Source organism: Podarcis erhardii, assembly GCF_964252035.2.
Source record: "Podarcis erhardii genome assembly, chromosome: 4".
NCBI classification, from domain to species: domain Eukaryota; kingdom Metazoa; phylum Chordata; class Lepidosauria; order Squamata; family Lacertidae; genus Podarcis; species Podarcis erhardii.
Window position 1 is genome coordinate 9,305,403 of NC_138508.1, and position 72,089 is coordinate 9,377,491.

General features: G+C 45.6%; 1 protein-coding gene across 1 annotated transcript; it reads right to left on the bottom strand.

Annotated features, from left to right (window-relative positions):
- Nucleotides 1-483: 483 nt before the first annotated feature.
- Nucleotides 484-59,947, bottom strand: MAP6 (microtubule associated protein 6). The gene is made up of 4 exons (XM_081860554.1): nt 58,290-59,947; nt 21,729-21,942; nt 16,677-16,873; nt 484-691 (listed from the first exon to the last, which is right to left on the bottom strand). The coding sequence occupies exons 1-4, from the start codon at nt 59,102-59,104 to the stop codon at nt 592-594; spliced, it is 1,326 nt and encodes a 441-aa protein (XP_081716680.1). The 5' UTR covers nt 59,105-59,947; the 3' UTR covers nt 484-591.
- Nucleotides 59,948-72,089: the final 12,142 nt, after the last annotated feature.

Here is a 72,089-nt window from a genome sequence, read left to right on the forward strand (position 1 = left end):
AGGGAAGTTTTTGATGTGTGAGATTTTAATGTATTTTTAATCTTGGTTGGAAACCGCCCAGAGTGGCTGGGGAAACCCAGCAAGGTGGGCGGGGTACAAATAATAAATTACTATTACTAATACTACAGTGGTACCTCAGGTTAAGCACTTAATTCGTTCCGGAGGTCCGTTCTTAACCTGAAACTGTTCTTAACCTGAAGCACCACTTTAGCTAATGGTGCCTCCTGTTGCTGCCACGCCGCCAGAGCACGATTTCTGTTCTTATCCTGAAGCAACGTTCTTAACCTGAATCACTATTTCTGGGTTAGCGGAGTGTGTAACCTGAAGCGTATGTAACCTGAAGCGTATGTAACCCAAGGTACCACTGTATTACTTTTTGCTCTCCAGATGTTGTCAAAATCCAACCCTCGCCATTCTCATCTGGGGAAGCAACTTGATGGAATGAATCCGGACACAATTCTGCAAATGATTCCAGAGACAACAGAGGATCTAGCACCACTTTATTGATTTTTGAATTATTATTATTATTTGTACTATTCTTCAAATAAGTCTTTTATATGTTTCATGCAGGCTACATGCTTGTCCGTCTGCTTACTCAGGAATAGAAGGCAGGGGCTTAACCTCGACCAGTTGGTCCCATCCTAAGGAAATGGGTTCCTTGTCTGTAGCACCGCTTGTTTTAATGGAGGCACTGAAAGCAAAAAAAGAGAAAGAAATCATGATGCCACAAGACTGACCGAAAGCCTATTCTGTCACACATAAAAGCAGCAGAACTTGCAATCATTTGTGTAGCGTGGAACTGTAGAATGCGGTCCATAGGCAGCCAATTAAGGTGTCATCGGGTTGCAGCCGGCTAAAAAGCTACCGAAATCTGTCGCCATTCTCCTACTGTTGGTAATTGCTGCTGTTTCCAAACCCATAGCTGTCAAGCGTCCCTTATTTGGCGGGACAGTCCCTTATCCCAGCGCCATGTCCCACTGCTGTCCCTTTATTGATGATGTCCCTTTAATAAGCTACTGAAGGTAATGGGGCCCTTTCTATGTCCAGCTGTCCTTTGTCAACAACAAATTGTTGCTGTTTTTTGTGTTGAATATATGCTATATGGTAATTTATGGACCTAATAGGTATCTAAAGCCATTTGCACGCAACAAAATATGTATTTTATCAAAGTAATTGTTGATCCCTTATTTTGGCTGCTGATCCCTTATTTTCGAGGCTGCTGGTCCCTTATTTTCAAATCTGTAAGTTGACAGCTATGTCCAACCCTGGGCTAGCAGTAGGTAATGGAATATGCAGAAATAGCCAAACTAACGGGGGAAAGTCGACAACAGGTCGAGAAAACATTTCAAAAAGAATGGGAAAAATTTATGTTGTATATAGGAAAGATAAGATGAAATAGTAAAACCAGTAGAATTGGAAACAAACCTCATAATGGGAAAGATGTAAGAAAAGCGATGGATAATGAAAATAATAGGAAGCAAAATGTATAAGGAAACTAATATAACTAACAGTAGTGGTAAATGAATACAGATAGACGAAAAGAATTGTATAAACATGAGGACTTATTTGTTTATAGATACACTATGGACAAATATGGAAAATGAATAACAATAGATAAAATGGAAGAAAATAATGTGATAAAATTATATGTGATATAAAAAACCAGAAGAAGGAAGGAAGTCATCTCTGAAGAGCAAGTATGAATGTAAAATGTAATACAATATGTGTATGTGGAGTATCTAATTGAAAAACTAATAAAGATTATTTTTTTTAAAAAAAGAAGCAGCTACCGAAATCAATAAACATCACAGTCTGTAGTCCATTACTCTAATGGGTCTACTCTGAGCATGGCTTCGTTGGATAAAAACAATGCATTGGGTAGGGTTACCATACGTCCAGATTTTCCTGGGATTCTAATAATGAATTTTGGGAAATTGGGAAATGTCTGGATTTTTGAAACTTTTCCCCAAAACTCAACAACCTTTTAAAAAATTATTTTTACTTCTTGAAATGTAGCAACCCTATGATGGGGTGTTTCTGCTCTCAAAGGTTGGCCTAAACTGGAGCTACTAAGCTAGGCTGGTTTTATGGCATGTTGAGCCCTCTGTGAGTTCAATACCTCCCCCAACCAATATTGGCAGTTTAATGGATTTGCCAATTATTATTACTTGCATAGAAAGCAAAACAACTCCCCAAACTGTCTACTTAATGAGAAAATTAGAACTATGCTCCTGTTAACAGCTTTGTGTGATGGAGTCATGTTGAAACTGGCTTTTGATATCGCACACTGAAGGCTTACAATATGGAAGAAGATTCACATTTTATATATGAATAATGCTTTGTGATAGTGTTTATTTCGTTACGGGGCTGTAGCCGAAAGGTGAACAATAATTGAAGAGCCAGAGAGAGAGAGAGAGAGAGAGTGTTGTTTTTCTTTGGGACATTTTCTTTTTAAACTCAGATAATACGGCTCCTAAACAGCCCAATATCCAAAGGATGATGACGTATATTCTAGTCTGAGGCCTGGCCCCTGTTGTAGATGAGAGATAATCAGTCGGGGAAAATTTCTAATCTGCTTTTGCAAGCTGCACCTCGACATTATCATGTTGAAATTTCAACCACATATTTTGGAGTTTATCCAAAATGACACTCAGGCCGTTTGCTTCACTTTAAAGCAAAAGGTAAAGGTAAAGGAACCCCTGACCATTAGGTCCAGTCATGGCCGACTCTGGGGTTGTGGCGCTCATCTCGCTTTATTGGCTGAGGGAGCCGGTGTACGGCTTCCGGGTCATGTGGCCAGCATGACTAAGCCGCTTCTGGCGAACCAGAGCAGCGCACGGAAACGCTGTTTAACTTCCCGCCAGAGGTAGATAACCTATTGATCTACTTGCACTTTGACGTGCTTTTGAACTGCTAGGTTGGCAGGAGCAGGGACCGAGCAACGGGAGCTCACCCCGTCATGGGGATTCAAACTGCCGATCTTCTGATCAGCAAGTCCTAGGCTCTGTGGTTTAACCCACAGCGCCACCCGCGTCCCCCAAAAGGTAGAGGCTAGCAAATAAGAACCCCTTTGCTATCTATGAAGAATGAATTCGCCAGGATGTGCTATAGTGTACGGAAAATTCTGACAGGTCACAGTGAAGCCTTGACTGCAGAGAGAGAAAAGCCCAGACATGGCCAGATACTTTGACTCTCCCTCGCTTGGAAAGCTTTCCCCAAAATGATCCACTTGGTTCACATCTGCATGTCACAAATAATGTGTGTGTGTGTGTTAGTTGTTATCATGCTTTTGCATGTCTTTATGGCATCTTAATCTCCCGTGACCTGTTTTAGAGATGTTTACCGTGTGAATTGGGTGGGAAATCTGTGTGGGAAATATGGGCCTATGGCCATAATAAACTATCTATCTATCTCTGTGGGAGGGAAGGGTTAGTCCCCCCCCCCCACAATGTGCCATGGTCTCCATCTTAAAAGATGAAGGAAAATAACTAGCAGGAGCTGCAGCCACCCGTCTTCTTGCAAAAAACCCATACTATGGTATTTTTGAACATCCCCAATGCTGGTGGGGTTTAGTGGATTTGCTAAGCAGATTTGCAGCATCCATTAAGCGGAACGATCCAGTGGTCACAATCCAAGCAAATTGCACGAGCCTTGCGATCGGTCGTCTTAACTCTTATTTTCGATTGGAGCATTTTCTTTTGTTTCTTAAGTATCTGTACAGCACTCTAAGTGGCAATTTCCAAAGCCAAGTTGGACATTTTGTGGAATCGAATTCTTGGTGAGACTGGGTTAAGTTCTTGAGAGCATCTTGAACGTGAAAACATTTATTATGGTGTGTGCTTGCGTAGGCGTGAGAGACAAAGAGAATATCTGGGTGTGTGAGGCATTTATTTTATGGGAATTTAATGAAGAGAATGCCACTTATTCTTAGGGACCAGGTAAGAAAGAGAGCGGATGATCAACACTAGGTCCTATCTCTGAGCTTCCTACAACAGCTGGCTGACTGCTAGAGGTGGGTGAATTTGTTAATTATGGTTTCTTCACTTCTCATTTTCTCAGTCCACAATAATTCTGCTTAAGTTCGCAATTAAAGGAACAACTCCTTGTGAATATTCAGCAGCATGTTAATTCCTCTTTATCCCAATATATGCAATTTTGTCTCATATATGCATTTCCCCACTTAATTCCCCCTAACATTTTTTGTGCACACTTTTTGGTTGCTGAACTGCATTGCAAAATTCAGAGAAGTGTGGATGTCAACGGCGACCTGTGTTAAAGTTTGCTAACTGTTTCAGGAAGTACGGATTAGATAAGTACAGTATGCATCGAAATGCAACCCAAACCAAGTCTCTTCCCCATCCTTGCTGACTGCTGTGGTGACAAAAATCTCCTTTTGCAGTTTTTCCAAATACAGTGCAAGTGGAGATTTCCCCCCAATAGCTCAGGTTACTTCTTTCCCCTGCTTTTAGTTCAGCGCTCAGAACCAAAATTGTTTCCGGCCTTCCTCTAAATAAAAGCGAGCCCTCATGAAGCATGGATTTATTCCATTTGCTCGTTTCATTTGAGTTTTTCCTTCAAACATTTTATGGTGTTTGTCGAAATCAGGCTTTGTCCAGGACAGTTGAGATGCTTTCGTCTCCAGTGACAGGCTAGAAGATGTTTTGCGGCCTGAGGCAAAAAACAAAATGGCTAAACCAGCCCATTTCATGTGCAGGAGCTGGGCTGGTTGACAGCTGAATCTTATTTCAACACTGTCTGTGGGCAGCAGGTGGAAACTACAACTAATCCAGAATGTGGCAGCTTGACTGGTGACTGGGAGCGGCTGCCAAGACCACATAACACCGGTCTTGAAAGACCTACATTGGCTCCCAGTACATTTCCGAGCACAATTCAAAGTGTTGGTGCTGACCTTGAAAGCCCTAAACGGTCTTGGTCCAGTATACCTGAAGGAGCATCTCTACCCCCATTGTTCAGCCCGGACACTGAGGTCCAGCTCCGAGGGCCTTCTGGCGGTTTCCTCCATGCAAGAAGTGAGGTTACAGGGAACCAGGCAGAGGGCCTTCTCGGTGGTGGCGCCCGCCCTGTGGAACGCCTTCCTGTCAGATGTCAAGGAAATAAACAACTATCTGACTTTTAGAAGACATCTGAAGGCAGCCCTGTTTAGGGAAGTTTTTAATGTGTGATGCTTTATCATGTTTTTAATATTCTGTTGGGAGTCACCCAGAGTGGCTGGGGAAACCCAGCCAGATGGGCGGGGTATAAATTTATTATTATTATTATTATTATTATTATTATTATTATTATTATTATTATTCACACTGTACATTTAAACGAGTCTTAGAGTCTTAGAGTCGTAAGGGAACAAGAGGGTCATATCTGTGGGGTGTGAAACACATAGCACTCAAGTACAGTGGTACCTCGGGTTAAGAACTTAATTCGTTCTGGAGGTCCGTTCTTAACCTGAAACTGTTCTTAACCTGAGGTACCACTTTAGCTAATGGGGCCTCCTGCTGCCGCCGCCCCCCGATTTCTGTTCTCATCCTGAAGCAAAGTTCTTCACCCGAGGTACTATTTCTGGGTTAGTGGAGTCTGTAACCTGAAGCGTCTGTAACCTGAAGCGTCTGTAACTTGAGGTACTACTGTACAACATTCCTAGAATGGACATGCTAGGGGATGCCTTGTACCAGCCAGGAGAAAACTTCCAGTTTCCTCCTGAGCTGGGCCAAACTTCCTCTGCATGTGACTAGATGTGGGCATGGCCTAATCTGGGTAGGGTAAGGTTACCAGATGTCCCCATTTCCTGGGGACAGTCCCTGGATTTACAAATCAGTCCCCTGACAAAATTCATCAATTTAGTAGGAAGTTGAAAAGTGTCTCTGGATTCATTGGAAAAAAATCTGTTAACCTTAGGGTAGGGGAGCACACGTTCGTCTTTTGCTCTTCTTCTCCATTTTGTTTTTCTACATGGTAGCAGAAGTGACTGTCACTTGGAACTAACTCCCTTATGGAATAGTTCCACATGTACATATACTTTTGTAACCTAAGTCTGCCTTCAGGGATCCATCCACCTGTGAACTGAATGAATGTGAGTAAATTACTTTTATATAGACTTTAGTAAGATTGTCGGGCCTATTCTTATTAAGAGGGCCAAGAAGGGATCTTCCCAGGAATCTTAGATAGTGAGGCCCAGACGAGCCTGCAACAAACAAACCGCTGTGCGTTTAAAGTCTGCTAAGATAAAGAACTTGCTAACGCAAGTTAAGAAGGGTAACATTAAACAATATATCTTCTCCTGCCTTCCTGAACATTCCCACAATATCATCCAACCCCCTGCAATGCAGGAATATTTTGCCCATTGTGGGGCTCAAACCCACAACTTTGAGATTAAGACTACCACTTTCAATCATCAGGGTCCCCCCCCCCCAGTGAATTCTGGGAGCAGTAGTTCATTAAGTTGTTAGGCGACCCTATTCCCTTCCCAGAGTGTTTCAATGATCAGTCCCTTTTCACAGGGAATTCTGGGAACTGTAGTTCTGCAAGTGGAATGGGGAGGTGTCCTAACCACTCTCAGCACCCTTAACAAACTACAGTTCCCAGAATTCTTTGGAGGAAGCTAGGACTGTTTAATCTGGTGCTTTAAATGTATGGTGTCAATGTGGCCTAGGGCCCTTCTCTGCTCACCAATAAGTTGCAATTCCTCTCTGCTCTCCAGTATCTGTTGTCTGAGGTGCCCAATTCCACTAATGGCAGCATCCATCCTTTATTTTTATTGATTGATTGATTGACTGATTGAATGAATTTATATACTGCCCTATACCCGGGCAACTCAGGGTGGTTCACAGAATAAAATCAAGATATAAAACCTCAAAATACCTAATAAAAATAAAAATAGCAACCCAATACCCCTTTCTTGTCCCCATGTGTCTCACCCTTCATTCAAGCACCTCACACCAGACTCTTTTATACTGTATTTTATGCTGCTTTCATAATTATTTTAAAGTGTTTTAAATTTATTGTTAGCCGCCCTGAACCCATTTTTTGAACCGGGAAGGGCAGGGTATAAATAAATTATTATTATTATTATTATTATTATTATTATTATTATTATTATTATCATCATCATCATTATTTTAGCCTTGTTCCAGGACAAAGTTGAGAGGCTAGAGTTGTTATATATCAAAAGGTAAAATTCCTGACACCCGCAAAGAAGTCGTTGAGTTTTTTTTCTAAGGAAACCCTCCAAAAATTTTGAAGTACAAACTGTTGAGCTTTCTGCTTTCTTCAGGAAACCTACCCCCAAAATAGTGATTTGAGCCATTGTGTTGCCACGCACCCAAGTTTCCCCTGATATTTTGCCGCTTCGCCAAAATTCTCCCCGATGCCATTTTTTACACCTGGAAATGTATGGCAAGCTTCTGAGAAGTACCTAAGGTTAAAGCTGAGATGGGATGTGAACCTGAAATCTCACACATCGCAGTGCCACACTGATACCCCTTTTCGCACACTACACAGTGCAAGTATGCTCGATGCAGACTCAATGTACATGGTCTTTACACAATGTGTGAACTGGGCCCTACCTAGCTGCATTTTTAGGTTGACACAACAGCATTTATCCTCCTCCTGGTACGCAGGCTGAGACCCTACCTGCCCGCGGACTGTCTCGCCAGAGTGGTGCATGCTTTAGTTATCTCCTGCTTGGACTACTGCAATGCGCTCTACGTGGGGCTACCTTTGAAGGTGACCTGGAAACTGCAACTAATCCAGAATGTGGCAGCCAGACTGGCCACAGAGACAACATAACACCGGTCTTGAAAGACCTACATTGGCTCCCAGTACGTTTCCGAGCACAATTCAAAGTGTTGGTGTTGACCTTTAAAGCCCTAAATGGCCTTGGACCAGTAGACTTGAAGGAGCATCTCCACCCCCATCGTTCTGCTCAGACACTGAGGTCCAGCACCAAGGGCCTTCTGGTGGTTTCCTCATTGCGAGAAGCAAAGCTACAGGGAACCAGGCAGAGGGCCTTCTCGGTGGTGGCACCCGCCCTGTGGAACGCCCTCCCACCAGATGTCAAAGCGATAAACAACTGCCTGACATTCAGAAGACATCTGAAGGCAGCCCTGTTCAGGGAAGTTTTTAATGTGAGACATTTTAGTGTATTTTTGGTCTCTGTGGAAGCTGCCCAGAGTGGCTGGGGAAACCCAGCCAGATGGGCGGGGTACAAATAATAATAATAATAATAATAATAATAATAATAATAATAATATATTATTATTATTATTATTATTATTATTTTGTTTCATTTCATTTACAACCCAGTTTTCCTCCAAGGTACTCCAAGCAGCCCACACAGTTCTTGCCATTTCCCATCTCAACAACACAACAACCCTGTGAGGTAGGGCAGTATACATCTCGCCTAAGAAACTCTCCCTAGTTGTGAGGGGATTTGAACCCGCACCTCCTCGGTCCAAGAAGGACACTCTGTCCCATGTTTCTAGAAAGGGGAATGGCCCGTGAGAGGAGATCTACCCGGCAACAGTGCTGGAAAAATATACTGTCTTATAGGCTGAGTAGAATTGGGTCCAATAAAAATGGTTTTGGGAGGAGAGGAGTGGGGAAACGTCTCAAAATACTTCAGTTGTACAAAGCCACATATTTGAAGTCCAAACATTAGTTTGGAATGTAAAAAGATAGATTGTCCAATTTGAAATTATTAGAGGATTTTCAATGTTGAGTTGAGGCAATGCTTTTTTTCCCTCTTAAAAAAATGTTTAGGGGTACTCTCATTTTGACTCAAGAAAATGACCATTTTATACTTCAAATTGGGGAAAATAAATACACTAAATGGACAAAAGTACAAAGATTCACAAAATATTTAGGAGTATGCGTCCCCCTGTGTTCCACTGAGTGGAGGTATTAGAGTTTGGCATCTTTTCATGTGTTTGCGGATGGAATTTGAAAGAAGACTCCAGGGTTCAGCCCAAGACTTTGAAACCCAACACATTACGTTGCTATGCCCTTGACAGCCACACCGTTGAGCAAAACGTTTAATAAAACCATCCTCCGATGGTCACAAAATGCACCCACATTTGAAAAAGGATTGTTTGAGCCTCCACACAAAACGGGAGCTTCTTGTCACATGTGTAACATCAAAAAAACAGTTGTCGGGTGTTTTTAAGAGCAGCTTTTGTGGTGGGGCAATGTCGCAACACAAAGAAATTTCTTCCCACGCGATCGCGTCGGGTGGAATCCCAATCAAACATCCGCCATTTTCTCCCTTTGTCTCTGGTGAAAGCGTGTGGCAGGGACTTCGGCAGGTAACGTTCCCATAAGCAAAGAGTTCTCAGAAAATGCATTCAAGAGTTTATCCTGCTGTTCACATTAACTGCTTCCTAAGGTTTGGGTTAGGGATGCGGGTGGTGCTGTCGGTTAAACCACAGAGCCTAGGACTTGCCGATCAGAAGGTCGGTGGTTCAAATCCCCGCGACGAGGTGAGCTCCCATTGCTCAGTTCCTGCTCCTGCCAAACTAGCAGTTCGAAAGCACGTCAAAGTGCAAGTAGATAAATAGGTACCACTCTGGAGGGAAGGTAAATGGCGTTTCCATGCGCTGCTCTGGTTCGCCAGAAGTGGCTTAGTCATGCTGGCCACATGACCCGGAAGCTGTACGCCGGCTCCCTCGGCCAATGAAGCGAGATGAGCACGCAATCCCAGAGTCGGCCACGACTAGACCTAATGGTCAGGGGTCCCTTTACCTTTAATGGGTGGGTTTAGTTGGACAAGCTGTTCCTGTGACGACTGCTTTCATTACAAGATGGCCTATGAGGGAGGCTGCCTTACCCTACGTAATATTATGTGCCATCTCAGTTTCCTTCCATTCAAGGAAATGAAGAAGAGGTTTTGTGGAGAGCAACATCTATAAGCACCAAGGCAAACTCAAAAGGCCATGATCCCAGGCACCTTTGCTTTTTCCTACACAAAAAGTTTCCGAGTTCCAGTCTCGCTGCTGTCAGTAAAGAGATACCTACTGTAGTAGCTGAATGATGAACCCTTTCAAGAAAGCACTAAAGCCTGTTTGCTGACACTGAGGGCTTGTGTTTTTCATTTATATGTGTGGATTTGATTGTTTTATGCCTTTGAAAACCTATATCGAACATTAAAAGCCACCAGCCAGTTCATCAATGCAATTAAAATAGTTTCTCATGATTTGCGGCATAGCTGCTGGGATTTGCACCAATAACCTGCTATACTTCTCCGGCCAATAAAATGTGTGTTTAAGATGCAACTGTCAATTTTGTGGCTGAATCAATAAGTGCATGTGCCACTAGACCTCAGCATGGGTGCCTTTTTGAGATCCGTAGGAGGCATAATATTGTAATAAAGCAAACCTGCCATGCAGGGTTAGGCCTAAGGACAATTTTGCTCATTCCTCACTGCAAAAGAACACACCAGAACAAAAGGCTGCCAAAACAATGGAGAAGAAATGCGTTTAACTTGCAGCTAGGGGGGAGTGGATATGTCCATCTTGGTACCTCATTTCCCCAGTCTGAAAATTCAGTTCTCCACATTTCCACGTTATATAGGCCTTCATGAAAATTCACCAGCATTTTAGTGCATCAAACACATTTTTATATGCAATTTTGCCTAATATTCACATTTTTGCAAAACAGTTTCTCCTAACAGAGTGCTTTTTTGGTGTGCTATTGTCACTAATACATATGTTTTAATTCACACCACACCTAGCTTTACCCTAGTAATATTTGCCTGTTTGTGCACATTACTTGGCTAGAGAAATGTACTGCAACATTCAGTGAAGCACATGATTGAAAAGGTGGCTGTGCAGTTTTGCAAAGTGTGAATTGCGTAGGCTCATTTTTAAATGCAAACTGAGGCAAACTTTTGCCTCCATCCTCACTTTCCCCCTCCTCCTCCTATTATTATTATTATTATTATTATTATTATTATTATTATTATTATTATTCCTAATTGATCAATCAGCTCAAGCTTGAAAGAGAACCAAACTTTGCAGACCATTGTTCTCACGATTTCTCCCGGATGAAACTAAGGTCTCTTGTGGGACTTACCGTCAAAAAAAGGAAACCTCTTTGGCTTACTCAATTCGGAGGGTAAAAACAAAAAAATCAAGGAAGTGGGTGTTTGTGTTCAGCATTTATTTATCGTTGTCCAGGAAGAAGAAGAAGAAAGTGACCCTCTATTTGAACAAACACACCACAATCTATTGGCTATACATTAATATCGGTCTGGCTGTGATTATACTAACAGCAAAACTGAAGGCAGTACTGAGACAGTGAACTCTTAGCACAGTTTAGGGAGACAATTTCCTTCCCCCTCTTGGTGATAATGCAGCAGAATCGAGACCACAAAATATCTCTTAAGACAACTTGCAGAATCATGAGCATGGATGCGCTTGTGAAAAGACCACACAATACCCCCCAACAGAAACACCGCAGATGAGCAAAGCGTGTGGTTGTGGAATTTATTTCAGGTTGGTTTTTTTTGCAAAGCCAAGGTGAGTGGGGGTGTCAACAAGCCGTGAAGAGGACTTTAAGCACCATCTCAAGCAAAAAAGAGGATATAACAGTACAAGGAAGGAGGTGATCAAACAAGCAGACGAGAAATCGCAGGAATATTCAAAAGGAAGGGGGAAAAACAGGAAGGGAAGCCAGCAAGCAAATATTTGTCAAAGGAATGCAAAGAATGAGGGAGTTACAGAAGTTTGCTGAGACACAGTTCGGAAGGAAAACCTGAATGGCGGAATGAAACTAAATTGTGTTTTGCATCCAAGACCACAGGAGATTTCAGGAGCTGCTGCTGCAATATGTCGGTCTTAAAAGAGACACTTGGGTGTTAACCAGAGAAACGATAAGTCACTAAAGGCCTCTTGCACCCTCCATGACCCACGAGGATTTTTTAAATGCAAAAACAAAACAAAACACACCTCCTTGTTTCATTAGACTGCAGTCTCCCCATGGACCAGTAGGGGCATCTTAGCATCCTCTAAGAGGACAGGTGAGCATTTAAGCTGCCCAGTTATGCTTAATGGGGCTTTGGGTCAAAGAAAAATGCATTAGTTCAGTTCTGGCCAACCTTTGGCCCTCCAGATGTTGTTGAACTACAACTCCCACCACCCCTGGTCATTGGCTATGCTTGCTAAAGCTGATGGGAGTTGTAGTTTGGAGACATCTGGCAGGTCCAAGGTTCCCTGCACTTGCATCAGATCAGTCTTTCCCAAACTTGGGTCTCCAGCTGTTTTCCAGACTACAACTCCCATCACCCCCTAGCTAGCAAGGGATGATGGGAATTGTAGTCCGAAACCGGCAGGAAACGCTGAATTAGATCAACTTTGCTAACCTGACAGTTCTCAAATCAGCTCTGGTTGGCAAAGACTGTGCTAGATGCATATTTGAGGTGTGTGATTTCTCCTTATTTAAGTGTGTGTGGTTTTTGTTCTTTAAACAGCCATCTCAGTGAGGAGGGGAGGTCAGGATTCGGATTGTGCAGGGAGAGGTGGGGCCATGCTTTTCCTCCTGCACCACTGTCCTGGTGAAAAGTGCACACGCACGCACACCTAAGATGCTATTCAGCCTGCGAAGGAAGCTCCTGGTCTCCTGCCTCGTTCGGCTGCCTGAGCCAAGCTGAATCATATCCCAGTTCTGCACAGGACTGGAGGTCGCATACCGGTAGTATAACATTTTTTCTATGGCTACCCTTTGCTCTGTGTATCAACTGACAGTGCTTCAAAGATCAAATGCAGCACCTTCTCCCTCCACTATCCAAATCCATTCCCTGTTCCCGTCCACCCAAATAAATATCTGTCACCCCAAATTTCCAAATACAGTGGTGCCTTGGTTCTCAAACGCCTTGGTCCTCAAACAACTTGGAACCCAAACACTGCAAAGACGGAAGTAGATGTTCCGGTTTGCGAACTTTTTTCAGAAGCCGAATGTGCTCCGATTTGAGTGCCACCCTTCCATTTTGAGTGCTACGCTGAGGTCTGTTTCTGCTATTTATTTTGCATTTTTGTTTTTGCGGCTTCTTTGTTTTGTTTTTGTGACTCTGTGGAACCCAGTTCAGCTACTGATTGATTGTGTGACTGCAGTACATTGTTGATTACTTTCATTTTATGGGTCAATGGTCTCATTAGATAGTAAAATCTATGTCAAATTGCTGCTTTAGGGATTGTTTTTAAAAGTCCGGCACACAAATTAATCCATTTTGCATTATTTTCGATGGGAAAGTGAGCCTTGGTTTTGGAACGCTTTGGTTTTGGAACGGACTTCCGGAACAGATTAAGTTTGAGAACCAAGGCACCACTGTATGACAGAAGAGAAAGGGAAAGGATTTATTCCCTGTTTGAGCTGGGTATTTGAAAACCCCCTGTTTAGCTGGGGAAAGGCTGATGCAATGCTCCCACTAGGGTGAATTAGACTGCTGTCCCCAGCTGGCAGAAATTCAAGAAGAAAAATGGACCCAGGCCAGTTTTAAAGGTTGCGGATTCCTTAGGGTGATGGTGGTTAAGCGAAGGAGTTAAAAAAAAAAAAACTCTTTAGAAAAACAGAGATCTACCCCCTGGATCATGGCCCAACTTTGTGCTGCAGGGCTTTCATGGAGCATGTAGATGAGATGCTATCGCAGAATGAAGTAGCATCTTTTCAGAGCTGCAAATTTGTATAATCAAGCAATGTCCATGCAGATGGTTTCCCCCCCCTTTCCCTTTTTAAAAAGCATTCTGAATAGCAAATGAGCATTATGGATCAATCAATGAAGCTCTCCACGATGCATGTATCTTTGTTGAGATTTTTTTTTTCCTTTTTAATGCATCACACATTTGCAATTATATTTCTACGCTTCCTGATGGATATTCCTGCATTTCTCCAAAGCACTGGAGGTATAAGAACTTGCCCCCGACCGACCCGAACCCCCCACCCAACAACACTTCCACAAACACACAAACCTGGCTATACTTCATACAAGTTCTAATATAGCTACACTTGGAGATACACCACAGAATTTTGTTACACATACTCTATAGCCGAAAGCATTCGGGAGCAAGCCTTAATAGAACACGTCACACACAAATACAATACGGTTTTTGCATTCATTTCAGTAGTCAAAGCCAAGCCCACAAACATTGGCTACCCAGTTATCATACAGCTCATCCCACCCTCTCCCCCACCCCACCCCAGCCTCTGAGGCTGCAATCCTAAAACCTCCACTTACACGGGAGTAAGCCCAGCTGAATTCAATAGGCCTTACTTCTGGGCAGACAGGATTAGGTCTGCAGCCTGAGATCCGTTTTCCCTCTAACCTGGTTCTGCGGCAAAGACAGTATTTCTGCTTCTTTCTCAACTACCTCAAAAATTTACATTCTGCAAATCTTGCGCTCTATAAATAATAATACTAAGAAAGATTCACGGGGTAGGGTGGTGGCGGTGGAAGCTTTTCTTGAACATCTCCATAGCAACTGTGGACCTGGAAATTTGCCCTTTTGATCCATCCCAATCGCCCTTCCTGTTTTGTTCACGTTCTTTTAAAAACTAATTGGCAATTTAGGGCTAAAGAGCAATTAAACCCAACGGCTGCTTCTCTGGGCAGTGAATTATTATTTTTCCAGTCGCTTGCGGTGATGTTCTTACTTGTACATTGGAGGAACCAGAAAAACAAACTAAAAACTGGTTACAGATAGGTAGCCGTGTTGGTCTGCCATAGTCAAAACAAAATAAAAAAATTCCTTCCAGTAGCACCTTAAAGACCAACTAAGTTAGTTCTTGGTATGTGCTTTCGTGTGCATGCACACGAAAGCTCATACCAAGAACTAACTTAGTTGGTCTTTAAGGTGCTACTGGAAGGAATTTTTTTATTTTGTTTAAACTAAAAACTTTTTTGTCTTTGACATGAGAAAGCACCCGGGGCCTTTGATGAACCTACCCTGTATTTCCAGAACTCACCTGGAGAGATGCTAACTAGTATTCTTCAAATTTGTGATGGTGGTTCAGCAGCGATCAGCTGACACTTGGATGACGCCATCGTCAGTTGCGTGACATCATCATGAGGTCATCTGCTGGCGCCGGCTGTCCTCAGCAGACTCCAGGTTTATACAGCCTCTCACATCACACCTGCGTGGATATCTGACATAGCACACATGTGACACACACAACGTTCGATCTGCCCTTTTTCGCAGGCGAAAATGTTGGGCAAATCAGGACGTCAGTACACATGGCTGCCAAGTGGAGATCTTGAAATTTCATGTTATTTTCAGCATGGGGTGGAAATGAGGAGAGTTCTCTGCTGTTGGCAATGCATGAAACCAACCTCTGCTGAGGACAACCGGTCCCGACATGCGAGCTCAGGTAGGGCTAGGAGAGACCTCTGAAACCTGTGCCATAATCTGAAATCAGCAGGGTTCTGGCAATACCGTTCAGACTGATCACAGAAATCCCTGGTTCTTTTTTTATATTCTAGAAACTAAACAGTTCCCTTTTTATTTTCTGGTTTTTGGTCTATTTCTGCAAGGTTTTCTACCTCTGAACCTCAGAGCTACATGGACTTGAAAGCTGAAAAAGAGCATTTCCTCTGGGAGACGTTTAACGTCGCCATTACAATTTTCGAAACCTCGCACGGTGCAGGCTGCAGATGTCCAAAGAAACTAGGTTAATGGGAATTGCACGGTTCCTCCCCCCCTCTTTCCTTCTGTCATGCTTAGTAGAACTTTCTCCTAGTGACATCACAACAGAAGACACTCTCCACCCTGGTTGGCCGAGGCGGGGCTGGGAAATACGGGACGCTGTGACATCACAGCATGCGCCACGTTCTCCTAAGGCATGGTGGGTGGGAAAGTGTGGGCCCTCAAATTCCAGGTCACGGGTTTTGCATCTGTCCTCAAAAATGAAGGGGCTGATCCTGCCCCCTTTCCAAATTGCTTAGGAGTGACAAGGCGGTCCCGTTCACCCCCACAGAAATGTAAATTACTTTGACTTTAAAAAAACACCGCAAGGAGGTTCGGGAGGGCTACCAGATAGATTATTTTTTACACATGAACCAATATTTATTTTACACCCTCTCTTAGTGGTATGAATTGAGGTTATTTTCTTCCTCTGAGCTTTATAGGCTAAGGCATAAGAAAGGGGCACTCGGGCAGAGACTAGTATTTGCTTTTAAGGGAGCTGGAAGTGGTCAAATGGATTTCTGCTTTCAGTGTGTGAATCCACACACATTCCCTTTGCCTCATTCTTGCCCCTGGGTGCAACAGGTTTGGCAGGATTTTTGATGCCCCCAAAAACCAAGCCAACCTGTTTCTCCGGGGCGAAAGCTGGACGAGAAGACCTGTCTTCCAGCCACTCTCTTATTCTGTCTCCCCCCTAAATCTCCGATGTACACAGATTGAAAACTAATCTGCTGTGCCTTTCCCTGCCTCCTATTACGCTAGGCAGCCAAACAACCCCCCCCCTTGCAATAAGGAGGCTTTCTAATCCGCCTTTGAAATCAAAGATAAAAAGCTTCTAATACAATTGGAACACAGGCAGATTAGAAGCCTCTAATTAATTTTGTGGCCTTTATTTTAAAAAAAGAAAAAATAAAGAAAATAAAAGGAGGGGGGATAGAAAACGAGAGAAAGAGAGAGAGAGAGAAAGAGAAAGCAAGTAAGAGCAGTGAAATTTACTCTTTCGCCTCGGCCAATTTATTGTTCATCTCTTTACTCTTCTCCTTTTCCTCGGCGTTTGTTGCGCTGGGCCCCTCGGCGCTCTTTTTCTTAGACGACCGGCTCGAAACCATCTGCTTATCTTTGGCCTTTTTCAGGGGTTTATGGCTTGTGGTCGTCTTTTTTGGCTTAGAAGGCTGAGGGCTCGGCTTCTCCACCTGGGCGGGTGCAACCGGCAAGCCGCCGCCGGCACAAAAGAGAAACAACACACACAACACACAAGGAGAGGTGAGGGGGAGGGAGGAGAAAAGCGAATTTAGAGAGGCGTTGCCGAACGGTGGCAAAGGTTTCATCGAAAGGGCAGCATCAAGGCCTTTAAGCCAGGCACAGGCCAACTCGGCCCTCCAGATGTTTAGGGACTACAACTCCCATCATCCCTGACCACCGGTCCTGTTAGCCACAGATGATGGGAGTTGTAGTCCCAAAACATCTGGAGGGCCGAGTTGGCCTATGCCTGCTTTAAGCTGACTGGTGAACTAACCTGCCCTAAGAAGCATTAAACCCTCTTTGTGTATGCACCACCATCGAGATTGTGGGCCGCAAGATTTGCCTCGCATCTCTATCTGATATACAGCAGTACCTTGGTTTAAGAACAGCTTAGTTGATGAACAACTTGGATGAAGAACGCAGTAAACCCGCAAGCAGGTGTTTTGGTTTGTGAACTTTGCCTTGGAAGCAGAACATGTTCCGCTTCCTGTTGAGTGTAAATTGAGTCCCCCAGTGCTATGGGAAAGCACGCCTTGGTTTAAGAATGCTTTGGTTTAAGAACGGACTTCCGGAATGGATTAAGTTCATAAACCAAGGTACCACTGTATGGAGCATTAGGGGACAGTTAGTACCTCTGGTAGGGACATGTTGTGCTCCTTCTGGGGTAGTTTGTCCAGCTTTGGTGGCCACTCAGCATTCATCTCTCACCTGTGGCTCCGCGGAGGACCTTAAGGTCCACAAATGACAACATTTTGGAGGTCCCAGGTCGCAAGGTGGTTAGGTTGGTCTCAACTAGGGCCAGGGCCTTTTCAGTACTGGCCCCGACTTGGTGGAACGCTCTGTCTCATGAGACCAGGGCCCTGCGGGACTTGACATCTTTTTGCAGGGCCTGCAAGACAGAGCTGTTCTGCCTGGCCTTTGGTTTGGACTCAGTCTGACCCTTATGTTTCCCTCCCCTTATGGTCTTGATTTATCGGCTACTTTAAAATGAGGCTGAGTTTTAAATTGGTTTTCCCACCCCCTCTCTTTCCCCCTTGAAATATATTTGGAGTCGAGAGTGGATTTCATGCTCTTTATTCAGCTCATAGTGGTGAGGAGGAATGGAAGTTCCCCCAGGATGTCTGCTTTATATACATTATTTACACAATGGGTCCCACGTGATTGGCTAATTCCGGGATTCACCTGTAGGCCAATCAGGTTGCAGATTCACTTCCACCTGGAGCTGGATTGGGTGGCTCCTGTGGACCAACCAGACTGCTGCATTCTGGATCCTATTTTTCTAGGACCAATCAGACTGCTGCCTTTTGGATCCTATTCAACTCAGTACATAACCCCCCTATTATGTTTTTACTGTGATTTTATTGGTGTTAGCCACCCTGAGCCGAGCTCTGGCTGGCGAGGGTGGGGTATAAATAAAGTTGTTATTATTATTATTATTATTATTATTATTATTATTATTATTATTATTATTAGCTGTCAGGAGGCAACAGCGGCCACACCCTAGGAATGGCTTCGACAGGCCAGCTAAACCAGGTGAGGGAATCTGATGGGGTCTCAAACCCTTAGGGAGTTAGGGGTTCCCCCTGCATGTGAAGACAGGCTCTGGCAGATTGAGTGGATGAGACCAAGACTGGGTCCAATGGTCAAGAAAGCGGTTTCTGCACATGCCGTAGAGCAGAGACGTCCAGCTCCCATGAAATTGTGATTTACTCACAGAATAAAAAACTGGCAATCAGGTCAAAGTTGTTGAGCTTTCTTTAGGGAGGAAAGTCAAAGTTGTTGACCTTTTTCAGAGGGGCAGGTAGAAATGTTGAGGCTTCTTTAGGGGGAAACAGAAAAAGTCAGTGTTTTTGTTTTTGCAACTTCAGCTACCGATTGATTGTGTGGCTGAGGTACATTGTTTATTGCTTTCATTTTATGGGTCAGTGGTCTCGTTAGAGAGTAAAATCCACGTCAAATTGCTGTTTCAGGGGTTGTTTTTAAAAATCCGGCACAAATTAATCCATTTTGCATTATTTCCGATGGGAAAGCGAGCCTTGGTTTTGGAACGCTTTGGTTTTGGAACGGACTTCCGGAACGAATTACCGTATTTTTCGCACCATAGGGCGCACCTGACCATAGGGCATACCTAGTTTTCAGAGGGGGAAATCAAGGGAAAAAATATGATTCCCCCCCCCCCAGCTATGAACCTGCAGCCTGTGCGATTCTCCCAGACCTTCTTCTTGCTTTTGAGGAAGGTGGGGGAATTCCCCCACCTCCCGCAGAAGCCCTGCGCTCTTTAAAGGGGCTGTGCGGCTTCTCCTGGCTTTCCCGGGAGGTGGGGGGATTCCCTCACCTCTCGCAAAAGCCCACAGAAGCCGCGCAACCCCTTTAAAGAGATCGCGGCTTCTCCTGGCCTGTCAGTCCCTTCTCACTCCTGGGGAAAAGCCCGCAAGAGCGCACGGAGCTTGTGTGCGGCTCTTGCGGGCTTTTACCGCCTGCCTCCCCCCCCCCGCATTCGCTCCATAGGATGCACACACATTTCCCCTTGCTTTTTAGGAGGGAAAAAGTGCGTTCTATGGCGCGAAAAATACGGTAAGTTTGAGAACCAAGGTACCACTATGTGGCAGGAGAGAAAGGGAACGGATTTATTCCCAGCTTGAGCTGGGTATTTGAAACCCCCTGTTTAGCTGGGGAAAGGCTGATGCAATGCTCCCACTAGGGTGAATTAGACTGCTGTCCTCAGCTGGCAGAAATTCAAAAACAAAAATGGACCCAGGGCAGTTTTAAAGGTTGTGGATTCCTTAGGGCAGTGTTTCCCAACCTTGTGCCTCCAGCTGTTTTTGGACTACAATTCCCATCATCCCTTGCCACTGGTCTTGCTAGTCAGGGATGATGGGAGTTGTAGTTCAAAAACAGCTGGAGGCACAAGGTTGGGAAACACTGCCTTAGGGTGATGGCGGTTAAGCTAAGGAGTTTTTTTTTTTTTTTTTAAAAAAGAGATTAGAAAAACAGAGATCTACCCCCTGGAACCTTCCTGGGGACCAACCAGTCGGTCGTGGTCAACCAGTTGGACATCTGCATTGGCTCCCAGTACGTTTCTGAGCACGATTCAAAGTGTTGGTGCTGACCCTTAAAGCCCTAGACGGCCTTGGCAACGGGAGCTCACCCCATCGTGGGGATTCGAACTACCAACCTTCTGATCGGCAAGTCCTAGGCTCAGGAGGTTTAACCCACAGTGCCACCTGCATCCCAGACATGCGCAGACACAATTTCCGGCGTCGTGCTGTGCTGGCCTGGCCCACAGAGGATCTTTGCGGGAGTGATCCGGCCCATTCCCAGCAAGCCTTGCCCACCCCTGATGTAAGCAGATTAATTTCCTGGATGTGCAGAGCACTCGTGTAGCACGGCTCTCAGCTTCCCTTGTGCCGCAGGATGCAGGCCGCTGCCTTCACCACCACACATTGGGCCTCCTCAGACATTTTCTGTCCTCTTGGGGATGGTGATGTGAGGGGCAGAGATTGGGGCATCTCTTCAGGGTCCTGGGTAGGGGTCCTCTCAGCCTTTACTGCCCAAGGTTTTAGAAGGGCCCTGCACAAAACTCCTTGGATTTATCTGGCTGCAATTTTTTGAGCAGGCTTAATCCACTTAAGGACATGGATAGCTCTGTGGGTTAAACCACAGAGCCTAGGACTTGCTGATCAGAAGGTCGGCAGTTCAAATCCCCGCGACGGGGTGAGCTCCCGTTGCTCGGTTCCTGCTCCTGCCAACCTAGCAGTTCGAAAGCACATCAAAGTGCAAGTAGATAAATAGGTACCACTCCAGCGGGAAGGTAAACGGCGTTTCTGTGCACTGCTCTGGTTCGCCAGAAGCGGCTTAGTCATGCTGGCCACATGACCCGGAAGCTGTACGCCGGCTCCCTTGGCCAATAAAGCGAGATGAGCGCCACAACCCTAGAGTCGGCCACGACTGGACCTAATGGCCAGGGGTCTCTTTACCTTTATGTCTGCGGTGCCGAATATCAGTTCTGCACATGCCCAGACGCCGAAAACTGCATCTGCGCAGTAGCGATTTTCAGTGTCTGGGCATGCGCAGAAGCAATTTCCGGTGCTGCGGACATGCGCAGACGCGATTTCCGGTATCTGGGCATGCGCAGAAGAAGCGATTTCCAGAGCAGCAGAAGTGAGTCCCCACGCCGCGCTGTGCCGGTTTAGTGCAGTGCGCTGGGACTTGCCAAGAGGGCAGCTTGGTTTGGGGGCGGCTCGGGGGCCAGTTAAATGGCCTCCGTGGGTTGCTTCTGGCCCATGGGCCACAGGTTGGCAGACCCTGGCTTACATCAGATCATGTACAGATTTGTAGTGAACAAACGGGGGCACACAGAGATACTAGGGGTTATTATAGGCCCTGAAAACAAAACAAAACAAAAACCCCAAGCCCTGTAGCTTTTGCAACAGTGGGAGACTGATCTGATGGTTCCTAGTCTCTGTCGAATCTGGCTTGTGGGCCAAAATGAAACTGAAGTCAAATCATAGAGCAGTCCATGGAGGTGAGAACTTCTGAACTAGCCAACCAACTGGACGGGATGTTAGTGGGATGTGCGAGGGAGTGGTGAATCCTGCTGACCCCGCAGAGTCTCCCCCCTCCCCAAATTTGCCACAGAGCAGGGAGGGAGAACCTCCCCCCCTCCAGATGACTCTGGACTCCAACTCCCATCAGCCCCAGCCAGCGTGCGAGGAAGCAGCATACAAAAGTATGAAATAAATGTTTTGTTTCGGCGGGGAAGTATCCCACAGAGGAGCCATACTGCCCGTCTCCCGTCTCCCTTACCTTTGTGATTTCCTTGTAGGGCTCGCTGTACAGGCTCCGTATCCTCCGATGCTCAAGGAATTTGTTATCCGAAGGGCCGGGCTTTGCCCCCTCGACAGTGAACTGGGTGCTGTAGCTCGTTTTGTGGTTCATTTTCCCCTCCGGAAACTTGTACTGGGGCTTGACCTTGATGGCTTTCACCGGCTTGACGTCTGTCCAGGGTTGGAATTCATTTCTGAGGGGAAGGGGGAGAGCTTGAGTGAGAAGCGGGAAATCAAAAGAACGGCTAAGAAATAGAATGGCTTCAGTAGCTTTCTATTTGTACACACTGTTATGCTGAACAGTGTCGGTTGTTTAATTGACACCGAAGGTTTTAATGTGGGGAAATTCCACTGGAGTATACTAAGTGGTCTCTGAGTTGATAATTAACTGTTGCCTGATAGCTAACATGTGAGTGTTTAACTTTAGATCAGGTGGCAAAGGTATTTGGTTGCAAATGTGCTATCTTGGAAGGGTGCTGGCTAAGTCTTTGCTCTCAGGCTCTGCGGGAGTGAGATGCTACCCATAACCTAAGATGCTGCACAGCCTAAGGGGCTGAAATGCAGGCAAAATGGAGTCCGTGAGAGAGAGAGCTATGTTAGTCAGCTCTGATTGTAAGTTTCTTTTATTTCTAAGAAGACGGGCCTGTGTTTGACTTGCACAAGATGGAATTATGGAAAACCAATAAAAAAATAATTGGCACACACAAAAAGATATTGTATGGAATTATTTGGACGTATCTTTGATTCTTTCATTCTGTTTTTGAAGAAAGTTCTGCAAGTAAAGTTTCAACAATCTAATGGGTCTAGACCAGCCTTTCTCAACCTGTGGGTCCCCAGACGTTGTTGGACTACAACTCCCATCCTTCCTAGCCAGCATGACCAGTGGTCAGGGATGATGGGAGTTGTAGTCCAACAACATCTGGGGACCCACAGGTTGAGAACCGCTGGTCTAGACGATGTTTCACTCCAAAAGGAGCAAGTCTTTATGCATCCAGTGACTTCACACTGAGCAATATTAATATCTGCGATAGACACAGAAGGCTCCCCCACCCTCTACCCAAGGGTTTGGGGGAAGAGGCTGTTGCCATGTCAGGTTGCCTGGTCTTTCAAAACTCAAGAGCCAGAGCTGGAGGGTACAGAGTGATCAAGGGCTGGAGCTTAGTATCACTTGGTAGGGGAATAAGGTGGTACTGGGCAGGTCCAAAAGAAGATCCTGGTTTAGATCTCTTAGATCAAGCGCAGACCACTGAAACTGGAAGACAGGAAGTTGCCTTGTACTGAGTCTGACCATTGGCCTATTTACCTCAGTGATGTCGGCACTGACTGGCAGCCGCTCTCCAGGATTTCAGGCAGAGGAGATGCTGAGATGAAACTTGACAACCTTCTGCACAAAAAGAAGGTGTTTCCCCATCTCCAGTCAGCATGTCTGTCTCAGGCTTGTGGGGTTCAGTGGCACTGTCAAACTTTGAGGCCATTGACAGTGGAACCTCGGTTGTCGAAGGCTTCAGAAGTCAAATGTTTCAACTTTCGAACACCGACAACCCGGAAGCAAATTCTTCCGCTTTTTCGAACATTCCTCAGAAGTCAAACGGCTTCAGAGGCGCATTTCTCCATTTTTTCCCCAACGGATTTTGCCAGGCGCCCATTGCGCCTTAGTTGTCGAACGTTTCGGAAGTCAAACGGTCTTCCGGAATGGAACGGATTACGTTTGACAACCGAGGTTCCACTGTATAAGTTTTTCCCTTCTGTTTGGGGGACTTTTGTTTGTTTTAGTGATTTGTGCAGCCTCTCTGGAAGCCATCCCCTTTTTGGGGAGGGGGGGTAAAGTCATTTAAATGAATAAATGTATGATGATTAGCCACCATTCCATACATGTCTTTGTTTGTGGTTCTGCATGCCCGCCATGGAATAACAGAGTTCAGTAATAATCTCTGAATTGGATTTTCTGTGCATCCTAGTTCCAATCTACAGCGGAATGCGTTTTGCTTTTCATATGTTTCAAACAGCTGGTTTTTTTAAATAAAAATTGAGATTTCCCAAGCTTGGGAATGTCACAGTCCTATTGTTTCCCCCCTGTTCTTTTAGATGCAGCCATCTTGTGCTATGCCACACCCCTAGGGCAGCCATTTTGTGTTATGTCATGACCAGTTGAGAGCCATTTTGGCCCCCATAGGAGCCATTTTCTGACTGGTGTCCATGACCACATCCTCAGAAGACCTCACAAGGTCCGCCAGCATTTCCGCAGCCCCCCAACACGCTCAAGGGCTGTGTGCCTTTGGCATCCATACTCCAAAAAGTCACTTATTTCATGAGTTTATAACAGCCAGAACCAGTAAGCTGGCCAGAAATTGAGGGGATGCTGGGAAATATTCCCATCCTCGTCCTTGTGGGGCAGGGAGAAGAATCCACTGACACAATGTGATATGGATAAAATGAAGTCACTGGAGACTGAAATGTGGAACAAGGAAACTTGATTCAACACTATAGATGAGCTCAAAATGGCTGATGTCCGTGGTTCCATTCTTCGGTGGTGTTCCCCCAAAATGTTGTCCTCCATGCACCCATTCCCCAAACACTTTGGTTCCTGCTACTGTAATGAAGGAGGCATGTATTCCTATTTTACTGTTTTTTGCGTACAGTGGTACCTTGGGTTACATACGCTTCAGGTTACAGACGCCGCTAACCCAGAAATAGTGCTTCAGGTTAAGAACTTTGCTTCAGGATGAGAACAGAAATCGCGCAGCAGCGGCCTGTCAGTAGCGGGAGGCCCCATTAGCTAAAGTGGTGCTTCAGATTAAGAACAGTTTCAGGTTAAGAACGGACCTCCGGAACGAATTAAGTACTTAACCTGAGGTACCACTGTATTAGCATTGTTGTTGTCTGTTTTGTAATTTCAGGGTTCATACGGTTTTTACATAATCATCATAATCATCAACATTAGTAGTAGTGGTAGTATGCCAGCTTAGAGGAATTATTATTTTTTTTAAGGTGAGCTTTCTGAAGAAGAAAATAAACACCCATAAACTTCATATGAGCATACGAAGAGCTGCCTGGATCATAGCTGCCAACGTTTTCCTTTTTTTAAGAGAAATTCCCTTATTCCGAATATGATTCCTCGCAAGAAAAGGGAAAAGTTGACAGCTATGGCCTGGATCAGGCCAATGGCCTATCTAGTCCATCATCCTGTTCTCACATATCCCTTCAAATTCATAATATTTTTGTTTACTGTACCATAACTTTAATGTAGTTCTATTTATATCTAAAACTTTCAACTCTTCTCTCTTTTGGTTTAATTTCTCCTTATCCTTCTTTTGCTTAGACATCCTAAATTTCTCCTCCAATATCCTGACCTCCTCTTCTACCTCCCTAATCCTTCTATCTTTCCCCCCTTTTTTAACATTGACAAGCTCTGAATACATTCTCCCCTAATGACTGCTTTCATTGCTTCCCATTTTGTTGTTAATGGGAGATCTGGGTCTTTATTTTCCTCAAAATACCTTTTTAACGCTATTTGTATTTTAACCTTACTCCGTTCATCAGCTACCAACCAAGGGTTAAACCTCCAAGAATAGGACCTATTAATATGACCTATTTGAAGGATGGCAGATATAGGGGCATGGTCAGTGATCTTAATCATTCTGATATCCATTCCCTTCACCCATTCCCAAGCCTCTTGCGATATTAAAATACCAACAGGATTTGAACACAAGACCCCTCTCTTCTCCTGCAGCTTCCAGGAACTGGTACCCGGATTCTGACAGGTGATGGGCTCAATACAAACAGCTGCACAGCTCTACTCTTACTAACAGTTACAGCTCAGGAGCACAGTTCAGGGAAAGCTGGCTTCCTGTTCTTTATGTCTCCCCATCCTTCTAAAACAAATTTTCCAAGTGGGCGATAACTGCCACTGCGAAAGGGGGGGGCACTAGCCTTGGGTGTGATTGGGCAGGGGGGTGTTGAATAAAAATAAGGGGCATTGGAAGCATAAAGAAGAGAAGAAAATTTTGAAATTAGCTAAAATGTATAAGACAAATAATAAATGTTGGAAATGTAAAGAAAAAGAAGGAACATTTTATCATATGTGGTGGGAATGTAAAAAAGTAAAGAACTTCTGGGAAATGCTATATAATGAGATGAAAAAGATGTTGAAATATACATTTTTTAAAAAAACAGAAGCATTTTTACTTGGTACTATAGGTCAGGACATTAATAGGCAAGATGTTAAATTGTTTTTATATGCAACAACTGCGGCAAGAGTATTGTTAACCCAGAAATGGAAACAAGAAGAAATTCCGACGAAAGAAGAATGGCAGACGAAATTAATGGACTATGCAGAATTGGACAAAATGACAGGAATGATTCGAAACCTGCGGGACCAGAGATTTACAGAAGATTGGAATAAGTTTATGAATTATTTGAAGAGCAACTACAAGAAGTTTTGTAAGGAGAAATATATGAAGTGTTACAAAGGAGAAAAAGATAGAGATATTGGTTATGAGTTTGAAATGTAATAGGGAAGATAAGAAGTGCATACTAAGAGATTAGATTGGAAAATTTTCAGACAGGATTGACGGAAGTCAAAAAATTGAATAAGATGTAAAAGTATGTTTAATTACTGTTGAAAATGATATGTTAAGAAAACTAATAATATATATATATATATATATATATATATATATATATATATAAAAGAAGAAAATTTTGAAAAACCATTTACACATATTCCATGTGTTGTGTAATGACGCTTAGCAACGCAACATCAAAGCCGCGGTGAGTACTTTATTTTCCAAACAAACTCGCAAAACTTTCTGTGTGTAATGTGAATACAGTGGTACCTCTGGTTGCGAATGGGATCCGTTCCGGAGGCGCAATCGCAACATGAAAAGAGCACAACCTGCAGCGACGCATCTGCGCACATGCGGGTTGCAATTTGCCACTTCTGCAAACGCGCGTGATGTCATTTTGTGCTTCTGCGCATGCACGAGTGGCGAAACCCAGAAGTAACCCTTTCCGGTACTTCCGGGTCGCCGCGGGACATAACCTGAAAGAACGTAACCTGAAGCAAACGTAACATGAGGTATGACTGTATCACTATGGCTGATTTTAATAAATCATTTTATGATTTCAAACTTCAAGGTGTCTCATTTACAACAGCAGATTTCTTTACTATGTTTCAGGACAGAGGTAGAAAGATAGATACACAAAAGAATGCAAATTTATCTCTGCATCTTTGTTTTTTCACTTAAAGAAGGTAGATGTTTGTGTGTGTGTGGGGGGGTGTTTCTGAGTAAATCTTTCCCCCCTGAAAAGTAGGGCGGTAGGCCAAATAAGTTTAGGAACCCCTGTTCTAAAATAGCAATGAGAGGTAGGGTGTGTTGCTGTCAAACATCTCTGAGTTTCCACCATCCTCAATGGAAAATAATCAATGAGAGTTGATGGTGGACTGACCAATAGGGTCTGCTTTATTCCCTTCCCCCTTTTCAGGATGATCAATCCACTTTGCAATCCATTTGAGTGACAGCAGGCCGTGATGCTGCGTCCTTCCTCCAGGGCAGAAACACACCCATTAATTAAAACCTAGCCGGTTGTTAATATTCAGTGCACACGCCAGGCTAGCGGCAAACTGCTTGCAAAGACCACACCGCAAACACCACAAGCAGCCAGTGTGTGTCTGCACGCATATGATTTTCCCCCTTGCATTCACGGCATCCCAGAAGGGAGATTTGCATGTAGATCAGGGCTCCACTCAGTGGATTGAGATCTGCGTGCACAACAGGTCGTTTCTAACAAGGAACTTTGGTCCAGACCAGCCTTCCTCAGCTTGGTGCCTCCAGATGGCTTTGCTGGCTGGGACCGATGAGGGTTGTAATAAGGACAAATTCGCCATTCTGAGCGCAATGCGAAGTTTCAGTGCAGACCTTTAAAGCCCTAAACGGCCCTATATATCTGAAGGAGCATCTCCACCCCTGTTGTTCAGTGCAGACACTGAGGTCCAGCTCCAAGGGCCTTCTGGCGGTTCCCTCCCTGTGAGAAGTGAGGTTACAGGGAACCAGGCAGAGGGCCTTTTTGGTAGTGGCACCCAGTTTGTGGAATGCCCTCCCATCAGATGTTAAAAGACACCAGGGAAGTTTTTAGCGTGTGGTGTTGTATTGTGCTTTTATTATTTTTTGTTGGGAGTCGCCCAGAGTGACTGGGGCAACCCAGTCAGATATTATTAGTATTAGTATTAGTATTATTACTTTACTACTACAGTGGTACCTCGGTTCTTAAACAACTCCATTGATGAATGTTTCAGAACCCAAACGCTGAAAACAAACTTTGCGCCTCACTTTTCAAACATTTCGGAACTCAAACGGTCTTCTGGAACGGATTACGTCTGAGAACCGAGGTACCACTATCTTCTTATTATTATGGCTATTGATGGCTACTTGCAGGGCCGGATTTAGGTTTGATGAGGCCCTCAGCTACTGAAGGCAATGGGGCCCTTTATATGTCCAGCCGTCCTTTGTCAACTACAAATTGTTGCTGTTTTTAGTGTTGATTATATGCTATATGGTAATTTATGGAGCTAACAGGTACAGAGACCCATTTGCACATGTTGCCATGCAACCCGTCCATGCAGAATGCAGGCACCCTATATATAGAAATGAGCAAACCAGTGATATTTTCGGGAGCAGGCTAGCAGGCGGGGCCCATGTCTTACATCCTAGGAGCCTATACAACACAAAACACTGTTGCTGTATGTAGGTTTTATTTTATTTGTTTTTTAACTTATATTTGGGAACTGTACATCCAGGTTTCCCCCCCTCTAATTTTTTGGGAGGCCCCCAAGAGAGTGGGGCCCTAAGCTATATCTTGTTTAGCTTATACAGTGGTACCTCGGGTTACAGATGCTTCAGGTTACAGACGCTTCAGGTTACAGACCCCGCTAACCCAGAAATAGTACCTCGGCTTAAGAACTTTGCTTCAGGATGAGAACAGAAATCGCATGGCGGCAGCGGGAGGCCCCATTAGCTAAAGTGGTACCTCAGGTGAAGAACAGTTTCAGGTTAAGAACGGACTTCCGGAACGAATTAAGTACTTAAATTAAGTACTTTCTCTCCCTCTTTCAAACCACTAGAACTTGTGGACATCCAAAGAAACAGAACGTTGGAAGGTTCAGTACCGATAAAATAAAGTGCTTCTTCGTTTGGCACATAGTTAAACGTAGGTAAACTATGGAACTCCCTGCCACAGTAGGCAAGGATGGCTACCGATGTAGATGGTTTTAAAAGAGAGTTGGACAAATTCACGGTGGAGGAGAGGGCTATCGAGGGCTACTATGGAGGATGCTGTGGCAATGGCTTTATGTGCTTTACATGCTGTACTGACTCATTTGGAGAAGCAAGGGAACTCTGTTCCCCCAAATACCCCAGTAATAAGATCATAAAGTTTGCAAATGATACAATGGTGGCTGGTTTAATCACGGCTGGAGAGGGAGAGGCAGCCTACAGGAAGGAAGCTGAGCAGAGAATAATTGGGCGCACTCTTCCCACCTTGGATCAAATCTACGCTTCCAGGTGCCATAAGAAAGCCGCAGAGATAGCGCAGGATAGTGCACACCCCAGAAATGATCTCTTTCAGCTTCTGCCTTCTGGAAGAAGGTACAGGGTTATAAAGACTAGGATTAGCCGCCTGAGAAACAGTTTCTATCCAAATGCGATTTTGGTTTTCAACGCAGTGTAAGGTAGTCTCTATGGGACTAAAGGTAAAGGGACCCCAGACCGTTCGGTCCAGTCGTGGCCGACTCTGGGGTTGCGGCACTCATCTCGCTTTATTGGCCAAGGAAGCTGGCGTACAGCTTCCGGGTCATAGAATCATAGAATCATAGAGTTGGAAGAGACCACAAGGGCCATGTGGCCAGCATGACTAAGCCGCTTCTGGGGAACCAGAGCAGCGCACGGAAACGCCGTTTACCTTCCCGCTGCAGTGGTACCTATTTATCTACTTGCACTTTGACGTGCTTTCGAACTGCTAGGTTGGCAGGAGCAGGGACTGAGCAACAGGAGCTCACCCCTTGCGGGGATTCAAACCTCTGACCTTCTGATTGGCAAGTCCTAGGCTCTGTGGTTTAACCCACAGCGCCACCCGCGTCCCAATAGAATCATAGCATCATAGCATTGCAGAGCTGGGGTGTACCCAAGGGTCATTAGCCCAACCGCCATGTCCACAACCGTCCTTGGGTGGGTCTGAATCACCAGCCACTGAACCACCACTGACCCATTTCTCTTAAAGGCTTCATGATGTGAGTCTGCCAAGAGAGCAGGTGTGGGCATCTTGGGTTCTTCAAGTGTTGCTGAACTACAACTTCCAGCAAGCATGGCCAATGGCCAGGGGTGATGGGAGTTGTGGCTCAGACACATCTGGAGGGCCAAAGAGCTCCCCACACCTGGCCCAGAGGATACAAACTCAGTGAGCATGCGCAGGGGGGACGGTCGCTGCATGCAATGCTGGCCTCTGCGCCTCCAGCGAACATGCTTGCTGCGGGTATATCATCCGGGTTCTGCTACTGTGGGCAAGGCTGCTGTCAGCAATGCTGTTGATCTCCCTTAATTTCACTACAGCGAAGCAGAAAAGAAATGGATGTACCGTGCTATATTAGAAGCAAAAACCACACACATTGTTTTGCTGAATTGGAAGAGCCGCAAAAAGATTCAATTGAGCACACGGATTGATAATATGGACAGATTAGCTACATACAAACGAATTGCATGTCGCCGCAAATTAAGAATGGATACATATGAAGAAATCTGGAATAAATATTTAAGCAATAAGGCGGACAGTGGGGGGAGGAGAGAGAGGTGGGGAAATATTGTTTAAAAGATGTAGTCATAGGTATATCAGTGTATTCAAATCTGAATTGTCAAATTGTGTTATTATGGTTTTTGTTGTATGTGTCTTTTGCGGTTGTTGTTTGTATCAAAAACATGATTAAATAAATTTAAAAGAAAAACTACAGTGAAACGAGACTCGCGTGCCGGTCCCCACACCAGTTGTAGAGCTCTGTATGGCTTGCGCTTATTCTTAGCTCCTGCACGTTACATTATTCATGTGCCTTTTGTCTCGGTGATGCGCACGAGGCAGAGCTTTTTAATGAAGGCGCACTCGGCGGCGTGTCTCTTTCTGTGCCTGCCTGGAAGTCCCCCTCCTCATCTTTGCATTAGGGCTAGGGAAGTAGGGAAAGTGGGCTAATGGGCTTGTGGAGGGAGTCATTTCAAGGAAGAACCCATTCAGAATTGCCTTCCACTCTCAGACTAAAATGTTCAGTGTTCTGCTACCGAAGGAACATCAATCGATGGCTCTGGCTTCCTGCAAGAAGATGAAACGAGCCTGCTGGATCGAGCCAATGGCCCATCTAGTCCGGCATCCTGAATGCATCTCGTTCAGAATGTTGGAAGATTTGGGACAGAGAGAAAAAGCAGCACCTAGTTGCACTACGGAACTCCCTGCCACAGGAGAGATGGCTGCCAACCTACATAGCTTTGAAAGAGGATTAGACAAATTCATGGATGAGGTGAGGGCTATCGATGGCTGTCAGCCATGAAGGTGATCCTCTTGCCTTTGTGGTTGAAGACCACAATGCTTGGATGAACTGGATAGCTCAGTCCATTAGAGCACAAGGCTGTTAATCTCAGGGTTGTGGGTTTGAGGCTCACATTGGGCAAAAGTTTCCTGCATTGCAGGGGTTTGGACTAGATGATCCTGGTGGTGTCAGGAGTTCAGCCTACACTCGAGTAGGACCCTGGCAGAGAGACATGTCCAACTGGCATGTTCTCTCCTTCCTGGTCTTTCGTTCGGGAGCTTCAAAAGCTTTCTTCAGCCCGAACATCACAGCGACCGATGCCAACCGACACCAGCACACTTAGGGAGTTCGTGTGACAGATCTCAGCAACTCAGCATTTTGGCTAATCTACTTTATTTACATATAAACACACAGGGAGCACCGCAACATCGCTCCCTCTCTCTCTAGCATCGGATAGAGAAAAAACAAAGGACAATAGTCCCACTTCACGCAACACAGTAACACAAATATCCTGTCTCCGTCACTTCCCACTCTGTGGAGTCAAAACATACACCGTCATGTGAAAGACAACAGTCCCATGACTGCAACCACGGAGCAGGAATTCTAACAGGTGGTCCCTTCCAATGATTCTGAACACCAGTTGCTGGAAACCCCTGGAGGGGAGTGTTGCTGCTGTTTCTCTGTCTGCTTTCTCCATTCCATGCATAAATTTACAAACTTCTGTCATGTCCTCTTTCTTTCTTTCTTTCTTTCTTTCTTTCTTTCTTTCTTTCTTTCCCCAACCTAGTGCCTTCCCCGGCTGCGGCTGATGGGAATTGTTGTCCAAAACAGCTGGGTTGGGTGAAAGCCCCTGAACACCAGGAAAGGTAAAAAAAATTGGCAGCTGTGCCCCCCCAAAAAACTCTGGTTGCTATGAAAATCTGAAGCAGTGGTATGTTTGTCAAGTCTCTCCCTGGAAACGAAGGGCGAGAAATGCATCCCAAATAGTTTGGCTCATTCCAGACCACTTAGAAAGCTGGACATTGGCACATGCAGAGTCTAAGATGCTTGGAAGACTGAAAAATCAGAAAGCACGACTTACGGCTGTCTTGCTGAAGGAAAGCAAGCCTGGGGTCCTGGTCCCTGAATTGGAGATTGCCTGGGACCCTCACCATGTATACCTCCTTGATTTCAATCAGAGAAGAAAGATGCGATGCAAATTCCACTAAGAATAATATATGTTTGATATGTTCCATCTGCAAGATGCACATTTTCAGCTAAATGAATCTCCACCAAACCAAAAAGTCCAGCAAACTCTACCACAACTGCTCCCTCCAGATTTCCTTTCTCAAATTCCAACTCTCCCCAAAACTCAAAGGTTGGTGCAAAGGCTCCTGGGTTTACCAGCCGTTTTTGTGTTCCTTCTGCGCCATTTTTGCAGTTTTCCCACTGGTTTTGGGCCAGTTTTGGGCCTTTTTCCAGTTTGAACCGATTTAGTTAATTACCGTATTTTTCGCTCTATAAGATGCACCAGACCACAAGACGCACCTAGTTTTTGGAGGAGGAAACCAAGAAAAAAAATATTCTGAATCTCAGAAGCCAGAACAGCAAGAGGGATAGCAGCGCAGTGAAAGCAGCAATCCCTCTTGCTGTTCTGGCTTCTGGGATAGCTGCGCAGCCTGCATTCGCTCCATAAGACGCACACACATTTCCCCTTACTTTTTAGGAGGGAAAAAGTGAGTCTTATAGAGCAAAAAATACGGTATTTCCTGGCACCACACATATCGCTAGGTCTCACGCAAGTCAAACGCATGGATGTAGGGATGCACCTGCCCACATGTTTGTATTTGAAAACTACAATCGTGTGGATGAAATAACTTCTGCAGAGCAACTACCTGTTTGCTTGCCAATCTGTTCACTCAACCGCTTCCATCTGCAGAACCATTGCAGGAGCCAAATAACACCCATTCAAGATTTGAAAGAAATTAATCTTTCCTTGTGGTAGCAGCCACACTTGGAACTCCCTGCCTCTTGATGTCAGGCAGAAACCTTCACTGTCCTTTTTTTTTTTTTTTTGGTGCCTGCTAAAAGCATTCTCTGCCTGCTTCTTGGGAGAAAAGCGATGACAAACCTAGACAGCATCTTAAAAAGCAGAGACATCACCTTGCCAACAAAGGTCCGTATAGTCAAAGCTATGGTTTTCCCAGTAGTGATGTATGGAAGTGAGAGCTGGACCATAAAGAAGGCTGATCGCCAAAGAATTGATGCTTTTGAATTATGGTGCTGGAGGAGACTCTTGAGAGTCCCATGGACTGCAAGAAGATCAAACCGATCCATTCTGAAGGAAATCAGCCCTGAGTGCTCACTGGAAGGACAGATCCTGAAGCTGAGGCTCCAAGAATTTGGCCACCTCATGAGAAGAGAAGAGTCCCTGGAAAAGACCCCCCTGATGTTGGGAAAGATGGAGGGCACAAGAAGAAGGGGACGACGGAGGACGAGATGGTGGGACAGTGTTCTCAAAGCTACCAACATGAGTTTGACCAAACTGCAGGAGGCAGTGGAAGACAGGAGTGCCTGGCATGCTCTGGTCCATGGGGTCACGAAGAGTTGGACATAACTAAACGACTAAACAACAACAACAAAAGCATTCTCATTTAGGAAGGCCTATCCAACTATGCTGCCATGTCTTTTAATGATTTTTAGCTAATTGCAGATTTGGATTCTTTTCGAATGTCTTAAGTTAGTTGTTTGTAAGTGGGTTGTTTTAAGCCAATAATTTCATTGTTTCATCCTTTCTGTCTTGCACAAAAAGTGGTGGCCCCTCTCAGCTCTCACCTGGGAGCTTTTCCTCCTTCTCCCAGTCTCTCACCCTGGGGGTCCTTATACCACCTTCATGTGTATGTAATCCTTGGACCCCAATAACAGGCCAGAGCAGAGAACACCAAAGGAAAACAAAAGAGAAGAGAAAGAAGAAAGGAGATAAATAGAAGGAAATAACAGAAGAAAGGAAGGAAGGAAGGAAGGAAGGAAGGAAGGAAGGAAGGAAGGAGGGAGGGAAGGAAGGAAACAAGGACTTTTCCTTTTCCATCTGTCAGTTAAATAAAAGAAATTATTCAATACATTCCCTCTAGGATGACATCCAGCTATTCTACTTTCTGTTAAGCAATATTTCCCCAATCTTCAGACCCAAACGTCTGAAATTGTTTTTAACGGATAATTCCATTGTTCTATTCTTTTTGTCAATGGGTGGTATATAATTTTTTTTCTTCCAATAATTTTTTTAAATTTTCTTTACATTACATGTTCTTTCATACCATATATTTATCAATAGATAAACCTTTTTGCCCTGCTGAGCTTGTGACCTCCCTCCATCCCTTATCAAATTCTTTTCACGTATTTTATCATCACATCTTAGCTATTTTACATTGTAGGAATTACTTCAATCCTGCTAGTATTTTAAAGTTTTTACAGCTGTCCTTTAAATATTCAATAAATTTACTCCAATTGTCCCGAAATCTCCGCATGGTATATAATTTTTTGTGAAACAAATTGCTATGAGCACGCTTTCTGAAATTATTCTGGTGGCAGGAGCTGGAATGTGATGTAAAATCTGATCTCTTTGAAAAGAAAAGAAAAAATAATGTACATGCACAGAGTAGGCTTCGCTGCAGCAATGCCTCAGGAAAGCAAACTAGGAACTCTCTGTTGTTTCAACACCATTTTCTACAAAAATAAAAAACAAATCCCGGAGCCCAGTTTCTCAGACTACTAATTTAGCTCTGCTTCTCCCCATGTCAAGAATCTCTGCAAACATCCCCAAAGGTCTCAGGGGAGTCTGCAAGGCAGGCAGAGAGCCTCGAAGCAGATGGCGAGATTGAGAGTCATCTTTTCTTTGTTTAATTAGCCATCCACTATAAAAGGACTGAAGTGGAGGCAGCAGTTGACAGGCTTTTGCTGTGTCACAGGTGGTGTTTGTGGGAAAGCCATCATTAAAAGAGAGGGAGGGGAAAAAATCAGTGTCAACCATCACATTCTAGATAATGTGCAATGAAGCTTTGCAGACACTCTGCTGAAAATTTAATGCGTGCCAAGGTTTAGTCCTTACGGCTTAGTCCAAACTAACACTCCCTTTATTTCTGTTTGATCCTCTCCCATCCTAGGGGGAGAAACAGCCTTTGCATGTCTCCTGAATATGCACAAGTCCTTATCAGTTTCCCCGTTCATAACACTATGGGGGGCATCTAATGCACTCAACGCTGTTAGTAGGCACAGCAAAAGTTTCCCCTCTTTCCTCCACCTGAATGTGCCCCACAGCTCTGCTCTGGAGGAATAGGAGAACCCCCAGAACAGATTTAGGGGATGGAGATGGGGAGAACATGCAAGACGAACAGTCATTAAACAGCCTGGGAGTCATTCTGGACTCACAGCTATCCATGGAGGCGCAGGTCAATTCTGTGTCCAGGGCAGCTGTTTATTAGCTCCATCTAGTATGCAGGAGCAGGGACCGAGCAACAGGAGCTCACCCCATCGCGGGAATTCGAACCACCGACCTTCTGATCGGCAAGTCCTAGGCTCTGTGGTTTAACCCACAGCGCCACCCGCATCCCACTAGATTAGACAGATAGTTTTAATTCTATCAATTGTTTCTCAATTATTATTTTTTCTATGTTTCTAGCGGTTCTTGTTTTTATCTGTATGCTGCCCCTGTCAGGGAAAAGGCAGGGTATAAAATTAATAATAACCAGTGCTATTTTTCTAGGGAAAGGGGTGCCAGAATTCACCATGAACACCTCCCTCGTTCTTTTAAAATGGCAATGGTGCCCACCTAAAGTGGTGACAGAACTGAGTTCCAGCTGAAAAAAGTAGTAGTAGTAGTAGTAGTAATAATAATAATAATAATAATAATAATAATAATAATAATGGCCCCCAAAATAATAATAATAATAATAATAATAATAATAATAATAATAATGGCCCCCAAAACTCCCAAAACCTTGCTGTCCCTGCCTGAGGCAGCTGTCTCATTTTATTTTATTTTATTTGCTAGCCCTGGAGAATGAGTGTAAGAGAAAAAATGGGCATTGGCCTAAAGGTACAGGTGAAAGGACCCCTGACCATTAGGTCCAGTCGTGACCACTCTGGGGTTGCGGCGCTCATTTCACTTTATTGGCCGAGGGAGCCGGCGTACAGCTTCCGGGTCATGTGGACAGCATGACTAAGCCACTTCTGGTGAACCAGAGCAGCGCACGGAAACGCTGTTTACTTTCCCGCCAGAGCGGTACCTATTTATCTACTTGCACTTTAACATGCTTTCGAACTGCTAGGTTGGCAGGAGCAGGGATCGAGCAACGGGAGCTCACCACGTCGCGGGGATACAAATCACCGACCTTCTGATCGACAAGTCCTAGGCTCTGTGGTTTAACCCACAGCGCCACCCGCGTCCCTGGGCATTGGCCTACAAATGTTCTAAACTGAAAACAAAATAAAGGAAATAAATTTGCAAGAGTTCTAACGAAGGAAAACCTCTTGGACAGTTGGAGGGTGGTTGAGCATATGCTTTGAATGCAGAAGGTCCCAGGTAGGACTAGGAATGTCCCCTGCCCAAAAAAACCCGAGAGAGCTGCTGCCAGTCAGTGCAGGCACTATTGGGCTAGATGGACCAATGTTCTGATTCCGCATAAGACAGCTTCCTGTGTTCTTATTGCACTGGGTGGTAAAACACCCTGTGTCAGCTCACGTCTGAATGGTGGTCTGCAGCTGATGTGGTCTGTCATGGAGGTGCTGACAGAAGCAAAGATCACCCATGTGGAAGCAATGATTCTTCAACATCAACTTTGTTGGACTGGTCATGTTGTGCAGATGCCTGATGATCGTCTTTCAAAGCAACTACAGTGGTACCTTGGGTTATAGACGCTTCAGGTTACAGACGCTTCAGGTTACAGACTCCGCTAACCCAGAAATATTACCTTGGGTTAAGAACTTTGCTTCAGGATGAGAACAGAAATCGCACAGCGGCAGCGGGAGGCCCCATTAGCTAAAGTGGTGCCTCAGGTTAAGAACAGTTTCAGGTTAAGAACGGACCCCCAGAACGTATTTTTCGCTCTATAAGATGCACCAGACCACATGACGCACATAGTTTTTGGAGGAGGAAAACAAGAAACAAAATATTCTGAATCTTAGAAGCCAGAACAGCAAGAGGGATCGCTGCGCAGCCCGCATTCGCTCCATAAGACGCACACACATTTCCCCTTACTTTTTAGGAGAGAAAAAGTGAGTCTTATAGAGCAAAAAATATGGTAAGTTCTTAACCCGAGGTATCACTGTACTGTATTTGGAACTTAAAAATGGAAAGCGTAATGCTGGTGGTCAACAAAAGAGGCTTCAAGACCCTCTCAAGGCAAATCTAAAAAAATGTAGTTTCAACACTGACAACTGGGAAACACTGGTCTGTGAGTGCTCCAATTGGAGAACAGCCTTTCCCAAAGGTGTCATGGGCTATGAAGACACTCGAACTCAGGACAAGGGAGAAATGTGCCAAGAGGAAGGCACGCTTGGCAAACCCTCACTATGATCAACTCCCACCCGGAAACCTGTGTCCCCACTGTGGAAGGACGTGTGGATCCAGAATTGGCCTCCACAGTCCCCTATGGGCTCACTGCGAAGACCGCGTTCATGGAAGACAATCTTACTTGGCTACGAGGGATCGCCACAGAGGAAGAAGCTGAAGTCAGCAGATAACCTGCTGAGTTACTCCCATAATATTTATTGATGTGGAGCAAGTGAGAGACAGAGAGAAAAGCAGTGCAAATTATGGATCAAGAAAAGCCATCAGGATAATTTGAATCCTTATGGACCTTCCATCCATCGCCAAGCACTTTCTATTACAATTATAATTTGCTAGATGCTGCTCCGAACCTCCAGGGAGCATGGGAAAAGATGCAAGCGATCTCAAGGTCAAGGCCGACAGGAAATCAACCAGACAGCCTGTTAAAAGGGGAGGGCTCCTTCATCACCAGGTTGCACTCATCCAAGGATAACAATGGTGCCAACCTGAATGAGCTTAGTCCAACCTAGCTCACATGTAATCTGATAGACTGTGTGGGAAGCACCCAGAGATAAAAGGAGAGATTAATACAAGAATAATCGGGATTCCTGGTGCATGCCAGGGTGCTCTGGGCTCAGTCCTTTACCTTCAGTGGTTCTAAGGTTGACATATCAGGCTACCCAATTTTTGTGCATGAAATCTCAGCCATGTAGGAACAAATTTGGCATGTGGACTCAGACCCTTTCAGATCCTGATTATCATCTTCAAAAGCAACTGCTCTATTCCAAACTTAAAAATGGAAAGCATAATGCCGGTGGTCAACAAAAGAGGTTTAAAGACTCTCACAAGGCAAATCTTTAAAAATGTACCGTATTTTCCGGCGTATAAGACGACTGGGCGTATAAGACGACACCCCAACTTTTCCAGTTAAAATATAGAGTTTGGAATATACTCGCCGTATAAGACTACTCCTCTTCCAACGCACACCAAATAAAAATTTAAAAAACCAGTCTCCAGTCCGGCTCGGAAATCCGCTCCACTTCCCAGTGGCCAGAGGCTCCTGGGGCCAATTTTCAAGTGTATTTCTGCTTCATCTAGAGAGCTTGGTGTCCTCTGATTTAATTTGCTCTCGTTTTGTCCTTTGGTGGGGAGTTGCTGCTGTAGCTGGCGTATAAGATGACCCCCAACTTTTGAGAAGATTTTACTGGGTTAAAAAGTAGTCTTATATGCCAGAAAATGCAGTAGTATAAACACCAACAATTGGGAAACACTGGCCTGCGAGCGCTCCAGTTGGAGAACAGCCTTTACCAAAGGTGTCATGGGCTTTGAAGACACTCGAACTCAGGACAAAAGGGAGAAACGTGCTAAGAGGAAGGCATGCTTGGCAAATCCACACTGTGATCAACTCCTGTCTGGAAACCTATGTCCCCACTGTGGAAGGACGTGTGGATCCAGAACTGGCCTCCGCAATCCCTTAAAGACTCACTGTTAAAACCGTGTTTATGGAAGACAATTTTACTCGGCTACGAGGCATCGCCAAAGAAGAAGAAGCTAGGCTACAACTCATCTTCTTCCTGGGCAATGGCTTTGGTGGGTGGGGACAGGTGATGAGAGTCAGAGTCATCTGAAGGACCACAGGTCCACCTGGAGCAAATGAATGAGAGAGTTAAGCTGCAAGCATCCTTGGACATCGTTCAGTTGGTTAGAGCAGTGTTTCCCAACCTTTGGTCTCGGGCAGCTTTTGGACCACAATTCCCATCATCCCTGGCCACTGGTCTTCCTAGCTAGAGGTGATGGGAATTGTAGTCCCAAAACAGCTGTAAACCCAAGGTTGGGAAACACTGGGTTAGAGGATGGTGCTGATGATGCCAAGGTTGCAGGTTCGATCCCTGTATGGGACAGCTGCATGTTCCTGCAACGTAGGGAGTTGGGCAAGACAATCTTCAGGGTCCCTTCCAACTCTACAAATCTATGATTCTGTGATAAGAACTTTGTATCGGGGGTTATGTTGTGAGGACCTTGCCATAGCGCAAAAAAAGCGCCAAATCTAAAGCTCTTACTGCTCCCGAGAGTCTGGACCATGGGTAGGCAACTTAAGGCCCGTGGGCCAGATGCGGCCCAATCACCTTCTCAATCCGGCCCGCGGACGGTCCAGGAATCAGGGTGTTTTTACATGAGTAGAATGTGCCCTTTGATTGAAAATACATCTCTGGGTTATTTGTGGGGCCTGCCTGGTGTTTTTACATGAGTAGGATGTGTGCTTTTATTTAAAATGCATCTTTGGGTTATTTTGAATTGAAATTGAAATACTTTATTGTCACTTGTACAACTTGTATACAGTGAGATTACACGAACACCCCCCACTCAGCTCTCTTAGTCTGAATTCCCCTCGTTTACTGACGCACACCCACCAAACCCGAAAGTCAGTTGCCCTGTTGTTATCTTTTCACTCAGCAGCCTAACAGCCCACGGATAGAAGCTGTTCTTTACCCTGTTGGTGCGACTAATCCTGCTTCTATATCTTCTGCCCGAGGGCAGGAGATCAAGAAAGTGCTGGCCAGGGTGTGAATAATTCCTGAGAATTTTCCTCACTCTCCTGAGGCAACGTTCTTCCACAATGTCATCCAGCGGATTCACGGGACAGCCCATAATATCTTGTGCTGTATTCACCACCCTCTGTAGGCACTTCCTATCAGTTGATGTCAAACCAGCGTACCACACCGTGATGCAGTATGAAGGGACACTTTCTATTGTGGACCAGTAGAAGGAGATCATCAAATGTTGATTGACATCATTCTTCTGCAATACTCTGAGGAGATGGAATCTCTGTTGGGCTTTCTTAACCCCCTGGGTTGTATTTATTTTCCAAGTAAGGTCTTTACTGAGATAAACTCCTAGGAATTTAAAGGAAGAGACTCTTTCTACACAGCCCTCCCCGATGTACAGCGGGGCTAGTTCTCCTCTCTTCCTCCAAAAGTCCAACACCATCTCCTTTGTCTTGCGGATATTAAGGTGCAAGTTGTTCCCTAGGCACTATGTAGATATTTTTTTGACCTCTCCTCTATACACTGATTCGTCTCCACCTGTTATTAAACCCATTATGGTGGTGTCATCTGCAACATAGGAATTTGTTCATTCCCCCCCCCCCAAAAAATATATAGTCCGGCCCACCACATGGTCTGAGGGACGGTGGACCGGCCCATGGCTGAAAAAGGTTGCTGACCCCTGGTCTGGACAGCTCTTCTCTAAAACATCGCAATGTCCTCTTGCAAGACTCTAGATATGAGCTACAGTTTGCAGGCAGGAATTTTGCAAAAGTTTGCATGTTGACTACACAGATTTGCCATGATCTGAGCAGCTCCTGAAAAGCTCACATCAATCACCGATGATGTTGTTTTGGAGGTTTTCATTGCCAGATTTAAGAAAATGCAGGTTTCATAGCATGTAGGTTGTAACATTCAATAAGGCCATATTCAAAATGCAAGAATGCAACAAGCCTGGAAACACGGGGGCATGTGACTAGTCCATTCACAAGAATGAGTTTCACAGGTCTGGGAAATGCAGGGTGTGCCAAACTCATTCACAAAAGTGAGTGCCAGCAAGTGACTTGTTTTTGTGAGAGTTTGTGAAGCAGCTGTGATCTGCAAGTAACAGGACATGAGATTTGGCCTGATTTGGCATTCAATAAGCTTTTAATTACACCCACTCCTTAGGAGTGTATGTTTATTTGTTTGCATGTTCTGCAAGCCTCTGAAAAGTAATTTTCACCCCCGCACACCACACCAAAACTATTATTCATCCTTCCTCCTCCATGCCTGAGATCTTACTCTGCTTGCAGATTTGTTAACTGGAAAGAACCCAAAGGAAAATGACAGAGGGTTCAAGTAGCAGCTATCTTGTTGAACAGCTGTGAGCATGAGTGGTGAGGGCCGACAAAAAGAGCCTAGAGATTGTAGCCAGCGGTGGCTGATCACCGCTGTGATTGGTAGAACAGAAGGCAAGGAGCTACCAAGATGTTCAAGGGTCTGGAAACCAAGCCTTATGAGGAATGGTTGAAGGAGCAGAGCATGTTTAGCCTGGGGGAGAGGAGATGGACAGAAGACGTGGCAGCCATCCTCAAATATCTCAAGGGCTGTCCCATGGAAGGAGGAGCGAGCTTGTTTTCTCCTGCTCTGGAGGGTAGGACTCGAATCTGTCGGTTTGCAAGCCCCCTCCATAGAGGCTGGCCCCTCTCACTGTCCTCAGAGCTTGCTTACCGGTAACCTCCTCTGGCTGATATCTCGGACAGACCAGGGAGATTTTGATAGGCGACCTTTTCCCAAGCGTGGGTAAAATGCACAACCCCTCCCTCCTGCTTCCGCAGGGGAAAGAAAATAAGTCAGAAATCTATTTACATGATGTTTATTTCTGACATTACAGCACTATAAGCGCATCATGTGGTGTCAACAATCTGGCTGTCTGCAGCGGTGATGTTTCCATATACTGACAGAACCCACGGCTTCGAGTTACAAGAAAGGAGATTTTGACTCAACATCAGGAATATAGCTTTCTGATGGTAAGAGCTGTTTGACCGTGGAACAAACTCCCAAGAGAGGTTGTGGGTTCTCCTTCCTTGGAGGTTTTTAAGCAGAGGTTGGGTGGACATCTGTCATGGATGCTCTAGTTGACGTTCCTGCATTTCAGGGGGTTGGACTAGATGACCCTGGGACCCCCTTCCAACTCTGCAGTTCCATAATTCTATAAGCCGAGCCAGAGCCAACGACTGGCAGAGGCAACTAATTCTAGCGTTGTCCCCATCCTCTTCCTTCTATAAAGGCTAAGGTGAGCCTATGGAGGAGGAAGCTGATGGGCAGGTAGGAGGAAGGCAGGCAGGCAGGCAGGCAAAGGCTGGCGAGCGGAGAATGAGGTTAGTGGGTCAGAGCTGCCCCAGTGGACCATCCCTCCCCTCGGGGCCACTGAGATGCAAGGAGGAGGTCTCAGCACTGGGAACCCCAATGATTGGAAAGTTTAAAAAAAATAAAATCAGAGGGAGAATCACTGTTTTCCAAACAGCTCACTGAAGATTGAGCATGTTCAGTAGCCAAGGAACAACAACAACAACAACAACAACAACAACAACAACAACAACAACAACAACAAATTAATTAAATTTGTATACTGCACTATACCTGCTGGTCTCAGGGCCATTACAACATAAAACCCCTATTTAAAAGCACAAAATACATAATAAGAACGAAAATGAATACAACCCAGTAACTGATGCAAAAGAAAGCTACAGAAAGGCAGGAAGTGGAATGATAAGAAATGGAATGCCGTATGTTCTGGTGTATAAGACGGCTTTTGAACCCTGGAAAATCTTCTCCAAAGTCGGGGGTCATCTTATACGCCGGGTATGGTTGTGGCAGGTGGTGGTGGCAGCTGGCTTGGAACAGCGACGGGCAGAAGGATAGTAAGAGCTGCCCCCCCACTCCATCCCTGGCCACCTCCTGAAGCAGCAGCAACCGCGGCAGCCTCCCCTTCCCGTGGCGAGGTGGTGCGCGGCTTTGGCCGGGGCGCCAAGGAGCTGGGCATCCCCACAACTGCCAGAACTACCAGCTGGTGAGTGCAGCCCGCTGCTTTGCTGGAGGGCTGATCGGGGCTTTCTTGCCTCACCTCGCCTCGCCTCGCCTCGGGCTGCTGCTGCTGCGATGGCAGAGGCAGCGGAGGGGTGCGTGCTCTGCCCCTGGCAGCGCTTGGTGGGCTTTAGGTTGGGGGGCTGCCTCTAGTTGGCTGCAGGCAGGGGTAGTATTATACGGTGAGTATATCCCAAACTCTACATTTTAACAGGAAAAGTTGGGAGTCGTCTTATATGCCCAGTCGTCTAATACGCCGGAAAACAGGGTATGTTTGATCTGTATCTGTTGCATAAATGATGTTTAGAGAGGAATGTGGCAGGAGGTGTTTTTAGGTCCTTTGGACCGGGGCTAGAAAACAATACAGCGCCTGCATTTCAGGGGGTTGGACTAGATGACTCTCAGGGCAGTGGCAGAGGAACCCTCTCTGGCACCTAGGACGGGACGCCGAGGGGCGGGGCGAACCGCCCAGTGTCCGTACGGAGTGTGCATGTATGGCATCCCGTACAGAGTGCGCCTGCGCGGCAGCCCATACACATGCTATGCGAGCGGTGCCCATACTAACTGCGCGTCCTCGGCCGCTCCACAGCTGGGGGGAGGCAGGGGCCATCTTGTCACACACCCACACACCCCAGAGTGGCACCCGGGCCACTCTGTCTCAGGGTCACTCTGTCTCAGGGTCCCTACCAACTCTACAATTCTATAATTCTACCTGAAAAGGGCCCTCTGAATCCATTCGTTATCTCTTCCAGCTATATATTGTTATTGAATTGAAATCCTTTATTGTCACTTGTACAACTAGTATACAGTGAGATTACACGAGCACCCCCCCACTCAGCTCTCTTGGTCTTAATTCCCCTCGTTTACTGATGCACACACACCAAACCCGAAAGTCAGTTGCCCTGTTGTTATCTTTTCACTCAGCAGCCTAACAGCCCACGGATAGAAGCTGTTCTTTACCCTGTTGGTGCAACTAATCCTGCTTCTATATCTTCTGGCAGAGGATAGGGGATCAAGAAAGTGCGGCCAGGGTGTGAATCATCCCTGAGAATTTTCCTCATTATCCTGAGGCAATGTTCCTCCACAATGTCATCCAGCGGATTCACGAGACAGCCCATAATATCTTGTGCTGTATTCACCACGCTCTGTAGGCACTTCCTATCAGTTGATGTCAAACCAGCGTCCCACACCGTGATGCAGTAGGAAAGGACACTATCTATTGTGGACCGGTAGAAGGAGATCATCAAATGTTGATTGACATCGTTCTTCCGCAATACTCTGAGGAGATGGAGTCTCTGTTGGGATTTCTTAACCACCTGGGTTGTATTGATCTTCCAAGTAAGGTCTTTACTGAGATAAACTCCTAGGAATTTAAAGGAAGAGACTCTCTCTACACAGCCCTCCCCGATGTACAGCGGGGCTAGTTCTCCTCTCTTCCTCTGAAAGTCCAACACCATCTCCTTTTCCAGCTATATATTATGTTATACTTACATTAACAACGCAGAGGTTGGACGCTTCCAAAGCTGTGCTTGACATTCTCTCATTTGGCTTGTAGCCAAGCGAGGGGCTCAATCCATTTCCCCCCTCCCTTTCTGAGCTACTCTGCTGACCTCTGCACACCTGAGCCCAGAGTGCTTGCCAGCAAAGCACTTTAGGGGAGGGGAGCGTCCGTAATATAATTCAAGCCTGCACACGTCCTCCTCTTCTTCCCCAACTGCATCACATCGCAGTAACTGGAGCAGACAAGTAATTACCTGGCAATAAATTTGCGGTGTACGAATGGGTGTGGACTCAGCAAGTTCCCTAACCCTACACACACACACACACACACATATACACACACACGGCCAGATTTAGGTTTGATGAGGCCTGAAGCTACTGAAGGTAATGGGGCCCTTTATATGCCTAGCTGCCCTTTGTCAGCAACAAATGGTGGCTGTTTTTTGTGTTGAATATATGCTCTATGGTAGTTTATGGACCTAACAGGCATCTCAAGCCATTTGTGCAAAACAAAATATGTATTTTATCAAAGTAATTGTTGGACTGAAATGAAATAAAGAAGTATATTAACAGTGAAATACAATTAAGAAGAAGTACTGTTTTTTCTGGCGTATAAGACTACTTTTTAACCCAGGAAAATCTTCTCAAAAATCGGGGGTCGTTTTATACGCCAGCTACAGCAGCAGCTCCTGCAGCAACTCCCCACCAAAGGATAAAACGACAGCAAATTAAATCAGAGGACACCAAGCTCTCTAGATGAAGCAGAAATACACTTGAAAATTGGCCCTAGGAGCCCCCGGCCACTGGGAAGTGGAGCGGATTTCTGAGCTGGACTGGAGACTGGTTTTTAAAATTTTTATTTGGTGTGCGTCGGAAGAGGGGTAGTCTTATACGGCGAGTATATTCCAAACTCTATATTTTAACTGGAAAAGTTGGGGGTCATCTTATACACCCAGTCGTCTTATACTCCGGAAAATATGGTATATTAATGGTAAAATAAATATTAAGCTCTAACTTTAAAATGATGTACAGATGTGGGTGGCGCTGTGGTCTAAACCACTGAGCCTCTGGGGCTTGCCGATCGGAAGGTCGACAGTTCGAATCCCCGTGATGGGGTGAGCTCCCGTTGCTTGGTCCCAGCTCCTGCCAACCTAGCAGTTCGAAAGTACGCAAAAAAAGTGCAAGTACAGTGGTACGTCGGGTTAAATACTTAATTCGTTCCAGAGGTCCGTTCTTAACCTGAAACTGTTCTTAACCTGAAGCACTACTTTAGCTAATGGGGCCTCCTGCTGCCGCCACGCCGCCACAGTATGATTTCTGTTCTCATCCTGAAGCAAAGTTCTTAACCTGAAGCACTATTTCTGGGTGAGCAGAGTCTGTAACCTGAAGCGTATGTAACCTGAGGTACCACTGTAGATAAATAGGTACCGTTCCGGCAGGAAGGTAAATGGCGTTTCCGTGTGCTGCTCTGGTTTCGCCAGAAGCGGCTTAGTCCTGCTGGCCACATGACCCGGAAAAACTGTCTGCGGACAAATATCACCTCTCTCGGCCAGTAAAGCGAGATGAGCGGTGCAACCCCAGAGTCGTTCATAACTGGACAACTGTCAGGGGTCCTTTACCTTTTTAAAAAAACAATGATGTAGGTTTTATTTTATTTGTTTTTCATCTTATATTTTGGAAATGTACATCCAGTTGTTTTTTTTCCTTTAAATATTTTGGGGGGCCCTAAGAGAGTGGGGCCCTAAACTACAGCTTGTTTAGCTTATATGTAAATCCTGCAATGTGCGGCCGCCAAGACCACATAACACCAGTCCTGAGAGACTTACATTAGCTCCCAAAACATTTCCAAGCACAATTCAAAGTATTGGTGCTGACCTTGAAAGCCCTAAACGGCCTGAGGCCAGTATATCTGAAGGAGCGTCTCCACCCCCATCGTTCTGCCCAGACACTGAGGTCCAGCGCCGAGGGCCTTCTGGCGGTTCCCTCACTGAGAGAAGCCAAGTTACAGGGAACCAGGCAGAGGGCCTTCTCAGTAGTGGTGCCGGCCCTGTGGAACACCCTCCCACCAGATGTCAAGGAAATAAACAGCTATCTGACTTTTAGAAGACATCTGAAGGCAGCCCTGTTTAGGGAAGCTTTTAATGTTTGATGTTTTATTGTGTTTTTAATATTCTGTTGGGAGCTGCCCAGAGTGGCTGGGGAAACCTAGCCAGTTGGGTGGGATATAAATTATTATTATTATTAAGCAAATGCAAGAAGAGTTTTGTGCATTGGCCACGGTGGTGAGGGAGAAGAGGCAAACCTTGTCAAAGATTTAGCAGGAGCATTAAGCTTTAAGCACGGGCTATAATTGTTGTATTTCTAAAAGCTCCTCTGTTGGCTTATGCTCACTGATGTCCGGCAAAGCTTGGCTGCGAGGATATCAGGCAGGTACTTGGATCCTCAAAATAGTATCCGAAGAAGAGCTAAGATGTTTATCCAGAGATTAGCCGGACAATGCTATTATTAATGAAAGTGAGCAGGACTTGGGTATTATTCATCAAGCAGCAGGGATTTCAAAAACCAGGCAGCTGCAAAGGTTGCAGCGTGGACCAAAAACGAACATTCTACTCTTTTAATCAGCATGACATCTAAAGAGCAAATTCAGTGGTTAACGAAACCAACTAGAAAATGCAGGTTCAAATCTCTCGCTATCTGTGAAGCACCTTTTCCAATACTGAGGCACACTCTTTTCCCCCCTGAATTAAAACAGGAGTGCACCTGAGTGTGTAAAAGTGAGGAGTCCAACTCCATTCTCTCTGTGTGAGTTGCCGATCTGGGTGTGCCTCTTCAGAAAGCCCACAGGAGGAACTGACACAGATATACAGTGGAAAACATTTTTTAAAGGGAAGCTAATTCTGCTACGGGACGCGGGTGGCGCTGTGGGTTGAACCACAGAGCCTAGGACTTGCTGATCAGAAGGTCGGCGGTTCGAATCCCCATGATGGGGTGAGCTCCCGTTGCTCGGTCCCTACTCCTGCCAACCTAGCAGTTTGAAAGCACATCAGAGCAAGTTGATAAATAGGTATAGCTGTGGCGGGAAGGTAAACGGCATTTCTGTGCGCTGCTCTGGTTCACCAGAAGCAGCTTAGTCATGCTGGCCACATGACCCAGAAGCTGTACGCCAGCTCCCTCGGCCAATAAAGCGAGATGAGCATCGCAACCCCAGAGTCGGCCATGACTGGACCTAATGGTCTGGGGTCCCTTTACCTTAATTCTGCTACGAGACGCAGGTGGCACTGTGGGTTAAACCACAGAACCTAGGACTTGCTGATCAGAAGGTCGGTGGTTCGAATCCCCGCAACGGGGTGAGTTCCCGTTGCTCAGTCCCTGCTCCTGCCAACCCAGCAGTTCGAAAGCATGCAAAAAAAGTGCAAGTAGATAAATAGGTACCACTCCAGCAGGAAGGTAAACAGCGTTTCCGTGCACTGCTCTGGTTCGCCAGAAGCGGCTTAGTCCTGCTGGCCACATGACCCGGAAGCTGTATGCCAGCTCCCTCAGCCAGTAAAGTGAGATGAGCGCCGCAACCCCAGAGTCGGTCACGACTGGATCTAATGGTCAGGGGTCCCTTTACCTAATTCTGCTACATCACTGAATTGGATTACACTGGTTGGAGAGAGACTCATCTCCAGCTGAATGGAAGGGGGGGGGGAGGCCACAGAGCATACAGAGACATAACAAGAGGTGTCTGCTGTTGCCGGGGACACTGGGTTCACCAAAACCTTTCACTATTTCATTCTTTTATGTGTCCAAGCATCATAGCCAGGTCTCTTGTGACCAGGGCCTTGCAGAGCCAGGCAGAGGCCTGGGCCAGGTAGATAATGTGCCCCCCTCTTTTTTTTTACCCTGGGGATAACTGGTCTTATAAATAAGTAAGTATATAAATAATTTTCACAAAAGTTATGCTGACAAATAATTCTATTTCAAGGCTTGAACCGCATCTGCATATAAAGACAAAATGGAAAATATAGATAAATATGCTGACCGAGGCCCCCTTTGGAATTGGAGGCCTGGGCCAAGTGGCCCATATGCCCCCCCCCCCCCTGTCTGGGCTTGCTTGTGATCCCCAGCTGTCATGGACTGGCTGGAGAATGATGGGAAGAACCAGCTGGGGAACCCCCAAGGGAAGAAGGCTCAGAGCCCGGGGATTGGTGGTGGGACAATGATGAGTGGTCAGAGGGAGAAGACTGGGAGCAGAAGGTGTTGGAAGCTGAAGAAGTAACAGGGTTTAGTGAGCAGGAAGAAACTGTGGCAGAGAGCAGTGCAGAATCAGAGGCAGAAGAGGAGGGAGACCAAGAAGCAGGCTGCAGAAGAAGCTGGGGTCTCCCCCTCCTGCTGCAACCAGCCCCCCCCCCCCGGTCTCCTAGGACCAGAAGTGGTATGAAGAGGATGGAGCAGAGACACGCAAGGCGGCAAAGTCTCAGATTGCTTGGGAAGGATCCAGGGGAGAAGGAGACTTAGGGAACTGTGGTATCAAGGCAAGATCTACCGGACAGAGTTGTGCTCCTAAGCTCTGGCCTCCTGAGTTGCTTGTTTCTGTGCATAAATAGTTAACTTCAATGACGCCATGCGAGTCCTTAATTGACCTGCTCTTGGCACCCTGATCTGACACCAGCACAGAGTCTGGGCGTTCCTGATCTAAATGGTCACATCCAACAGGTCCATTCACATAGTGAGAACAGGATATAGCATCCTAACTTGGACATAACATCCACTGAAACCACAAGGACTGTCTTTAATAATAATAATAATAATAATTTATTATTTATACCCCGCCCATCTGGCTGGGCTTCCCCAGCCACTCTGGGAGGCTTCCAACAAAATATTAAAATACAGTAATGCATCAGACATCAAAAGCTTCCCTAAACAGGGATTTGATTTGTGTGTGTGTGTGTGTGTGTGTGTGTATTTAAAAATATTATCCACTGTGTTTAACTGTCCTTTTTTTTGTCACCATCCGCACCAGCAGTCTTATTGCATCAGACCTGAAATCCCTCTGGCCTTTTCGTTGTGTAAAGCATAGACGCTTAAATGCAAACAGTATTGTTTTACAGGTTGCCCGTTTTACAGCACAAATGCTTTCACCTGCCTTTCCCACCCATCCCCTTCCACACACGTGAAGCCGCCTTAGACTGAGCCAGGTGACCAAGCCCACCAATCTCTCCCAGGTCTCAAGATCAGCGAGTTTTGGAGCCTGGCTGGTGTACAGCCTTTATAGCTGAGAAGCAAAGGAGCAAACCTAAGTAAGTCTTATCCAAGCAAATCGTTATTTATAGGTGCCACATAATACCCATTTTGCATTCTTAAGAAATTGATATTTTAGTGTGGCAGCACCTACATTGTGGGATTGACATCAGGCAGGTGCCTTCATTGTACAATTTCAGGGCTTGCTAAAAAAACAAAAGGAAGTCAAACCTTGAAATGTTCAAATGATTGTAAAATTAATGAAATGTATACATTTGAAGAGTATAAATAAAAACTTTTTTAAAAAATAACAATAATATTAGCCTGTTGACCAATTGACAGTTGATTAATTCATCTACAGTGGTGCCTCGAAAGATGAAAATAATCCGTTCTGCGAGTCTCTTCGTCTAGCGGTTTTTTCGTCTTGCGAAGCATCCCTATTAGCGGCTTAGCGGATTAGCGCTATTAGCAGCTTAGAAAAGGGGGGGGGGACTCACAAGACTCGCAAGACGTTTTCGTCTTGTGTAGCAAGCCCATAGGGAAATTCGTCTTGCGAAGCGCCTCAAAAAATGGAAAACCCTTTCGTCTAGCGGGTTTTTCGTCTTGCGAGGCATTCGTCTTGCGGGGCACCACTGTAATAGATCAATTCATCTAACCAACCAAGAAAACAAACCAGATCTAATCAATCAATCAATCTTATCTAATCAAATCATTCTAATTAGAATCATAGAACTGCACAGTTGGAAGGGACCCCCGTGGGTCATCTAGTCCAACCCCCTGCAATGCAGGAATTTTCTGCCCAATAGGCACCTAGGACCCACAATCCTGAGATTAAGTCACACGCTCTACCGATTGACTAAGCATTCAAGCAAACATTGCGGCTGTAGTTGTGATGCATGCATTTGCAAAAACATTTGTCTCCGTTGTCTGTTTTTAGGATGCGCTTAAAAACAGCATTCCCCAACCTAGCGCCCCCCAGTACTTTCACCAACTCAAAGCCTTAAAAAAATGGAGGTTAATGTGCGTATTGACCCATAGATCTTGTCTGTTTTATCATGCAGGGGTCAGCAAACTTTTTCAGCAGGGGACCGGTCCACTGTCCCTCAGACCTTATGGGGGGCTGGACTATATTTTGGGGGGGTGGGGATGAATGTATTCCTATGCCCCACAAATAACCCAGAGATGCGTTTTAAATAAAAGCACACATTCTACTCATGTAAAAACCCCAGGCAGGCCCCACAAATAACCCAGAGATGCATTTTAGATAAAAGGACACATTCTACTCATGTAAAAACACGTGGATTCCCGGACCATCCGCAGGCTGGATTGAGAAGGCGATTGGGCCAGATCTGGCCCCTGGGCCTTAGTTTGCCTATGCATGGTTTAATGCATTAACAATACTGGGAAATAATAAGCCATTGCCATGTTTGCTCCTACAGCCATGGTCGACCAACCGCCTTTCCAGACAAGAATTACTGTACTTAATTTTTACATGTGGATTCCATTCACTGAAACTAAGAACAGCAAAGCATTCTGAACACTGCGCTGTCCGCACCAACACTATCACACAGTTTTGGTTATCCTTGACTATTTTAAGGAAACGAGAAGCAAGACCTTTCTCTCTCTCATACACACATCAAACACACATGCACACACCGTACCGTCACTTCTTAAAGATATGTAGCAAAACCATTTGGAAAAACCAAAGGAAAATTTCTCCAACCCCCCCCCCCAAGCAGAAAATCAGCCCTGGTTTTCACTGGCGGGTGTGTGGGTGCTTTTTAGGAAACAGGGATGCCGAAAGGCTCTCTGTACACAGTCGTGGCTAATTGAAATGGGAGGAGTGCCTTTTTAGAAAACCAGAAGATGATTCACGGCGTCCCTTTTAATTAAATATAACTGCATCTGGAAGACCTACGGTTCTATTCCTGTTTTCCAGACTTGACGGCCTTCCCAGCTTTTCAGGGATGGCATTGTGCTGACCGACGAGGGCAGGGAGAAAATTTGCGAGGTTCTCTGCTAAATGATAACCGGTCCTCATACACAGGAGAAGGGCGAGAGAAACAAGAAATGGCGAAAGGAAGGGGTGAGGAGCAACAACGTTTGGGCGGTGGGAGTACCGGATTGGCTTCGCCAGTGCATCTACACCATGGGTAGGCAAACTAAGGCCCGGGGTCCGGATCCGGCTCAATCGCCTTCTAAATACAGCCTGCGGACAGTCTGGGAATCAGCGTGTTTTTACATGAGTAGAATGTGTGCTTTTATTTAAAATGCATCTCTGGGTTATTTGTGGGGCCTGCCTGGTGTTTTTACATGAATAGAATGTGTGCTTTTATTTAAAATGCATCTCTGGGTTATTTGTGGGGCCTGCCTGGTGTTTTTACATGAATAGAATGTGTGCTTTTATTTAAAATGCATCTCTGGGTTATTTGTGGGGCCTGCCTGGTGTTTTTACATGAATAGAATGTGTGCTTTTATTTAAAATGCATCTCTGGGTTATTTGTGAGGCACAGGAATTCATTCATTATTTTTTTTCCAAAATATAGTCTGGCCCCCCACAAAGTCTGAGGGACGGTGGACGGACCCCCTGCTGAAAAAGTTTGCTGACCCCTGGTCTACACAGCCACGACCACCCCTCGCTTTGCATCTCCCCCTCTTGGCAAGCAGCAGGTATGCCTGGAAAATGGCCAGGGTGGATAAATATCAATGATTTTTTAAAAAAATCAATCAATCAATGATTTTTTAAAAAAATAAATAATAAAAATCAGATTTATTTTTTAAAAAATTAAATTGGATTTTTAAAAATTTAAATCAGTTTTTAAAAAAATGCTTTTTTGGGGGGGGGGATGTGCAATCTTTCTAAAGATAGTTTTCTATTTAAGTTACATTATAGTCCAAAGGCTATTCACCAGGAAATGTGGATTTGTTTTTAATTACGTAGCATGAGGCTTTATATGCAATGTTTAAATTTTTCCATTAATCCATTCACAAAGTCATGCTCTTTCAGAGGTTTCTGTAAGATTATTTGGAGCAGTTTTTTTTTTCTAACGACAAGATATTATCACAGATACTTGTTTTTGAAGAAGAGTGAGTTACATAAGTTTTAAGTTTTTCCTGTGTGCCAAAACTCAGCCTAAGGTGTGTGTGTGTGTTTTTTTAATTGCTTAACCACATCAGTTAACAAACATGGATACGTATGCTATAATGTTATTGTTTTAGTTAACCAAATTGTTTAAATTGTTATTAAGGAAATGCTTATTTTTTCCTTCCAATAAAGTACAGCAGAAAAGTCCAAATATAAACAGTTAACTTACAAAACCTCACAATCATTTCATAACTATCTGCCTCTATATATTTCTAATAGTACAGTGGTACCTTGGTTTAAAAACAGTCAGGTTTGCATACCTTTTGGATTACAAACACATCAAGACCGGAAGTGCGTGTCCCGGTTTGCAAACTACTTTTGGATTACAACCCCTTTTTTTGGTATTACGAACAAATTTTGGGGGTATGTTCATCTGAGAATCAATCACAGTCAGTGCCAGATTTGCATATAAGCTAAATAAGCTATAGCTTAGGGCCCCACTCTCTTGGGGCCCCCCAAAAAAATTTAAAGGAAAAAAAAAAACACTGGGTGCATATTTCTAAAATATAAGATAAAAAACAAATAAAATAAAACCTACATACAGCAACAGTGTTTTGTGTTGTGTAGGCTCCTAGGATGTAAGTCATGGGCCCCGCCTGCTAGCCTGCTCCCTAAAATATCACGGGTTTGCTCCTTTCTATATACAGGGTGCCTATATTCTGCATGGACTGGTTGCACGGCAACATGTGCAAATGGCTTGAGATACCTATTAGGTCCATAAATTGTCATATAGCATATATTCAACAACAAAAACTGCAACAATTTGTTGTTGACAAAGGACAGCTGGACATATAAAGGGCCCTATTACCTTGAGTAGCTTAGGGCCTCATCAAACCTAAATCAGGTCCTGATCACAGTCAGTTCATCGTTCGAAAAATGAGGCTTTAGAGCCATCTTGCCTCCAAAATGGCAACCAGACTGGATGCAGGTGGCGCTGTGGGTTAATCCACAGAGCCTAGGACTTGCCGATCAGAAGGTCGGCAGTTCGAATCCCCGCGATGGGGTGAGCTCCCGTTGCTCGGTCCCAGCTCCTACCAACCTAGCCGTTCAAAAGCACATCAAAGTGTAAGTAGATAAATAGGTACTGCTCCGGCGGGAAGGTAAACGGCATTTCCATGCGCTGCTCTGGTTTGCCAGAAGCGGCTTAGTCATGCTGGCCACATGACTGTACGCCGGCTCCCTCGACCAATAAAGCGAGATGAGCACCAAAACCCCAGAGTTGGCCATGACTGGACCTAATGGTCAGGGGTCCCTTTACCTTTACCTTTTAACCTTAGTTTAAGGAGCCATTTGGCACCGAGGCCCCCCCACCCCGAGTATCAAACACTGCCCCCAACCTCACAATGTCCATGAAAGCAGTGACACACAGCGAATGTAACTGGAGAAAGGACTCTGTGCATACAGGGAACCAGGCAGAGGGCCTTCTCAGTGGTGGTGCCTGCCCTGTTTAACGCCCTCCCATCAGATGTCAAGGAAATACAGTCATACCTCGGGTTACAGCCGCTTCCGGTTGCTTTTGGGGGGGGGGTTACGGACCACCGGAAACCGGAAGTACTGGAACGGGTTACTTACGGGTTTCGGCGGTCACACATGCACAGAAGTGCTAAATCATGCTTTGCGCATAAGTGCTGAATCACAACCCATGCGTGCGCAGATGCGCTGCTGTGGGTTGTGAATGCTGCGAGTTGCAAACGTAAATCCCGCACGGATCACATTTACAACCCGAGTGTCCACTGCGAACAACTGTCTGACTTTTAGAAGATGTCTGAAGGCAGCCCTGTTTAGGGAAGCTTTTAATATTTGATGAATTATTGTATTTTAATATTTTGCTGGAAGCCACCCAGAGCTGCTGGGGAAACCTAGCCAGATGGGCGGGGTATAAATAATAAATTATTATTATTATTATTATTATTGTTGTTGTTGTTGTTGTTGTTGTTGAAAACAGAGGTGTTGTGTGTCCCCTTGTGACCGATCCTTTAATAAAAAAACAACATATAGATCGATAGAGAGATTAGATATCAATATAGATGGACAGACACATAATTTCATTTAAATGCACAATGCCTTGGAATATAACTCCTCTTTAAATGGGAAGCTGCCTGTATAACAGCATCGTACACAAGAAATAAGTTCCCTCGACCTGCTTTTTGCACCCCATTCATTCCCTGCTCAGCCCCCAGGAACTGAGAATGCCACGCCCGAGACTTACTATTCCACTAGCATTCAAAGATTAAGACACGGCTGGGTCACAACCATAGCTGTAAACTTTCAGATTTGAAAATAAGGGACCAGCAGCCTCGAAAATAAGGGGCCAGCAGCCTCCCCTGTCCCAGGGACAGTCTATGGGATATCTAACAATCAGGGATAGCGGCGGGAAGCAGCTGGAAACAGCGCTGGAATAAGGGGATTTCCCGCAAAAAAAGGGAAGGTTGACAGCTATGGTCATAACCGAAAACAGCCAGCTGTTGATTGCTGATTTGCAGGTCTCCTCCCAAGGAACCGCCCTTTGGTTCAAGGCAAGTTGCTCCCAGGTGGGGCTACCGTCTTAGTCAAGTGTCTTAAGACAGGGGCAGCCTCCAGAAGAGGCTGGACTACAACTCCCATCAGCCTTGGCCGATGGTCAGGAATGACAGGAACTGTAATAGAACAAGATTCAGAGAGCTACCCTGCTACCCTTGGCTAAAGATATAACCCTAAAGCCTTCTGAGCCTCAGTTCTTCTGAGCCTGCCAGCCCTTTCTCTCTCCAACCACATGTAGTTTCACAAAGGCTACATAATCTTCTTTCTGGCCTTGCAAGGAATCAAGCCTTCTGTATTACGGCATATGCTTTGGAACTCCCTTCATGTATTTTCACGTGTAATTTTAGTTTATATGTTTATTTTTTAAAAAATCTGCTGGTTTCATTTTGTTTTTAACATCTGAGCTTATCAGTCATTTTAAAGTATGTTTTCTGTTTCATGTAAACTACTTAGAGGTTATGATGATTTAAATATATATGAATCCTGTGAAAGGAACTGAATGGATGACAGCAATCAGAAGTTTTAAAAGGCACAGAAATATAAATATATATAAAATTCTGCAAGTTCATATATGTACCCTCATATAATTTTTTTTTTGGGGGGGGGGGAGATTTATAGATGGCAGAATTAGGAACACCCAACAGAATTCTCTTAGCAAATGTCAAAGTTCTGGGTGCAAAAATTCAGTTCCGGGTGTGAAATTTTGTACCGTCAATGTGAGAATTCAAGGATGGCAAAATTTCAGAGCCTCTTACAGAATTTCATTGTCAGCTCTGGAGGCACAACTAGAGTCGACACTTGTTATTTCTAAAACCATGAAATCTGTTGCATTTGAAGTTAGAGGAAGAGAAAAGGAAAGAAGTTTTATCTCCCACAGCCTGCAAAATTGGCACAAAATATTTTGACTCCCAGGGCGAAATATATACAATGGTACCTCGGGTTACATACGCTTCAGGTTACATACGCTTCAGGTTACAGACTCCGCTAATCCAGAAATAGTGCTTCAGGTTCAGAACTTTGCTTCAGGATGAGAACACAAATTGTGCTCCAGCAGCGCTGCAGCAGCAGGAGGCCCCATTAGCTAAAGTGGTGCTTCAGGTTAAGAACAGTTTCAGGTTAAGAACGGACCTCCGGAACGAATTAAGTACTTAACCCAAGGTACCACTGTATATAATGTGCCCCTGCAGTTATTGATCTGGGAAACAATCCCCTAGGGACTTCTCCTGCGAGGTTTTCACTAATCTGAATGCAAACTGTAAAAGGAGAGAACCATTCATACAAACATGTATATGCCGACCACTGACCCACCTGCCTCCATATTGTCTACTCTGAATGGCAGAGGCTCTTCGGGTACCCAGAACATTCCTAGCCCCGTAGTCAAGCATCTTCTCAATGGGAAATGTCAGGGATGGATCCTGGGAGATTCTGCATGCACAGCACAGGTCCTACCAACGACCTCCTTTGGTGATGGCAGCAGCTGGGCTGCAGAACATCTGCTTTGCTTGCAGAAGGCCCAGCTTCAATTTGGCCTCCAGGTAGGGTTGGGAGATTCTCCCTTTCCTGAAACCCTGCAGAACTGATGACGGTCAGTGTAGGCAATAGGGAGCTAGATGGAGCAGTAGTACATAAGGCAGATTCTGATGTTCCTCATGTCAACGTGGTTTATGGAGGAGAACCGCCTTGTGGTTTGTGCCCAGTATACCTGAAGGAGCTGACCTTGAAAGCCCTAAATGGCCTGAGGCCAGTATATCTGAAGGAGCGTCTCCACCCCCATTGTTCTGCCCGGACGCTGAGGTCCAGCTCCGAGGGCCTTCTGGCGGTTCCCTCACTGAGAGAAGCCAAGTTACAGGGAACCAGGCAGAGGGCCTTCTCGGTAGTGGCGCCCTCCCTGTGGAACGCCCTCCCATCAGATGTCAAAGAGAAAAACAACTACTTGACATTTAGAGGACATCTGAAGGCAGCCCTGTTCAGGGAAGTTTTTAATGTGTGACATTTTGATGTACAGTGGTACCTTGGGTTAAGTACTTAATTCGTTCTGAAGGTCCATTCTTAACCTGAAACTGTTCTTAACCTGAAGCACCACTTTAGCTAATGGGGCCTCCTGCTGCCGCCACACCACCAGAGCACGATTTCTGTTCTCATCCTGAAGCAACGTTCTTAACCTGAAGCACTATTTCTGGGTTAGCGGAGTCTGTAACCTGAAGCGTATGTAACCCGAGGTACCACTGTATTTTTAATCCTTGTTGGAAGCCGCCCAGGGTGGCTGGGGAAACCCGGCCAGATGGGTGGGGTACAAATAAATTATTATTATTATTCCCAGCGACAAAGATCCAAGCATCTCCCACAAATTCGGCCAGCCCCCTCCCTCCGCCTGGCGGTCAGGCCCACTTCCAACCACGCGAATGGACCAAGTAGGAAGTCCTACCAGGTACGGGTCAACCTGCTGGGCTTCTTACCTGTAGGAGGAGGTGCTCACCCGGGCTGTGACCTCCTCCTTGATCTGCCGGTTGAGCGCATCCACGGCCGCCCGCCCTTTGCTGGTGTCGAGCGACGTGGAGTACCCGGCCGCCACCTGCTGTTGCTGCTGTATCGGGTCGCCCTCAGATACAAGGACCTTCTTCTTGGTCTTCTTGACCCTCCCTTCTTCAGGCCTGGTGGGGTTGGCCTCCTCTTCCTTCCCTCTCTCCTCCTTCTCTGGAGCCACGTGGGTCTTCCTCCTCCTCTCCAGGCTCCCGGGCCTCTCCTTGGAGCCTTTGTCCAGATCCACTGCAGGAATGGGCATAGGTTTGGGGATCCAGGGATGGTCACCTCTCTTGGGGATGGGCCAGGCGCGGAAATCCTTCTGGTACTGGCTCTCCTTCTCGAAGGGCGTGTCCGACGGCTGGTACTCGCTCTTCGGCTTGCAGCTGGGCTCGGGTCTCTGCACCTTCCAAGCCTTGTAGTCCTGGCGCATCACCGAGTCGGCCGACGGGGGATCTTTCGGCTGCTGCCCAGGCTTGTGATGGCCTCCCGGGGCCGCGTGGTCCACAGCTGCAGAGGTCGCCCTGGCAACCGCATCCAGGTCACCCCCGCCAAGGGCAGAGGGCTGGGTCTCGATGGCCGAGGATGGGCGTGGCAGGTGGTGCTGCTGCTGCACCACAACATGGGTCCCCGGGATCTCGGTGGCTTCCGAGTATTTGGTGAAGACCAAAGGCACAGCGATGTCGGCTTTGTCCAGCTGGTTCCAGAAGCGGGCGATGCAGCAGGCCCGGCTGATGCAAGGCCAGGCCATCTTGGCAGCCTGGTCCAGTTCCACTCCTCCCTCCACGTTTGGGGAACACCTACTCACCTCCCTCCCCCTCCCCAGATATAGATAGATACACACACAGACAATGGGAGTCACCAGCTCAGTGGCAACCCAACTCTCTCTCTCTCCCCTTACGTTACAGGCGTGATTTTGCACAAAAAAATAAAAGTGCGGTTGGCAAAAGCACCCAAGCTTGGTCAGAGGCGGAACCCCACTTAAGTAAGACAAACAAACACCCAGCAATTAATAATAATAAAAATCTAGAGTCATTCAGAAAAGAGGATCAAATAAATTCGGAGCCTCTCCCTTTGGCAGGGGGTTGAAGAGTCCGGAGACGCCAAGAGAAAGATGATCAGGGATAGGGAGGAAAATGTCCTATATCCGATTTGCCAATATCCAAAGCAGAGGGCGCCGGCAAGCCCCAAAAGGGAGACTGGAGACCCGCTTGCTTTCAAAGGGCATCGCCCACCCGAGGAGGAGAAAGGGGGGTCCTTCGGAGCCTCATGGCTGAGAGAGGGGACGGTGGGGTGATGGATGGCGGGGGGAGAGATCCGGCCTTGCAGCCCCACCTCTTTTCTTTCGCTCCGTCTGCCTGTCTTTCTCTCTCTCTCTCCGGCTCAACTGCTTGCAGACACCAAGTCAGGCTTCAGAAAGAGCCGCGCGCCTCGGGGCTCCAGCCATCGCCATCCGACGGCAGCGGCGCAAGGACGGCCGCGCTGGTTGCGGCTGCGGCAGAGAGGAGAGAGGACCGCACCCAGTCGCGCGCCCAGGCGAAGAAGGATGCTGGAGGGAGGCGATGCGGTCGGATCACCTGCCTCCGTCAGCACGCACTGCACGCCGGGGAGGGAGGGGGAGGAGGAGGAGGAGGAGGAGGAGGAGGAGGGAGGAAGCAGCCCTTAACCCTTCCCGGCCCGGACAGAAGAGGGAGGCGTTCCCCAAGGGTGGGAGGCGCGCGTTCTTCCCAAGGAAGCAAGGCGCTTGGCAAGATGCGTAAAAAGCGCTCCACGTCTCCAAAGCGCTGCGCCAGGCAATGGCCTGAGCAAGGCTGGCCCTTGGGTTCTTCAGCGTTGTTGTTGTTGTTTAGTCGTGTCCGACTCTTCGTGACCCCCTGGACCAGAGCACGCCAGGCATTTCTGTCTTCCACTGCCTCCCACATTTTGGTCAAACTCATGCTGGTAGCTTCGAGAACACTGTCCAACCATCTCGTCCTCTGTCGTCCCCTTCTCCTTGTGCCTTCCATCTTTCCCAACATCAGGGTCTTTTCCAAGGAGCCTTCTCTTCTCATGAGGTGGCCAAAGTACTGGGGCCTCAGCTTCACGATCTGTCCTTCCAGTGAGCACTCAGGGCTGATTTCCTTCAGAATGGGTAGGTTTGATCTTCTTGCAGTCCATGGGACTCTCAAGAGTCTCCTCCAGCACCAGAATTCAAAAGCATCCATTCTTCGGCGATCAGCCTTCTTTATGGTCCAGCTCTCACTTCCATACATCGCTACTGGGAAAACCATAGCTTTAACTATACGGACCTTTGTCGGCAAGGTGATGTCTCTGCTTTTTAAGATGCTGTCTAGGTTTGTCATTGTTTTTCTCCCAAGAAGCAGGCGTCTTTTAATTTCGTGACTGCTGTCACCATCTGCAGTGATCATGGAGCCCAAGAAAGCAAAATCTCTCACTGCCTCCATTTCTTCCCCTTCTGTTTGCCAGGAGGTGATGGGACCAGTGGCCATGATCTTAGCTTTTTTTTGATGTTGAGCCTGGAGCAGGAACCGGCAAGCCACTCCGGTATCCCTGCCAAGAAAACTCTTCAGCGTTAGGAGCCTCTAGATCAGGCCCCCCTGGCCCTTTGTTCATTCTCAGTGGCCTCCGCAGATGCTTCAATGAGAAGCCCGCATGAGGGACCTGGGTGCAATGAGACTCTCAATCTCAGGGTGGTGGGTTCGAGTTCCACGGTGGTTGAGAATTGGGGGGGGGGTTGGACTAGATGACCCTCAGGGTCCCTTCCAACTTTAGAATTCTAGGATTTTATGACTCTCCCCTCCTGTGGTTTCCAGCAACTGGTATCCAGAAGCTTTGCCTGCCTTCAACTATGGAGAAAAGAACATAGTAATAATGGTCAATAGTCCTATTCTCCATGGATTTGTCCAGTCCTCTGTTAAATCCACATAGCTTGGTGGCCATCACTACCTTCTGCATCACTATGTAATAACTTTATCTGCCCTGAGCTTAACAGAGACCAGTTCCACCAGCAAACCCACCCACTTTGTCTACTGTCTCCTTTCCATGCACCAATGCTTCTAAGATGGTCTTTTTTTAAATAAAAAATATTATTCCAAAACCGAAAAAGAATTACAAGCATCAAATTCAAAATCCATATTCGTTTTGTAACATACATGGTTGACTAGATTAAAATATACCTAATTGCTATAGACTTCCCTTTGCTATATATAAATGCAACGCAATTAGAAATATTATATTAGAAATTTTTATAAATTCCCCTATACCCCCCACTCCCCTTCACCCTTGTGTGATCTCAACATTTTTTTGTAACTTCTTCCATCTTGTTGTGTTGTTGTAGTTTAATAATTATTCAATTGACTCTTCTATTATTTCCTTGCTTACCCCTGCACGTTTTACACGTTATCTATTAATATTCCAGTTCTGGAACCATATTTTTTGTTTCTAAGATGGTCACTGCCCCCAAACTCTCTCTTACGCACACAGTGTGGGCATCTCATATACACTCCATAAATCAACCAAATAATAATAATAATAATAATAATATGATGTTAGCCGCTTTGAGCCCGGCCTTGGCCGGGGAGGGTGAGATACAAATAAAAAATTAATAATAATAATAATAATAATAATAATAATAATAATAAAAGTTATTATTTATATCTCACCCATCTGGCTGGGTTTCCCCAGTCACTCTGGGTGCCTCCCAACAGAATATTAAAAACACGATAAAACACCAAACATTAAAAACTTCCCTAAACAGGACTGGTATCAATTTATCTGGTATCATCTCCTTGCTTGGTAAGTCATCCAAAACCGGGGCTTGTAGGCCAAATTCCAGCTGAGATCATGCGCAAGCTGAATGTGCACACATGCTGACTCCCATTTCTTGCACATTGAACAAGCCGTCCACTTGTTACGAAAGCCCCGCCCCCTGACTCCAGGAACACAGGAAACAGCCTTATAACGAATCAGACCATTGGTTCCGTGTAGCTCAGTATTGTCTGCACTGATTGGCAGTTGGGTCTCCAAGATTTCAGACGGGATCTCTCCAAACCTTACTTGGATAACTGAAAGCAGCCTTGTATCAGGAGGTTTTCCATGTTTGATTTTTATATGTGTTCGAAGCTGCCCAGAGTGGCTGGGTCAACCCAGTCAGATGGGCGGGGTATAAATAATAAAATTATTGCTATTACTATTATTATTACCATTGTTATTATTGGAGGGGCCTGCTGGGGATTGAACCTGCAGACTACATTCAGAATCTTTTCTCTTTCTCTCTTTTTGGCGATCACTTGTAGCCGAGTAAGATTGTCTTCCATAAACACAGGTTTAACAGTGAGTCCGTAAGTGACAGTGGAGGCCAGTTCTGGATCCACATGTCCTTCCACATTGGAGACATTGGTTTCTGGGCAGGAGTTGATCACAGTGTGGATTTGCCAAGCGTGCCTTCCTCTTAGCACGTTTCTCCCTTGCGTCCTGAGTTTGAGCGTCTTCAAAGCCTATGACACCTTTGGTAAAGGCTGTTCTCCAACTGGAGCGCTCGCAGGCCAGTGTTTCCCAATTGTCGGTGTTTATACTACTTTTTTATAGATTTGCCTTGAGAGAGTCTTGAAACTTCTTTTGTTGACCACCAGCATTACACTTTCCATCCAGTGTTTGTTCCCATTTCTGCACTCTTTTTTTTTCTAAAAAAATGAATTTTTATTGTTTTCCTTACATATTCTTTTCCAACAAACCATAAGAATACCATACATTCCCTTTGACTCTGCCGAGTCGCGACTCCCCTCCCTCCCTACAATTGGTATATTTAACCCCTTTCTATCACGCACATCATTCTCACAATAATACTGTTATACATTGGAGGTATTATGTCAATCCTGCTAGTGTCTTAACCTCTTTACAATTCTTCTTTAAATATTCAGTAAATTTACTCCAATTATTTTGGTATCTTTGATCTTCCTGGTCCCGGATCCTCCCTGACAATTTGGCAAGTTCTGTGTATTCTATCAACTTCACCTGCCACTCCTGGATGGTTGGTATGTCTTGTGATTTCCATCTTTGGGCCAGGAGAGTTCTTGCCAGGGGGGTTCATATTATGTTCCCCAGCCCCATTTCTGCACTCTCAGACTTCACATGCACTTGCCAAAGTGTCTCTTGGAAACACAAGGTTTCTCATTTTCAGAGGCAACTGAAAACACACAAGCACACAAACACACAAGCATCTCTCTCTCTCTCTCTCTCTCTCTCTCTCTCTCTCTCTCTCTTGCAAAGGTGCTGGACAGCACCCCAGAATCCCGCCATTCTCTTTCCCAGACAGGAATTTTCAGTACTAAAAATCTTTGGACAGATCCCCAGGCAACCCACCCTTTAAAAAGATCTCAAATGAAAGAGCGAGGGAAAGTCCAGAGGGAGCGAAGGAGCGGTGAATAATGAATTAATCCCCCTCTTTAATCTACCATGGCGTGCCCATTTAGAAATCTGAAAGGCGGATCATAGGCTATGGGAGTGCCAGGGGGCATTTAAAATAAATAGAATCCCAAAGTCTCTAGAGCTGTGTGTTTGTGGAGGGAGGGCGGAATTCTATTCCTGGACGTGGGATTTAAAACCTTTGCAGGCTTTTCCCACAACAGGGGAAGGAAGGAAAGATATCAAGGATCCAGCACTGCCTTAACTACTTATTGCTGCCATAATAATAATAATAATAATAATAATAATGATAATAATTTATTTATACCCCGCCCATCTGGCTGGGCTTCCCTAGCCACTCTAGGTAGCCGCCAACAAAATAACGTATTAAAATACAGTAATGCATCAAACTTCAAAAGCTTCCCTAAACAGGGCTGCCTTCAGATGTCTTCTAAAAGTCTGGTAGTTGTTGTTCTCTTTGACATCTGGTGGGAGGGCGTTCCACAGGGAGGGTGCCACTACTGGGAAGGCCCTCTGCCTGGTTCCCTGTAACTTGGCTTCTCGCAGGGAGGGAACCACCGGAAGGCCCTCAGCACTGGACCTTCAGTCCAGGTAGAACGATGGGGGTGGAGACGCTCCTTCAGTTCTACTGGACCGAGGCCGTTTAGGGTTTTAAAGGTCAACACCAACACTTTGAATTGTGCTTGGAAACGTACTGGGAGCCAATGTAGGTCTTTCAGGACCGGTGTTATGTGGTCTCGGCGGCCGCTCCCAGTCGCCAGTCTTAGCTGCCACATTCTGGATTAGTTGTAGTTTCTGGGTCACCTTCAAAGGTAGCCCCACATAGAGCGCATTGCAGTAGTCCAAGCGGGAGATAACCAGAGCATGCACCACTCTGGCGAGACAGTCTGCAGGCAGGAAGGGTCTCAGCCTACGTACCAGATGGAGCTGATAAACAGCTGCCCTGGACACTGAATTGACCTAGAGTAGTACGTGCTCCCTCAAATCCCAAGTCTTACACCCACTCATAGGAAATGGAGAACCAACCAGAAATTGGAGACATCAGTCTGGGGGAAATGCAAAAGGCCACCAGGAGTTATGAGCCAGTCGCTCCTAACTGATGGCTGAAATAGGCAGCAGCTTTGCCATTAAGAGCAGCCACATTTATAATGGCATCTTAAGAATGATATTAAGGACATAGGAGCAGTGGCGTAGCGTGGGTTGTCAGCACCCGGGGCAAGGCAAGTAATTTGCACCCCCAAACCCGGGGCAAGGCAAGTAATTTGCGCCCCCTAACCCCTAACCTGCCGCCGCTGCCAGCTTCTTCTTGCTGCTGCCTGGGCTGGTCGGGTGTGGTTCTCTCCCGCGCTGAGCGCTGCGCTGGGCGGCCGCTGCACTGTCCCTCCCCCAGATAGTCCCTCCCTCGCTCTCTCTCCGCTCCGCACCGCAACTCCGCACCGCAACGCACGCCTGGCACCCTCCCCCTCCATAGTGGGCGGCGACCCGACAGCTCGGATTGGATGCGCACAGCCAACACTGCAGTGAGAGAGAGTGAGTGAGCCAGGTAGGGGCAGAGAGCTGCGAGTGCGTTGAAATTGCATATGTGGATCAAATATTCAAGGTGTGTGGGTGTTTGGGGTGGTGATTAACATTGTTTTTTTTTAATAAAAAAACAACAGCATGTTTTCTTTTCTTTTTCTTAAAGATTTTCTTGGGCTACAAAAGTGCATACCTCATATTGATTTTCAGATCACAAAGTCTCAAAGTTTCACTGTTTTCAACACGCACAGCAGCCGTGGCAGCAACCGATCAAACATCCACCATTTGCATTCCCAATGTATAAGACGACCCCCACTTTTTAGCATGCTTTTTAAAGGGGGGAAAACAGTCTTATAACAGAAAAGTACGGTAATCATTTGTTCATCCTACACTGTCCAATGCCTTTCCTCATCACTTTCCAAACCAGAAGAAGTCCCATATTTTATTTTTTAATGGAATTTGCCATACTAGGACATTTGAGTCCTTTAACCCATTTTAAGCAAGCAAACCAAAAGCTGAGCTATGCAGCTGACTCGCTTTTGCAAAATACTGACAGCTGGGAGGCACCTTATTCTGAGAAGACATCATCAGTTTCTCTCAGCTAGGCCCCTTCTCCCCTGCTGAGACACAGCACTCATTAGAAAGAGAGAGTCGCTGTTTCCTTTCTGTTTTAAGCCCTTGTTAGTCTAGTGGAGAAGGAAGGCAGATCACCAGATCTTTTACCATCATCCGCCAAAGATTTAAAGCACCCACGCTCTTTGTGCTGTCTGTGTTAAGGGGAATATGAGTTGATTGGTTGACTGGGTTTATTTATTTATTTATTTATTTATTTAAAAAATGTTATTAAACTTTATTAAATGTTGCACAGAATGAAACATGCTATTCTATTATATAAAAGAAGATCTACACAAAAAGAAAAAAGAAAGAAAAGACAAACAAAAATAAAAAACGAAAATTTTTGTCAAAAACACAGCTACCCAAGAAATACAAACCATCATTGATTATATTCTAAACACATAATTCCAGTAAGACAGCCTTTTATCTTGACCGTATCTTTCTCTACCCGCAACTCTCACTTTCTTATCTGTACCTAATCTCCGGTTTCATTCCCTGATTTATTTGATGACTTCCTTCTACCTCTATGCAGTTCCTAATTTATCATAATGCTGGTGGTCAACGAAAGAGATTTAAAGACTGTCTCAAGGCTGAATGCAATGTTTAAAAAAGATATGCGAGAAAAAGGTTTTTTAGGGAAAAAATCGAGGTTCCAGCAAGAAATCTTGAATAGTGATATAAAAATATTGTCAAAAATGTATAAATTATTACTTGAATGGCACACAAAAGATGAGGAAGTAAAAACGGTTATGATTCAATGGGCCAAAGATTTTGGTTACAATATACAATTAGAGGAGTGGATTAAACTTTGGAAAGAAGGAATGAAATTCACCGCATGTACTACGATAAAGGAAAATGTTATGAAAATGATATACAGATGGTATATAACCCCTGTGAAACTTGGAAAGATGTTTAAAGTCAGTAATAAATGTTGGAAGTGTCAAGAGAAAGAAGGGACATTTTATCACATGTGGTGGGAATGTAAGAAAGTGAAATGCTTTTGGGAAATGATTTATAATGAGATGAAAAAAATGTTGAGATACACCTTTGTAAAGAAACCAGAAGCATTTTTACTTGGTATAGTAGGGAATGATGTTGGAAAGAAAGATGTGAAGTTATTTAGATATGCAGTAACAGCAGCCAGAATTTTGTTGGCCCAAAGGTGGAAACAGGAAGAAATGCCAACGAGGGAAGAATGGAGAATGAAATTGATGGAGTACACAGAAATGGATAAATTAACTGGGAAAATTCGAAACCAACGCGATCAGAGATTCACCGAGGACTGGAATAAATTTACAGAGTATATGAAAACTGTGTGTGATCAGGAAATAACGCTTGTTGGATTTCAAGAAGCTCTGTGAAAAAATAAACTGAAATGTCGCTTAAAAGAGATGATAAAATAGGGAATGTCAAAGTGCAACATAAATGTATGAAATGTGAGAAGTTGTGATAAATATGAAAATTGTCAGATAGGCTGATGGAAGTCAAAAAGAATGTATAAGTTAAATTGGATGTTAAATTATAAATGAATTGGTTTATTGGAAATTTGAATAAAAATTAATTAAAAAAAAAAAAAAAGACTGTCTCAAGGCAAATCTTAAAAAATGTAGTATAAACACCGACAACTGGGAAACACTGGCCTGTGAGCACTCCAGTTGGAGAACAGCCTTTACCAAAGAAGTCATGGGCTTTGAAGACACTCAAACTCAGGACAAAAGGGAGAAACGTGCTAGGAGGAAGGCACGCTTGGCAAATCCACACCGTAATCAACTCCCGCCCAGAAACCTATGTCCCCACTGTGGAAGGACGTGGGGATCCAGAATTGGCCTCCACAGTCACTTACGGACTCACTGTTAAAACCGTTTCTTCCAGTAGCACCTTAAAGACCTTAAATTATGTGTTGCCAAAGGCTCAGAGGCCCCTGAAAAATTATGTGCTGTTTGGTGGGATTTTATCGTTGTTGTTGTTGTTTAGTCATTTAGTCAGGTCCAACTCTTCAGACCAGAGCACGCCAGGCACTCCTGTCTTCCACTGCCTCCCGCAGTGTGGTCAAACTCAGGCTGGTAGCTTTGAGAACACTGTCCAGCCATCTCGTCCTCTGTCCTCCCCTTCTCCTTGTGCCCTCCATCTTTCCCAACATCAGGGTCTTTTCCAGGGAGTCTTCTCTTTCCATGAGGTGGCCAAAGTCTTGGAGCCTCAGCTTCACGATCTGTCCTTCCAGTGAGCACACAGGGCTGATTTTCTTCAGAATGGAGGGGTTTGATCTTCTTGCAGTCCATGGGACTCTCAAAAGTCTCCTCCAGCACCATAATTCAAAAGCATCAATTCTTTGGCAATCAGCCTTCTTTATGGTCCAGCTCTCACTTCCATACATCACTACTGGGAAAACCATAGCTTTAACTATACGGACCTTTGTTGGCAAGGGATTTTATCTTATGTACAATGAATACAGACACCAAGGATTCCCTTTTTCACAATGCAATGCTTTCCTATTATTATTATTATTATTATTATTATTATTATTATTATTATTAATTTAATTTCTATACCGCCCTATACTGGAAGGTCTCATAGTCTTAAGCCACCCAATATTGAGTCTTTTTCAAAAAGGCAGCTCTGCTGCTATTATTTTTATTGAATTGATTTGTATTGTTTGATTGACCACTTTAATCAAAGCTTTAAAAACCACACACGTATAAATCATATGGCCCCCCAAAGAATCCTGAAAACTGTCATTTAACTGCGATCCCCAGCCCCCTTAACAAAATTCAGTTGCTGAGATTCTTTGCAGAGGTACGGAACGGGCTTTAAACGCAGGGTTTGTACACAGCCTACAACTTCCACCAGCCACAGGCGGCACAACTTTCGCTGCTTTTCAGATTAAAGGAAGCCACACACAGACGCCATATGTTCCGGCTCTCCCAATTTACCAGGGAGAGAGAGAGACTCTGTTTTCTGACTCAAGTCCCTAGCTGAACCTGCCTGTGCGTTATCACTCGGAGACACTCAAACAGAGAAAACTGCCATTCTTCAAATCTCAGCCCCCTACTCAGATCCCGAGAGAGAGGCAAAATGGGTGCTGAATTCCTAGAGCCCATGTGTGCTATGTCAGCAGTGGCGGAGCAAGGTGGGTGTGGTGGGGGCGGTCTGTCCCGGGTGTCACCTCCAAGGGGGGGGGGTGTGTGACAAATTGCTGTGCGGCACTCAACGTCTGTGAGAGATGCCGCTGGTTTTGCATGCGCAGGCTTCCCGCTGCCAAAATGGTCCGTCCGCCGACTGCCCCTCAGCTGTAGGGTGGCAGGCAGACTCCTAGGTGCAAGGCACGTGATAGCCGGCAGGAAAGCTCAACAACTCTGGCTTCCACCAATATGAAATAAAGTCAAACCATTTTTGCGGGATAGATAGATAGATAGATAGATAGATAGATATAGATATAGATATAGATATAGATATAGATATAGATATAGATATAGATATAGATATAGATATAGATATAGATATAGATATAGATATAGATATAGATATATAGTGGGGGGGGGTTGACAAGAAATTTTCTGCACCTGGAACCACCTGACCCAACTCTATCCGTTGATGGATGGCCATCCTGACTCGGCCCCAGACACACTGATCAGATGTTTGGAATGGTTACGCGGGAGCCGGCTGAAGTGAAATCCTTCAAAGACAGAGGTCCTTTGACTGGGTACGGATGATATGGGATTGGGGGGGCAACTCCCATCTCTTGCGGGGGCGCAATTAGTGCCAGCACCGTCCATTAAGAGTTTGGGTGTAATCTTCGACACCTCCCTTTCCATGGAGGCGCAGATTGCAGCTATAACAAAGGCGGCATTTTTTCATCTCCGCCAAGCTAAGCAGTTGGCTCCTTACCTCTCTCGCCCTGACCCTAGGCACTGTGATCCACGCGACGGTCACCTACAGGCTGGATTATTGTAACTTGCTCTACGTGGGGCTGCCCTTGAGGCTGACCCAGAAACTCCAGCGGGTGCAGAATGCTGCAGCGAGACTCCTTACGGGGTCCTGGCTGCAGGATCACATTCACCCGGTACTATACCAGCTGCACTGGCTCCCGGTGGAGTACAGGATCAGGTTTAAGGTGCTGGTTTTAACCTTTAAAGCCCTATACGGCCTAGGACCCTCGTACCTACGGGCCTGCCTCTCCTGGTATGTCCCAGGGAGGACCTTGCGGTCTTGAAATAAAAACATCTTGGAGATCCCGGGCCACAGGGAGGTTAGGCTGGCCTCAACCAGAGCCAGGGCTTTTTCGGCCGTGGGCCTGATCTGGTGGAACGCTCCGTCACAAGAGACTAGGGCCCTGCAGGACGTGACATCTTTCCGCAAGGCCTGCAAGACAGAGCTGTTCCACCAGGCCTTTGGCCAAGGCACAGTCTGACCCCCTCCTTTGGCAATCCTCACAGAGCTCTAGCCCAATGGTTGCCATTAATCTGATTCGAGCTGATTTTATAATGAAATGATTTTAAAATGCTGTGTATTTTACTGTTAGCCGCTCTGAACCCTCCTTGGGTGTTTTTGCCTAGCTGGAATGTGCCCTTGAACTGGGGCAATGCCTCTTCATTATTGAACGAAGGGGATGCTCCCAATTTTGCCTCTGGCCCTGACTGCCACTTGCATGCGGCCCCCACAATGCTCCCTGCAAAGGGATGTGGCCCTTCAGTTGGAAAATAAAACCTCCCCTGCCCCCGTGATGGGCGTGCTGCCAAGGGAACATTGCAGAATGGCACCCAATGGATCGGCAAACCTTCAGACTTTGCGATAAGGCGTAATCTTATCAGGAAGCCCGGCAGCAGGGACTTAGCACCAGACTGGGTGCGATCAGCCTTTGACCATCAAAGGTGGCAAAGGCATTAGGTGGTTAAACGGCACATGTTAAGGAAATGCACGATTTAGGAAACTCTAGCTTCAGCAACTTGATTAGGTGAAATGAAAACTAAGGTACAAGAAATAAGAGGTGGAATTATGAAATAACTTTATTATGTTTAATTTAAATACATAAGAATTGGGACATAACATTGTGAATCTAGAAACATGATAAATCGAAAGATACAGTAAGTTATGAAACAAGGTAACAAATTGCTGATGTTTGTACTACAAAGAATGCAGGGTTTGGAGGATGTGGGGAAGTCCAGTTGGTTTGTTAAAAAATATTAAGGAAAGTTGGACTCTTTATACTTTTTCCTTTTTTTCTGTTTTCTTTCTTTTTTCTTTATTCTGTATATCTTTGACTATAAGAAAAGAAACTTAATAAAAATATTATAAAAAATAATAATAATAATTAAATCCATTGATGATGATGATGATAATGATTTATTCCCCGCCCATCTGGCTGGGTTTTCCCTGGAAAAGACCCCCCTGATGCTGGGAAAGATGGAGGGCAGAAGGAGAAGGGGACGACAGAGGACGAGATGATTGGACAGTGTTCTTGAAGCTACCAGCATGAGTTTGACCAAACTGCGGGAGGCAGTGGAAGACAGGAGTGCCTGGCGTGCTCTGGTCCAGGGGGTCACGAAGAGTCGGACACGACTAAACGACTAAACAACAACAACACCCTGCCCATATGGCTGGGTCTCCCCAGCCACTCTGGGCGACTCCCAACAGAACATTACAAACACGATAAAACATCAAACATGAAAAACTTCTCTAAGCGCGGGTGGTGCTGTGGTCTAAACTACATGCCAGTGCAAGTAGATAAATACAGTAGGTATTTCGAAAGCACACCAGTGCAAGTAGATAAATAGATACCACTGCAGTGGGAAGGTAAGCAGCATTTCCGTGCGCTCTGGTTTCCGTCACGGTGTCCCGTTGTGCCAGAAGTGGTTTAGTCCTGCTGGCCACATGACCTGGAAAGCTGTCTGTGGACAAACGCCACTCCCTTGGCCTGAAAAGTGAGATGAGCACTGCAACCCCATAGTCGCCTTTGACTGGACTTAACCGTCCAGGGGTTCTTTGCCTTTACCCCTCCCACCTAGAAACTGCATTATACAGAGTCAGACCCTTGCTCCATCTAGCACATTGGCAGCTACCAACAGCAGCTCTCCATGGTTTCTGGCAGGGGGTCTCTCCTAGCTCTCCTTGGGGATGCCGGGGATCGAACCTGAGACCTTCTGCTTCCAAGGTGGATGCTCTTCCACTGAGCTACGGCCCTT

What these genes read in the sequence shown, in the direction of transcription:
- MAP6 (XM_081860554.1), bottom strand. Translation starts at nt 59,104, where the DNA reads ATGGCCTGGCCTTGCATCAGCCGGGCCTGCTGCATCGCCCGCTTCTGG. An exon ending in GTGAGCACCTCCTCCTACAG is followed by an intron (nt 21,943 to 58,289) that starts GTAAGAAGCCCA and finishes CCTTCCCCTCAG; the next exon opens with AAATGAATTCCAACCCTGGA. An exon ending in CCTACAAGGAAATCACAAAG is followed by an intron (nt 16,874 to 21,728) that starts GTAAGGGAGACG and finishes GCACCCGCCCAG; the next exon opens with GTGGAGAAGCCGAGCCCTCA.